The sequence below is a fragment of the Triticum aestivum genome, chromosome 2D (assembly GCF_018294505.1).
Source record: "Triticum aestivum cultivar Chinese Spring chromosome 2D, IWGSC CS RefSeq v2.1, whole genome shotgun sequence".
NCBI classification, from domain to species: Eukaryota; Viridiplantae; Streptophyta; class Magnoliopsida; order Poales; family Poaceae; genus Triticum; species Triticum aestivum.
The window spans coordinates 315,735,815-315,807,903 of NC_057799.1; the positions used below are offsets into that span (position 1 = coordinate 315,735,815).

Sequence of the window (72,089 nt, forward strand, 5' to 3'; positions counted from 1 at the left end):
AGAGTCACTCCAAAGTCACTAATAGCGGAGAACAAACGAAGAGATTATGGTAGGGTACGAAACCACCTCAAAGTTATTCTTTCCGATCAATCCATTGGGCTATTCCTATAAGTGTCACAAACAACCCTAGAGTTCATAGTAAAATAACACCTTAAGACACACATCAACCAAAACCCTAATGTCACCTAGATACTCCAATGTCACCTCAAGTATCCGTGGGTATGATTATACGATATCCATTACACAATCTCAGATTCATCTACTCAACCAACACATAGAACCTCAAAGAGTGCCCCAAAGTTTCTACCAGAGAATCAAGATGAAAACGTGTGCCAACCCCTATGCATAGGTTCATGGGCGGAACCCGCAAGTTGATCACCAAAACATACATCAAGTGAATCACGTGATATCCCATTGTCACCACAGATATGCACGGCAAGACATACATCAAGTGTTCTCAAATCATTAAAGACTCAATCCGATAAGATTACTTCAAAGCGAAAATTCAATCCATTACAAGAGAGTAGAGGGGGAGAAACATCATAAGATCCATCTATGATAGCAAAGCTCATGATACATCAAGATCGTACCACCTCAAGAACACGAGAGAGAGAGAGAGAGAGAGAGAGAGAGAGAGAGATCAAACACATAGCTACTGGTACATACCCACAGCCCCGAGGGTGAACTACTCCCTCCTCGTCATGGAGATCGCCGGGATGATGAAGATGGCCACTGGTGAGGGACCCCCCCTCCGGCAGGGTGCCGGAACAGGGTCCCGATTGGTTTTTGGTGGCTACAGAGGCTTGCGGCGGCGGAACTCCCGATCTATTCTATTCTCTGAAGGTTTTAGGGTATATTGGTATATATAGGAGAAAGAAATACGTCAGGGGAGCCACGAGGGGCTAACGTGGGTGGAGGGCGCGCCCAGGGGGTGGGCGCGCCCCCCTGCCTCGTGCCTTCCTCGTTGCTTCCCTTATGTACACCCCAAGTCTTCTGGATTGCTTCCGTTCCAAAAATAACTCTCCCGAAGGTTTCATTCCGTTTGGACTCCGTTTGATATTCCTTTTCTGCGAAACACTAAAACAAGGGAAAAACAGAAACTGGCACTGGGCTCTGGGTTAATAGGTCAGTCCCAAAAATAATATAAAAGTGTTTAATAAAGCCCATAAACATCCAAAACAGATAATATAATAGCATGGAACAATCAAAAATTATAGATACGTTGGAGACGTATCAGCATCCCCAAGCTTAATTCCTGCTCGTCCTCGAGTAGGTAAATGATAAAAATAGAATTTTTGATGTGGAATGCTATTTGGCATAATTTCAATGTAATTCTTCTTAATTTTGATATGAATATTCAGATTTCGAAAGATTCAAGCTAAAAGTTTAATATTGACATAAAAATAATAATACTTCAAGCATACTAACTAAGCAATTATGTCCTCTCAAAATAACATGGCCAAAGAAAGTTCATCCCTACAAAATCATATAGTTTAGTCATGCTCCATTTTCGTCACACAAGAATGCTCTCATCATGCACAACCCCGATGACAAGCCAAGCAATTGTTTCATACTTTAGTAATCTCAAACTTTTTCAACCTTCACGCAATACATGAGCGTGAGCCATGGATATAGCACTATGGGTGGAATAGAATATGATGATGGGGGTTATGTGGAGAAGACAAAAAAGGAGAAAGACTCACATCAATGAGGCTAATGAATGAGCTATGGAGATGCCCATCGATTGATGTTAATGCAAGGAGTAGGGATTGCCATGCAACGGATGCACTAGAGCTATAAATATATGAAAGCTCAACAAAAGAAACTAAGTGGGTGTGCATCCAACTTGCTTGCTCACGAAGACCTATGGCACTTGAGGAGGCCCATTGTTGGAATATACAAGCCAAGTTCTATAATGAAAGATTCCCACTAGTATATGAAAGTGACAAAACAAGAGACTCTCTATCATGAAGATTATGGTGCTACTTTGAAGCACAAGTGTGGTAAAGGATAGTAACATTGTCCCTTCTCTCTTTTTCTCTCATTTTTTTGGCCTTATTTTTTTATGGCCTTTCTCTTTTTTTTCATTCCTCACATGGGACAATGATCTAGAAAATGATGATCATCACACTTCTATTTATTTACAACTCAATGATTACAACTCGATACTAGAACAAAGTACGACTCTATATGAATGCCTCCGGCGGTGTACCGGGATATGCAATGAACCAAGAGTGACATGTATGAAAGAATTATGAATGGTGGCTTTGCCACAAATAATATGTCAACTACATGATCATGCAAGCAATATGACAATGATGAACGTGCCATAATAAACGGAACGGTGGAAAGTTTCATGGCAATATATCTCGGAATGGCTATGGAAATGCCATAATAGGTAGGTATGGTGGCTGTTTTGAGGAAGATATAAGGAGGTTTATGTGTGACAGAGCGTATCATATCACGGGGTTTGGATGCACCGGCGAAGTTTGCACCAACTCTCAAGGTGAGAAAGGGCAATGCACGGTACCGAAGAGGCTAGCAATGATGGAAGGGTGAGAGTGCGTATAATCCATGGACTCAACATTAGTCATAAAGAACTCACATACTTATTGCAAAAATCTACAAGTCATCAAAAACCAAGCATTACGCGCATGCTCCTAGGGGGATAGATTGGTAGGAAAAGACCATCGCTCGTCCCCGACCGCCACTCATAAGGAAGACACTCAAAGAACACCTCATGTTTCAAATTTGTTACATAACGTTTACCATACGTGCATGCTACGGGACTTGCAAACTTCAACACAATTATTTCTCAAATTCACAACTACTCAACTAGCACAACTTTAATATCACTATCTCCATATCTCAAAACAATCATCAAGTATCAAACTTCTCTTAGTATTCAATGCACTTATATGAAAGTTTTTATTATACCCATCTTGGATGCCCATCATATTAGGACTAGTTTCATAACCAAAGCAAACTACCATGCTGTTCTAAAGACTCTCAAAATAATATAAGTGAAGCATGAGAGTTCATCTATTTCTTCAAAATAAAACCACCGCCATGCTCTAAAAGGATATAAGTGAAGCACTAGAGCAAATGACAAACTACTCCAAAAAGATATAAGTGAAGATCAATGAGTAGTTAAATAATTATGTAGCTTTGTGAAGACTCTCTCCCATTTTAAGAATTTCAGATCTTGGTATTTTATTCAAACAGCAGGCAAAGCTAAAGAAAATAAAATGACGCTCCAAGCAAAACACATATCATGTGGTGAATAAAAATATAGCTCCCAGTAAAGTTACCGATGAACGAAGACGAAAGAGGGGATGCCATCCGGGGCATCCCCAACCTTAGGCTCTTGGTTGTCCTTGAGTATTACCTTGGGGTGCCTTGGGCGTCCCCAAGCTTAGGCTCTTGCCACTCCTTATTCCGTAGTCCATCGAATCTTTACCCAAAACTTGAAAACTTCACAACACAAAACTTAACAGAAAATCTCGTGAGCTCCGTTAGCGAAAGAAAACAAAACACCACTTCAAGGTACTGTAATGAACTCATTCTTTATTTATATTGGTGTTAAACCTACTGTATTCCAACTTCTCTATGGTTTATAAACTATTTTACTAGCCATAGATTCATCAAAATAAGCAAGCAACACAATGAAAACAGAATCTGTCAAAAACAGAACAGTCTGTAGTAATCTGTATCAAACGCAAACTTCTGGAACTCCAAAAATTCTAAAATAAATTGGTGGACCTGAGGAATTTGTCTAGTAATAATCTTCTAAAAGAATCAACTAAATAGAACTCTCCAGTAAAAAGTTGAAGCTAATCTCGTGAGCGCTAAAGTTTCTGTTTTTTTACAGCATGATCATAAAGACTTCACCCAAGTCTTCCCAAAGGTTCTACTTGGCACAAACACTAATTAAAACACAAAACCACATCTAAACAGAAGCTAGATGGATTATTTATTCCTAAACAGAACCAAAAAGCAAGAAACTAAAATAAAATTGGGTTGCCTCCCAACAAGCGCAATCGTTTAACGCCCCTAGCTAGGCATGATGATTTCAATGATGCTCGTATAAGACATAAGAATTGAAACACAAAGAGAGCATCATGAAGAATATGACTAGCACATTTAAGTCTAACCCACTTCCTATGCATAGGGATTTTGTGAGCAACCAACTTATGGGAACAATAATCAACTAGCATAGGAAGGCAAAACAGGCATAACTTCAAAACTTTAAGCACATAGAGAGGAAACTTGATATTATTGCAATTCCTACAAGCATAAATTCCTCCCTCATAATAATTTTCAGTAGCATCATGAATGAATTCAACCATATAACCAGCACATAAAGCATTCTTTTCATGATCTTCTTACATAGAAATTTTACTACTCACCACATAAGCAAATTTATTCTCATCAATAGTAGTGGGAGCAAACTCAACAAAATAATTATCACGTGAAACATAATCCAATTGAATATTAAAATCATGATGACAAGTTTCATGGTTATCTTTATTCTTTATAGCATACCTGTCATCACAATAATCATCATAAATAGGAGGCATGCTTTCATCATAATAAATTTGCTCATCAAAACTTGGGGGACTAAACATATCATCTTCATCAAACATAGCATCCCCAAGCTTGTGGCTTTGCATATCATTAGCATCATGGGTATTCAAAGAATTCATACTAACAACATTGCAATCATGCTCATCATTCACATATTTTATGCCAAGCATTCTATGTAATTCCTCTTCTAGTACTTGAGCACAATTATCATTCCCATCATTTTCACGAAAGACATTAAAAAGATGAAGCATATGAGGTACCCTCAATTCCATTTTTTTGTAGTTTTATTTTATAGATTAAACTAGTGATAAAACAAGAAACAAAAAGATTCAATTGCAAGATCTAAAGATATACCTTCAAGCACTCACCTCCCCGGCAACGGCGCCAGAAAAGAGCTTAGTTGACGAGGTGTGAGTGCCGCTTACCTAGCCTCCCCGGCAACGGCGCCAAAAAAGAGCTTGATGTCTACTACGCAACCTTCTTCTTGTAGATGTTGTTGGGCCTCCAAGTGCAGAGGTTTGTAGGACAGTAGCAAATTTCCCTCAAGTGGATGACCTAAGGTTTATCAATCCGTGGGAGGCGTAGGATGAAGATGGTCTCTCTCAAACAACCCTGCAACCAAATAACAAAGAGTCTCTTGTGTCCCAAACACACCCAATACAATAGTAAATTGTATAGGTGCACTAGTTCATCGAAGAGATGGTGATACAAGTGCAATATGGATGGTAGATATAGGTATTTGTAATCTGAAAATATAAAAACAGCAAGGTGACTAATGATAAAAGTGAGCACAAACGGTATTGCAATGCTAGGAAACAAGGCCTAGGGTTCATACTTTCACTAGTGCAAGTTCTCTCAACAATAATAACATAATTGGATCATATAACTATCCCTCAACATGCAACAAAGAGTCACTCCAAAGTCACTAATAGCGTAGAACAAACGAAGAGATTATGGTAGGGTACGAAACCACCTCAAAGTTATTCTTTCCGATCAATCCATTGGGCTATTCCTATAAGTGTCACAAACAGCCCTCGAGTTCGTAGTAAAATAACACCTTAAGACACACATCAACCAAAACCCTAATGTCACCTAGATACTCCAATGTCACCTCAAGTATCCGTGGGTATGATTATACGATATGCATCACACAATCTCAGATTCATCTATTCAACCAACACATAGAACCTCAAAGAGTGCCCCAAAGTTTCTACCGAAGAATCAAGACGAAAACGTGTGCCAACCCCTATGCATAGGTTCATGGGCGGAACCCGCAAGTTGATCACCAAAACATACATCAAGTGAATCACGTGATATCCCATTGTCACCACAGATACGCACGACAAGACATACATCAAGTGTTCTCAAATCATTAAAGACTCAATCCGATAAGATTACTTCAAAGGGAAAACTCAATCCATTACAAGAGAGTAGAGGGGGAGAAACATCATAAGATCCAACTATGATAGCAAAGCTCGTGATACATCAAGATCGTACCACCTCAAGAACGAGAGAGAGAGAGAGAGAGATCAAACACATAGCTACTGGTACATACCCTCAGCCCCGAGGGTGAACTACTCCCTCCTCGTCATGGAGATCGCCGGGATGATGAAGATGTCCACCGGTGAGGGATCCCCCCTCCGGCAGGGTGCCGGAACAGAGTCCCGATTGGTTTTTGGTGGCAACAGAGGCTTGCGGCGGCGGAACTCCCGATCTATTCTGTTCTCCGAAGGTTTTAGGGTATATTGGTATATATAGGAGGAAGAAATACGTCAGGGGAGCCACGAGGGGCCCACGAGGGTAGAGGGCACGCCCAGGGGGGTGGGCGTGCCCCCCTGCCTCGTGCCTTCCTCGTTGCTTCCCTTACGTACACCCCAAGTCTTCTGGATTGCTTCCATTCCAAAAATAACACTCCTGAAGGTTTCATTCCGTTTGGACTCTGTTTGATATTCCTTTTCTGCGAAACACTGAAACAAGGGAAAAACAAAAACTGGCACTGGGCTCTGGGTTAATAGGTTAGTCCCAAAAATAATATAAAAGTGTTTAATAAAGCCCATAAACATCCAAAACAGATAATATAATAGCATGGAACAATCAAAAATTATAGATACGTTGGAGACGTATCAGACTCTCCCTCGCCGGCTTCGTCGCCCGCCACCTCGCGCTCCCATCTCCCTCTCCCTCGACGGATCTGCTCGCGCCCGAGGACGCCGTCCCCATCGCCGGAGCATGCCGCCATCAAGCCCTCCTCGAGCACGCTGTTGCACGCCTACAGGGCCCGGTGAGCGCGCCCTCGATCCCCGTTTCACCCCGTCTCTGTGTCGTTCGCCGCACCACGCCCGTTGCTGCGCGTCCGCGGCCACCTGCCCGTGCCACGTTCACCGTGTCTGCCGCTCCACGCCACCTTCCCGCGCCCAAGGCCGCCGTGGCCGTGCTCCGCCTGCGCCCGTGCCTGCTGGGGGAGTCCTGGACTAAGGGGTCCTCGGGCGTCCGGCCTGCTATCCATGGGCCGGACTGATGGGCTGTGAAGACACGAAGACCGAAGACCATACTCGTGTCCGGATTGGACTCTACTTGGCGTGGAAGGCAAGCTAGGTGACCACAATGAAGATTCCTTCTTATGTAACCGACTCCATGTAACCCTAGATCTCTCCGGTGTCTATATAAACCGGAGAGCATAGTCCGGATAGGACACATTCATTACCATATACCCATAGGCTAGACTTCTAGGGTTTAGCCATTACGATCTCGTGGTATATCAACTCTTGTAATACTCATATTTATCAAGTTCAATCAAGCAGGAAGTAGGGTATTACCTCCATAGAGAGGGCCTGAACCTGGGTAAACATCGTGTCCCCCGTCTCCTGTTACCATCGATCCTAGACGCACAGTTCGGGACCCCCTACCCGAGATCCGCCGGTTTTGACACCGACATTGGTGCTTTCATTGAGAGGACATATGTCCGGCCTCTAGATTACATTGACGCCTTTCGAGACAACTTCCAAGGAACATATGTCCGGCCTCTAGATGCCGATGACTTAAGTCACAGTGTCCAGCAGCCCGGCGAGTCAGTCAGGGAGTTCTGGACTAGGTTCTTAGTCAAAAAGAACCAAATTGTAGACTATCCGGACGCAGAAGCCCTCGCAGCCTTCAAACACGGCGTCAGGGGTGAATGGCTAGCGCGTCACCTCGGCCAGGAAGGACCCAAATCCATGACAGCCCTTACCGTTGAAAAGAAACACCGTTGGAAGGATTGTTTGAATGAGAAATGATGCACCAGAATGATTGAAAGACTCGAATGAAGTGATGACCTCGAATTAATTGAATGTAAACATGAATCTTCTGAGATGTCTTCATCACTCCAGAAGGATAAACTGGCGAGAGGCGAACAAGCAAGGGGAACACTTGACTCGAGGAAAAGAATATGATCAACAACAAAAAAGTTTGAATTGGATCCACCGGAAAGAAAACGAGATGAACAACGATGAGCTTGACGAGAATTCACCGGTTGAGACAATTGAGGAAAGACTGAAGAGGCTCCGCACGAATGAAATTGCTCCTCGAATAGAGGCTTAGACTCCGGGAATAAAAGGGTGGGAGGGCGGGAAAAACAAGGCAACTGGAACGGGGAACCGATGAATAAGAGAAAACACTAGTTGAAATATTTGAGGAAAGAAAGCAAAGGCTTCGCACGAGTAGGATGGATACTCGATTTCGGACTCCGGCTTCGCGAAGAAAAAAGGGTGGGTGGGTGGGAAAAAGAAAGACAACTTCACACGGGGAAACAACGTCGATTGAGAAAGAACTGAGGACTGATCTTGCCAAAAGATGAACAGGATCGAAACATTTGAAGAGAGAGCACCGGATGAAAAGAGCTGACATCGCAATGAGTGAAAAACTAACCGCGTGATCCTAAAGAAAAATTGAAGGGGGAGAGGAGTAAGTCAAAACACCTACGTCAAGATTTCTCACCAAAGCGACGAAGGGGGCTGAGGAGTAAAAATAAGTCCTACTCTCCGATATAACTAGACTCCGAGAAAGTTTTCTTCTAGACTCGACATCGGCCAAACTATACGATCAATAAGGGGGCTCCTATGGTCGGTCGAGGCTCTGATACCAACTTGTCACGCCCAATATGCGATACTGTCCTAAAGAGACTCGAAGGTCCCACCAAGGATAGAACCGCATATTGGCATGCTTTTGCAAGGTGGATATCATTACATCAACATTACATAATAGATGGGGATACATATAAAAGGCCTACAATGCCACAAGAATACATCAATACATCATACATCGAACAACATCCGACTACGGATGAAACACAAACAGAAACTCAAACGACATCCACCCTGCTAGCCCAGGCTGCCGACCAGGAACCTATCCCTCGAACGAAGAAGAAGCGGAACAAGAACTCCAAAACATTAAACATCGCTCTCGCATCATGATCATCGCATAACCTGTACCTGCAATTGGTGTTGTAGTAATCTATGAGCCACGAGGACTCAGCAATCCCATTACCATGGGTATCAAGACTAGCAAAGCTTAAAGGGTAAGGAACGGGTAAAGTGGTGAGGTTGCAGCAGCGACTAAGCAAGTATGGTGGCTAACTTACGAATACAAGAGTAAGATGAGAATCTACGCAAACGGTCGCCAACTAGTGGTGATTAAGAAGTGATCCTGAACTACTTACGCTCAAACATAACCCAACCGTGTTCTCCTCTCGAACTTCCCTGAAAAGAGAGCATCACGGTTACGCAACGCGGTTGGTGTATTTTAATTAAGTTAACTTCAAGTCTTCTACAACCGGATATTAACAAATTCCCATCTGCCACATAACCGCAGGCACGGCTCTCGAAAGTTTATACCCTGCAGGGGCGTCCCAACTTAGCCCATGACAAGCTCACGATCCGCAGAGACAATCCTCCATCGCGGGACATCCGATCAGACTCGGGGTCCCGATGCATAAGACATTTCGACAATGGTAAAACAAAACCAGCAAGACCGCCCGAATGTGCCGACAAATCCCGATAGGAGCTGCACATATCTCGTTCTCAGGGCACACCGGATGAGCCAGACGTCGGGTTGGCATAGACTCTGGTTGCCCAGGGGGCGCCGGACATCGCTCGGTTTGGACCAGCACTCAGAGGAGCACTGGCCCGGGGGGGCTAAAATAAAGATGACCCTCAGGAGCGCGACTCTCTAGGGAAGAAATATAGGTAGTGGGTAGGCAAATGTAAAACCAATGTTGGGCCTTGCTGGAAGAGTTTTATTCAAAGCGAACTGTCAAGAGGGTCCCATACCCCTCACCATGTTAGGGACGCAAAATCAAGGAACATAACACCGGTATGATGGAAACTAGGGCGGCAAGAGTGGAACAAAACACCAGGCATAAGGCCGAGCCTTCCACCCTTTACCAAGTATATAGATGCATTAATTAAATAAGAGATATTGTGATATCCCAACATAAACATGATATCCATGTCCCAACATGGAACAACCTGCAACTGCACCTGCAACTAGCAACGCTATAAGAGGGGCTGAGCGAAGCGGTAATATAGCCAAACAACGGTTTGCTAGGAAGGGTGTAAACGGTTAGAGGCTATCATGGCAATTAGGGAGGCTTGATAAACAAGTGGTGGGTAGCGCGACATAGCGATAGCATCGAGACAACTAGCATAGCAATGATAGTAATGAGATCCAAGGTGACGGTCATCTTGCCTGAAATCCCGCTAGGAAGAAGCATGAGTCCATGAAGAAGACGAAGCCATGAAGATGAACCAAGCGTAGACGAACGAATCCTCACGATCGCAATGAAACGGGAACTAACGACAAGAAGCACAACCGGAAAGAAGCAAACAACATGGTAAACACACAACACATAAACATGGCATGATGCACATCCAAGTGTGATGCATGACAAGGCTACATGAAGCTACTCATGGCAAGAGATGATGCATACAAGAAGAACACAACAAAGCAAGTTTAAATGAGGCCGGAAACAACATATAACAATTCCGGTAAGTCCTCATATGCAAATTTCAAAATTGGTCCAAATATGATTAGAACACAATGTTTAAGTTGTTAAACATTAATTCAAAATGCATCAAGATGATCTACATGATTTTCTAGTCAAGTTACATATAAAGTTCATTTACTTCGGAGCTACGGCCTAGAAGATATGAGCAAAACAAGTTAAACATGGCATTGATGCAAAATGCATTCAAACATCAAGAAAACACAATCAAAACATGGATGCAACAAGGTAACATGAAACTACATGCAAAACTAAGCAAGTTTCATATAGAGCACACTCAAAATGGAGCAACGGTTCAACACATATACTCTATACAAGTTTAAAGGACAAACTGTCCAAAACAGCAACTCGGCAACTTGCAAGCATCAAAACAACATTCTATAGCACCTCAACATAAAAACAAAAGGCATGGACGTGATGTACAGGTGAATAATTACAAAACATGAACACTGAGCTATCTCTATAAACCCCTAGAACATGCTCAAAACATCATGGCAAGATTAAAAGTTGTAACAGTTTCAGCAAGTGTAAAACAGCAACATTATGATAGCATATTGACAAGCTTGGAACAAAGGTCATATGGTATCCAAAATTAACAAACATGGCATGTGAACAGAGTACTCATATCATAATTCAAATCATGTAATTGGAGCAACTCCAAAAGAGGCACAGATTAATCAATATCGAGCTCATAACATGGCATCATGAAGTTAACAGAAAACTGGAACATCATTTAGGCATGTTCATAGAAATGAAAACATATACTACAGGACATATATGAGGCATCAAAAGGCATGGAAAGATAGAGCATAACATGAACAACAAAACATGTAAACTAAGCATCTCCAGATTATGCATGGATTAATTGGTAGCATCAAGCAAACATAGCAACATGATATAACAGTCAGCATTGACAGAACATTAACAGCGAGTAGCCCACTTCACAGGCTTGATGCACTCACTACAGGGCATATAAAAATACATGCATTTCACCCCTCTAAAGATGGCATGAATATTCTCCTAAAACATGTAGACATCATGCTCAAAAGATGCACCCACAAAATGCAATGAAAATGACAAAACAGCAAGTTATAACAGTCCCAACAGTTAACAACATGCACTTTTGCAACAGGGATTAAGATATCTATATGCACCCTAACATCAATGAAAATCACACAAACATGTAGAGCATGAAGAGAATAACATGTGCATATCAAGATCATCATCATAGGATCAACAGGTACAAAGTTGCACCACTCACAAGATGCATACAAGATGTTAACAATCAGCAGATTCCAGCAGTTCATATCACTTAGCAGTTTTGCAACGAAGATTAAGGCATCAAGATGTGTACGGCGGCGCAAGGAGGAAGACGCTAGGGTTTGGACTACGAATTTCGGGGGTGGGGACTTATTTATAGGTAGAGGGAGCTAGGAGAGTCCAAATAAGGTGCGGTTTTCGCCCACACGATCACGATCCGACGACCGAGAGCATGGAGGGGGTTTGGATGGGCTAATGGGCTGTGGTGAAGAGGGGCTAGACTGCAAAGAGAGAGGGGTTTCGGGGTTACACGGTTAACCGCTAGGGCGCCAGACGACCTCCAAATGGAACGAAAATTGACAGGCGGTCTACCTACTCTACAACAACACCGCACGCCAAGTTTCATCCCATTCTGAGAACATTTTTAAGCCACTCACGAAACGAGGTCTGAGAGGTGCAACGGGCGCGTGTGAGAGTGTCGGAACGCGAAACGGACAACGGGGAAAAGACCGGATGCAAGTTTTGAAAATATGAGGATGCAATGCAGATGATGACATGGTAAAATGCAACACACAAGCAAATGACATGGCAACGACGACGAATAAACGGAAGACACCTGGCACATCGGATTCGGGGCGTTACAATAGGAGAGCCTCTGGGTCCCCGCTTCTTCGTCTAGATGCAAGAGGAGGCCGCCCCGATGTGATTCACGCGCACAGCCGAGCCCGAGGACTCCATCCACGACGTCCCCTTCTTCCTCTACTTCGTCTCCTTCACGGATCGGAGAAACACCAAGTTCAGCGAGCTTCCTGTCGTCTCCGTCAGCGCCTCCCCATGCCGCCTCTCCGCCATTTCCTTCCACTATGTCCGCGTCCACGCGCCCCGGATCAGCTACATCTTCTTCCCGGAGCGCGTCCTCATCCACTTGCTCATATACGTCTTCGTCAGCGCGTCCTTGCCTCGACTCCACGCCTTCACCATGTTCGACGACACCGGCAAAATCCTCGGTTGTAAGGGCATATTTATCCCTAAGGTGTTTTGGTGATTGATGACAATGCTTTTGCGGACTAATCGTGTGCCTTGAGTTTCTTAGACGTTTCATCGCTAGGCACAAGACGGTTTGGTGCCCCTCGAAGACTATTGAAGACGGCGTTTTTCTACGTTTCTTTTTGGTGGATTTGAGTCGTAGGAAAGCCGTACTATTAAGAGGGGGTCCGTGTCGGAAAGGTTCGGGTGGAATCATCACATACACATTTTCTTCCTTGTCTCCACCCTTCCCCTGCGCTTTGGAGCATCCTCCGTTTATCCTCTGTGCATTATGTCTTGGTTGTTGATATTGGGCTTGCGGTAGTACTGCTCCCTGGAGCGGAAGTACCGCAGGCACCTGCGGTAGTACCGTACCTCGGCGCGGTAGTACCGCAGGAGCCCACGGTAGTACCGCTCCTCTGGAGCCGTAGTACCGTGGCCCCCAGGCCAAGTGCCGCTGCATTGCGGTAGTAGGGGCGGATGTAATTTTTTACATCCGCGCCTCCGCGGTAGTACCGCACCTTGTGTGCGGTAGTACCGCGCGCGGCCTGGCTCAGCTGTCACGCGGTAGTACCGCTCCTCCAGCTGTAGTACCATGTCGGATTTTTGCATCGTCTGATTTTCAGCGGAAGTAGGCACGGATGTATTTTTATTCATCCGCGCCCTTCCTAGGCTTGGCCATTCTTGCCTAGCGGTAGTACTGCAAGGGGGAGCGGTAGTACCGCGCATACGGAAGTACCGTTCTCAGCCTCTATGCTTCAGGCTTGTCCTAGTTCCTGCCATTGTAGCGGTAGTACCGCGGTCTCTCGCGGTAGTACCGTATGGCCGTGCGGTAGTACCGCTTGTCAGGGGCGGTAGTACCGCAAGTCGCGGGCTGGTTAGGTGGATAACGGTTGGATTTTGTTCTCAACTATAAAAGGGGTGTCTTCCTCCTCTAGTTGACCACCTCTTCCAACCCTAAGTTCCATTGTTGCTCCAAGCTCCATTTTCGCCCGATCTCACTCCCTAGCCAATCAAACTTGTTGATTTGCTCGGGAGTGGTTGAGAAGGCCCCGATCTACACTTCCACCAAGAGAAATTTGATTCCCCCCACTAATCCCTTGCGGATCTTGTTACTCTTGGGTGTCTGAGCACCCTAGACGGTTGAGGTCACCACGGAGCCATAGTCCATTGTGGTGAAGCTTCGTGGTGTAGTTGGGAGCCTCCAATTAAGTTGTGGAGATTGCCCCAACCTTGTTTGTAAAGGTTCGGTCGCCGCCTCCAAGGGCACCAATAGTGGAATCACGGCATCTCGCATTGTGTGAGGGCGTGAGGAGAATACGGTGGCCCTAGTGGCTTCTTGGGGAGCATTGTGCCTCCACACCGCTCCAACGGAGACGTACTTCCCTCAAAGGGAAGGAACTTCGGTAACACATCCTCGTCTTCACCGGCTCCACTCTTGGTTATCTCGTGCCTTTACTTGTGCAAGCTTATTTGTGCTATATCTCTTGCTTGCTTGTGTGCTTATTGTAGTTGCATCATATAGGTTGTTCACCTAGTTGCATATCTAGACAACCTACTTTGATGCAAAGTTTAAATTGGTAAAGAAAAGCTAAAAATTGTTAGTTGCCTATTCACCCCCCCTCTAGTCAACTATATCGATCCTTTCAATTGGTATCAGAGCCTCGTCTCTTTATTAAGGACTTTACCGTCCGAAGAGTATGGTTGACGTCGTAGACGGTGTGGAGGAGCACTCCGGTGCGAATCCGGTCTCGTCTACGGGAGATGGGGGAACCGCGGTCTCTCGTGAGGAATTCAATGTGGCGTTGGACACATTGAAAACCTCCATGACGACCGAGGTCGAAAGCATGTTTAATAAATTCTTAGAAGGGCTTAAACTTTCCACCGCACCGTTGAAAGTGGGTGATCCCGCTAACAAGGTGACGGATGCTACCTCCGACAAGGGGGAAGCTACTAGCGAGAAAGCTCCTTCTTCTAGTGGTAAAAATGGCACCGGCATCTTTGCCCATGTGGAACCTCCACTTGTCTATGGTGGACCGCTTCCTTCCACTCATTTGAATCATGCCGGCCCGGCCCCTAAGATTGAGAAGAATGTAGAATTTGATTCTTGGGTCTATCGTTTTAAGCGTCATTTAAATCATGTGAACACTAACCTTTGGAGAATCATTGAAGAAGGTTTCTATCCGCATGACCGAAGTAACTTCACTCCTAGAGAAGCCGTGGATAATCAATTCAATGAGAATGCTCTCTTCATCATCCAAGAAGCAATCCCACCCGAAGATCTTCCTCATCTCCGGCCCTACTCCATGGCCAAAGATGCTTGGCACCAAGTGGTTTCCCTCTATCGGGGAAGCGCAAGCATTCAACGCTCCAACTATGAAGTGGTGCAAGATGAAGCCGATGAGTTTGCAATGAAAGAAGATGAAGAACCTCGTGAGCTTTATCGGAGAGTAACCAAACTCGCGGTCTCTCTCCGAGATCATGGAAGTAAGGACACGGATGACAATTGGATCAAGCGCAAATTCCTCAAGGCAATGATGCCCTACCACAAAGCCATGTCCTCCGTCATTCGTCAAAGGCCGGACTTCCACACCTTGTCCTCAAGTGAAGTGTTGGATGAGTTCGTTGCTATGAGCATCTTGGACAAGACCGCCGACAATGCGGTACTTCGCTCTCAAAGAGTAAAGAAGCCCAACCTTGCTCTAAAGGCCAAGGTTAGTATGGAGGAAGAGGATGAAGAGGAAGAAGAGGAGAGCAACCTCGAAGATACGAAGTATGCCTATCATGAACACATGGCCCTTGCTTCAAGGCAATTTTGGAGCAAGAAGAACTCAAGGCCCAACTTCAACAAGAACAATTCAAGTGGCGCAAAGGGCAAGCAACGAGTGAGGACTTGCTTCAATTGTGGCAATGTGAGCCACTTTGTTGCGGAGTGCCCTTATGAGAAGAGGGAAGACAATGGTGGCAAGCTCATCCGAAAGGACAAGGCCAAGTCGTTCCCCAACAAGAGCAACTTCACCAAGAAGACTCCTCCCAAGGCATTGGTGGTACAAGAAGAGTACAATGAGGATGATGACGATGATGAAGATGGTGAGTCGGTTGCCATGGCCTCCGTTGCCATTGCGACGACTCCACGGGTGTCTCTCTTCGACTCACCCAATGAGAGCATCACCGCCAAGTGCCTCATGGCTAAAGCCACCAACAAGGTAACCCCCAACATCAAAACTACCATCATTAATCATCCTTCTTCGGATAGCATTGATGAACATGAGGGGACAAATGTGGAGGAGAATGAGTTTGAGACCTTTATGGGTAAACTCAAGGGTAAATCCAAGAAGCACTTTGTTGCTCTCTTGGAACAACTTGGTGAAGCCAATGACATGATCGAGGCTCACGAAGATACCATCTCTAAGATGGAGGGGCATAGTCGTGACTATGCCGATGAGATTTCGGATCTTTCCAATGCTCTTGACGAAGAGCGTGGTCTTCGTTTGGCTCTTGAGGAGTCACACAACGATGATCATGCTAAGTTAAAGAAAGACCTTGATCATGCTCTTGTTGTTTCTCGTGTGCTAAACTCCGAGAAGGCAAAGCTTGGGGTTGATCTTGCTAGACTCAAAGAGGAGTTTGACATTCTCGACAAGGCTCACAAAGTCTTGAAGGGTGTTCATGCTAGCCTCAAGGAGTCTCATGATCAACTCCAAGTGAAGCTAACCAAGGAGAAAGCCACCTTTCCTCATATGGTGTTAATTGATAATGCAAATGCTACTAACCCTTGTTGTGAGCATGTGCATCTTGTTGAGGAGAATGCTAAGTTGAAGGAGCAACTTGAGAAAGGCCTTGTGTCATGCATACAAGGTGAGAAGAACCTCAACGACCTTTTGAGCAATCAAAAGGAAGTTGTGGCCAAGGAGGGGATTGGGTTCGCACCCAAGCCCAAGAACAAGAAGAAGAATGACAAGACCAAACGACCTCCTCCTCTCAAGCAAACTTTTGTGAAGGAGGGAGAGGGTGCTTCCAAGGAGAAGAAGAACAATGCGAAGGGTGGCGATGTCAAGAAGGGCAATGCCACCCCTCCCAACAAAGCCGGCGACTTTAACCCTTCTTATGTGTTATGCCGTGCTAGTGATGGGCATGTTTATGCCAAATTTGTTGGTTCTCCTCATGAGTATATTGAATGGTCTATTTGGGTTCCTAAGACCCTTGTTACTAACATCAAAGGACCCATTACAAAATGGGTACCTAAAACCAAGCATTGATCTCTTGTAGGTGTTTGCTTCCGGTGGGGGATCATGGTTGCTCGATAGTGGAGCTACAAATCATATGACCGGAAGCAAGGACTTGGTGGTGGACGTGCACAAGATTCCATCTATGCCCACCAATGTCGAGTGGGGTGATGCCTCGTCTTCTAAGGTATTGGGACTCGGCAAGGTTGTCATTTCTCATGATCTCACGATCGAGAAGGTCATGCTTGTTGAGTCCCTTGCATACAATTTACTTTCCGTTCGTCAACTTGCAATCATGGGCTTTGCCACTTTCTTTGATATTGATACCGTGGCCCTCTTGTGGAGCAAGACTCTTAAAGTAGCCTTTGTTGGGCATGTCGAGAACGGTCTATATGTGATTAACTTTTCGGAGCGACCCACTAAGACCGCGACATGCCTAATGGCTAAAGTTGACGTGGGATGGCTTTGGCATCGCCGTTTAGCCCATGTCAATATGAGATCTTTGCAAAGTCTTCTCAAGGGGGACCATGTCCGTGGACTAACGAATGTTAGTTTTGCTAAAGATCGTGCTTGCAGTGCTTGTATCGAAGGAAAGCTACATGAGAAGGCTCACCCTCCCACGACTATCATTTACTCGAAGAGGCCTTTGGAGCTCCTTCATTTGGATCTCTTTGGGCCTCCATCCTTTGATAGTCTTGGGGGTAGAAAGTATTGCTTGGTGATTGTGGATGACTATTCAAGATACACTTGGGTGTATTTCTTCAAGAGGAAGAGCGAGACCCAACAAACCGTCATTGACTTTGCAAATGAAGCCCAACGTCAACACAATGCAAAGATCTTGACAATAAGAAGTGACAACGGCACCGAGTTCAAGAACTACACCTTGGATGAGTTTCTTAGTGATGAGGGGATCAAGCATCAATATTCCGCACCTTACACCCCTCAACAAAACGGTGTTGCGGAGAGGAAGAACCGGACGTTGATGGATGCGGCAAGGACCATGATGGCGGAGTTCAAGTCTCCATACAACTTTTGGGCCGAAGCCATCAACACCGTGTGTCATGCATCCAATCGGCTCTACCTCCGCAAGGGCTTGAACAAGACTCCATATGAAATACTCACCGGTAACAAGCCCAACCTCAAGTACTTTCGGGTGTTCGGGTGTAAGTGTTTCATTCTCAAGAAAGGTGTTCGGTTGTCTAAATTTGAGGCTAGAGCTTATGAGGGCATATTTGTTGGTTATGCTACAAACTCTCATGCTTACCGTGTCCTCAATAAATCCACGGGACTTATTGAGGAGACATGTAACGTGGAGTTTGATGAGAATAACGGCTCCCAAGTGGAGCAAAGTGGCACTTGTGATGTAGGTGATGAAATTCCTCCTCAAGCCATAAGAAGAATGGGTGTTGGTTTTATCCTACCCATTGAGGAACCCCTTGTGGCCGAAGGAGAAGGACAATGCTCCACTCAAGTGGAGCCATCACCAACCCAAGGCCCACACGCTTCCAAAGAACGAAGTGAAGGCCCTCAACCTCATGAACAAGACCAAGGGCAAGATCATCCTCAAGACGGTGTTGACACACCAAGTAACGCCCAAGGTCAAGTTCTCTCCTCCGAGCAAGTTCAAGATCAAGAACAAGCTCAAGACGGTGCTCAAGATGATCAAGTGACCGCTCCTCAACTCACCACCGAGGAGGAATTGGAGCGTCGTGCCGCCAAGATTGCATCCAAGCTCTCCACCAAGGGTCATCTCATGAAGAATGTACTTGGAAGCATTCAAAAGGGGGTAAGCACTCGTAGACAATTGGCAAACTATTGTGAACATCACGCGTTTGTCTCTTGTGTTGAACCCCAAAAGGTATATGAAGCACTCGAAGATCCGGATTGGCTTAATGCCATGCATGAAGAACTCAACAACTTCGAGTACAACAAGGTGTGGAGATTGGTGCCAAGGCCAACGGGGAACCACAATGTCATTGGAACCAAGTGGATATTCAAGAACAAGCAAGATGCTCATGGGACCATCATTCGCAACAAGGCAAGATTGGTGGCACAAGGCTACTCCCAAGTCGAGGGTATCGACTACGGTGAAACCTTTGCTCCCGTTGCTCGCCTTGAATCCATTCGTTTGTTGATTGCTTATGCTTCTCATCACAACTTTAAGTTGCAACAAATGGATGTGAAGAGTGCTTTTCTTAATGGTCCTATTAATGAGTTGGTTATGTCAAGCAACCCCCCGGGTTCGAGGATCCCTACTTTCCCGATCATGTGTATCAACTCGATAAGGCACTCTATGGCCTTAAACAAGCCCCACGTGCGTGGTATGACCACCTTACCGAGTTGTTACAAGATCGTGGGTTTGAAGTTGGGCTAATCGACCCCACTCTTTTTACTAAGAAGGTCAAAGGGGAGTTGTTTGTGTGCCAACTATATGTTGATGACATTATCTTTGGTTCCCCTAACAAAGCTTTCAATGAGGAATTTGCCGCACTCATGACCTCAAAGTTCAAGATGTCTTCCATGGGAGAGTTGAAGTTCTTTCTAGGTTTCGAAGTGAAGCAAAGAAGAGAAGGAACCTTCATCAACCAAGCCAAATACACTCAAGACATGCTCAAGAGATTCAAGCTAAGTGATGTCAAGCCGGCTTCCACTCCAATGCCCACCAAGTGCCAACTTGACATCGATCCCAATGGTAAAGCGGTGGATCAAAAGGTATATCGTTCCATGATTGGATCCTTGCTTTACCTTTGTGCATCTAGACCGGATATCATGTTGAGTGTGGGAATTTGTGCACGGTTTCAAGCCGCACCTAAGGAAAGCCACTTTGTGGCGGTCAAGCGAATCTTTCGATATTTGGCTCATACCCCAAACTTTGGCTTATGGTACCCAAGAGGAGCAAACTTCAAGCTTGTAGGGTATTCGGACTCCGATTGGGCGGGAGACAAAGTGGATAGGAAGTCCACTTCCGGAGGGTGCCAATTCCTTGGTTGCTCTTTGGTAAGTTGGTCTTCTAAAAAGCAAAGTTGTGTGTCTCTCTCGTCCACCGAAGCGGAGTATGTGGCGGCCGGTAGTTGTTGTGCACAACTCTTATGGATGAGGCAAACTTTAAAGGATTACGGTGTCATTTGTGACAAAGTGCCTCTTTGGTGTGACAATGAAAGTGCCATCAAGATTTCTCTCAACCCGGTGCAACACTTCAAGACGAAGCATATTGAGATTCGGTATCACTTCATCCAGGATCACATTAGGCGAGGGGAGATCGAGCTCAACTACGTCAACACTCATGATAACCTTGCAGATATTTTCACGAAGCCGTTGGATGAAGCAAGATTTCGCGAGTTAAGGCATGAGCTAAATATCATTGATTCGAGCAATGTTGCTTGAACCCTTGCACACCCCACCATACTCAACTTGTTGTCTTGTTTAGATGTAGGCATGGACATAGGGGGAGCGTTGTTCTCTCAATGAACTCTCCCTCCCCCCATTATGCATAAATTGATCAACTCTTTCACATTAGCCATTTTTGATGGTACTTGTGCTTCAAAGATGAGTTTTGGTCATGGGCCCAAGGATAATTCTTCGCGGTGCCATACCAAGTGACTCAAACATAGGTGGCTCCGGCCACCGCCCTCTCTTTAGAGAGGTGGTGTCTCTAGGTTGAGTCTTGTTGTCTTTTGCCCCTCTCTCTTCGTGTTGAGCGTGTTCTTGTGGTGTCTCGTTTGTTTGAAGATTCCGTGCGAAGACCTCTCTTTCTTTGTGTTTGAAACGTGCATTTTCTTGAGCTCACGGTACTACCGCGGCCTGCCACGGTACTACCGCGTGTGGAGAGCACGGTACTACCGCACCCAGCGCGGCAGTAATTTTTTACTGCCGCCTGGGAGAGCGGTACTACCGCTTTGGTGCGGCACTTCCGCCCGAGCGGTAGTACCGCGATGAAGCGCGGTACTACCGCGCTGACGAGAGCGCGTGGGGGGTTATGACTCGGGCAGGGGAGTTCCAACTCCCCATACCCATTCACTTGTCTCTCGCCCCCACCGCCTCTCTCTCGCTCGCTCAAGAACGGCGCCGGAGACCCTCGCCGGATCTCCGTCTCCGGCCACTCTCCTCGGATTCCGACCGGTGGGATCGTTCCCCACCACTTCCTCTTGCCATGGACCAAGGTTTCTCCCCAACTCCCTCTCTCTTTTGGTTGTTCTTTTGCCTCTAGGTTTTTGGGGAGATGCATGTGTTCTTGAGATTTTAGGCCAAATCTATGCAAGAGTAGGATGTAGGAGAGTAGTGTTGCGTAGAAATTATACTTGATATGTTGTCCCGTGGTAGATTTGATCAACCGTAGTACCGCCGCGTTTTCGCGGTCTTTCTCAGATTCAAAATGGTTTGGATCTGCCGCCGTGCGGTACTACCGCATCTCCTGTGCGGTACTACCGCAGGTTCGGTACTACCGCCCGTCAGGTGCGGTACTACCGCACGTGTGTGGTACTAAGATCCTACTACCGCTCCAAGCCCCGGTACTACCGTGTCATCGCACGGTACTACCGCGACTAGGAGCGGTACTAAAATTTTAGTACCGCGCGACCTGGCAGTACTACCGTTGTTGTCCAATCTTCTTCTTGGCAATTACCACGTATGCTTTCTACTTGTTTCCCTTGTCTTGCTAAGGTCTCTACATTGATTCTTCTCTCTCTTTGTGTGTGCTTTTGCTTTGTGTCTTAGGTGGTGGCTCCGGTGCCCCTGCTCGCCGTTCCAATCCCAGTCGTGACACTGGCTCCAAGCGACTGCGCAATCAAGATGAAGCTCCAGAGGGCTCCAGTGCCCCCAAGCGCAATGTCAAGACCTCAGCTAGCAAGTACAAGGAACCCGCCAAGGGCATGGACGAGATTCCACTTTCTGAGTTTATCCCTCGCAGGCAGATCAACCCATATGTGAATGCCCATGCTATCTTCAGAGGCAATGACTTGTTTTGGACCAAGCAGCAGACTCTCATTTATCTGGATGTGATCAAGGCCAAGCAAAACACCTACGTGGATGTCAAGTGGATTGACATGAATCACATGAGGAAGGACAAGTATCGTGAGTACTTTGGGGAGGCTCTGGATTTGGTGGAGCAGTTTGGTATTGAACATGTGATCTCCTTCCACCTGGACTATGACCCTGAGCTTATCTGTCAGTTCTTTGCCTCAGTTCACTTTCACCCTGGGGAAGAGCGGAGGATGACTTGGATGACCAATGGCTGTCAGTTGACTGCTACCTGGAAGGATTTCATGGATCTGCTACAGGTTCCGGATGACGGGCTCACCACTCCCGTAGGTGTTCGCCCTCATGCCAACCCTGAGTCCGCAAGCAAGAACAGGCTCCAGCAGTACTATGTTGAGAAGGTGCTTCCCAGTGGCAAGTCGACGTGGGTGCTGAACCCATTTTTGGACATCATGTATCGCATCTTCCGCAACTCTCTGTTTCCTCGCATTGGCGACAAGGACAAGGTACATGCCTATCTGGTGGATATGATGCTCCTGTGCGAGGAGGCACGTGTGTCTCAGACTCAACCACTTGATGTCTCACACATCATGTGGTGTGAGCTTCGGTTCGCGGTGTTCAACCGCAAGGTACCTATCTATGGACCGTACCTGTTTCTGTTGATCTCCAAGACTTGGGAGAAGCTGTTCCCTGGTGATGAGTTCCTTGCTCCAGACTGGATTCGGCATGAGTCCATCAGTCTCCGTGTCAAGCCCAAGTGGGCCAACACTACTACTCGTGCTGAGGCGTCTGCTGCTAGGAGGGCTGTTGATGAGGAGGAGGCTGAGGCAGAGGATGTTGCTGAGGACCGTGCTGCTGGGTATACCCATCGTTCCTCTGAGCCCTCGTGGGCCAAGAAGCTGAAGGACAAGATGAAGACTCTGTTCTGCATGCAGGCAAAGGGGCAGTACAGGACTCACGTTGCTTCCAAGGAGAGTCGCCGCCATGACAAGAGGATCATGAAGGTCTTTGGTGAGGCAGAATCCGACGGGTCAGAGAGGCACATCACCCCGGAGGCCAGAATGGATGGCGAAGCAAGGCTACAAGTGGACTGATTCTGAGGAGGACATCAAGGAGACCGTCCCGGCCGCCGAATCTGACGGGGAGTGTTGGAGCGATTTCTCTGCCTGAGCCACCCCTTGTGTGTAGGTGTCCTCTCTGCCTTTTTGGCGTCTTGATGCCAAAGGGGGAGAGAGTGTAGGGATTTGTGTGCTTGCGAGTCGTGTGTCATGTTTGGTGTGCTTGCTTTATCATTTGAACCTCGTTTGCTTTGGTTTGGTTTGCGCCTTTGAGACTTATCCTTCATATGGTGTAAGACATATGCACTCTATCCTATCTTAGCAAGCTTATGATATATTGTGCTACTTATGTTATGCTCCTATTTGCTATCTTGTCTAGTGTTAGTCTTACTATTGCAAGATATGCCTTGTCTCTAAAATATAGGGGGAGTGTTGATCCTAGTATGTGTGATGTGCAGTCCAAAGCACCCGTCTAGATTGCACACATCTAGGGGGAGCCCGTCTATATCTTAGAGAGGAGGGGTTTGCGTTTGCTCAATTTTATTTCCCTTTGTGCAAATCCCGTATTGTCATCAATCCACCAAAAAGGGGGAGATTGTAAGGGCATATTTATCCCTAAGGTGTTTTGGTGATTGATGACAATGCTTTTGCGGACTAATCGTGTGCCTTGAGTTTCTTAGACGTTTCATCGCTAGGCACAAGACGGTTTGGTGCCCCTCGAAGACTATTGAAGACGGCGTTTTTCTACGTTTCTTTTTGGTGGATTTGAGTCGTAGGAAAGCCGTACTATTAAGAGGGGGTCCGCTTCGGAAAGGTTCGGGTGGAATCATCACGTACACATTTTCTTCCTTGTCTCCACCTTTCCCCTGCGCTTTGGAGCATCCTCCGTTTATCCTCTGTGCATTATGTCTTGGTTGCTGATATTGGGCTTGCGGTAGTACTGCTCCCTGGAGCGGTAGTACCGCAGGCACCTGCGGTAATACCGTACCTCGGCGCGGTAGTACCGCAGGAGCCCACGGTAGTACCGCTTCTCTGGAGCCGTAGTACCGTGGCCCCCAGGCCAAGTGCCGCTGCATTGCGGTAGTAGGGGCGGATGTAATTTTTTACATCCGCGCCTCCGCGGTAGTACCGCACCTTGTGTGCGGTAGTACCGCGTGCGGCCTGGCTCAGCTGTCACACGGTAGTACCGCTCCTCCAGCTGTAGTACCGTGTTGGATTTTTGCATCGTCTGATTTTCAGCGGAAGTAGGCACAGATGTATTTTTATTCATCCGCGCCCTTCGCAGGCTAGGCCATTCCTGCCTTGCGGTAGTACCACAAGGGGGAGCGGTAGTACCGCGCATACGGAAGTACCGTTCTCAGCCTCTGTGCTTCAGGCTTGTCCTAGTTCCTGCCGTTGCAGCGGTAGTACCGCGGTCTCTCGTGGTAGTACCGTATGGCCGTGCGGTAGTACCGCTTGTCAGGGGCGGTAGTACCGCAAGTCGCGGGCTGGTTAGGTGGATAACGGTTGGATTTTGTTCTCAACTATAAAAGGGGTGTCTTCCTCCTCTACTTGACCACCTCTTCCAACCCTAAGTTCCATTGTTGCTCCAAGCTCCATTTTCGCCCGATCTCACTCCCTAGCCAATCAAACTTGTTGATTTGCTTGGGAGTGGTTGAGAAGGCCCCGATCTACACTTCCACCAAGAGAAATTTGATTCCCCCCACTAATCCCTTGCGGATCTTGTTACTCTTGGGTGTTTGAGCACCCTAGACGGTTGAGGTCACCACGGAGCCATAGTCCATTGTGGTGAAGCTCCGTGGTGTCGTTGGGAGCCTCCAATTAAGTTGTGGAGATTGCCCCAACCTTGTTTGTAAAGGTTCGGTCGCCGCCTCCAAGGGCACCAATAGTGGAATCACGACATCTCGCATTGTGTGAGGGCGTGAGGAGAATACGGTGGCCCTAGTGGCTTCTTGGGGAGCATTGTGCCTCCACACCGCTCCAACGGAGACGTACTTCCTCTCAAAGGGAAGGAACTTCGGTAACACATCCTCGTCTTCACCGGCTCCACTCTTGGTTATCTCGTGCCTTTACTTGTGCAAGCTTATTTGTGCTATATCTCTTGCTTGCTTGTGTGCTTATTGTTGTTGCATCATATAGGTTGCTCACCTAGTTGCATATCTAGACAACCTACTTTGATGCAAAGTTTAAATTGGTAAAGAAAAGCTAAAAATTGTTAGTTGCCTATTCACCCCCCTCTAGTCAACTATATCGATCCTTTCATCGGTGAAGCCCCAATACTTCCCATCTCCCTGTCTACTCTCATTTGTCCACATAGCCATCGTCTGCGCGTCGCTGGTTTCGGCCGCCATGGCCATGACCTCGAGCTTGAGTTCGTGCTCGTGCACGTCGCTGTACACCTTCGCTATTCGCTCTGCTTCTTCTTCTTCAATCAAGGGATAGGTTCCGGGTCGGGAGCCTGGGATTAGCAGGGTGGTTGTCGTTCTTCTTTTTCGTTTGTTTTCATCCGTAGTCAGATCCTGCTCTTCTGTATGATGACTGCTATGTATTGATATGTTGTATTCATGTTGTAGCTTGTGGCGAGTGTAAGCCTTTATCTTGTATTCTCATCTATTCAGTACATGGTATGTTGTAATGATATCCACCTTGCTATGCGCTCGAAATGCGATTGTGCCCCAATCATGAATTCATCACGTGATTGGGATAGAACCGCATCTTGGACGCTACAGAGCTACTTGAGTTGCCGCCGTCAGAAGATCCAGATCAGACTAGCAGCCGCCATGGCGGCCGAAGTTCGACATGGAGGAGCCCATGCTGGCTGATGGCGTGCAGTGCCACTCGGCAAGTACGTGTGTGCATGGCGCCATTGTCCTCTCGTGGCCATGAGCTCGCCCGTGTGCACTCACTAGTTTGTAAAATGCTCGCTGATGTTCTGCTTAATCGATTGCAAGGAAGCATTCTTTTGGTTACATGGTACTTTCTTGAGTGAGTTACAAGATTGAAAATCTTATGATGAAAATAATGATGATTCTCTATTGTGAATTGTTAAGAATTATTGATTTTCTGATCTGTAAAAGGATAGATACTTGCGATCATCTGTAAATTGCAAAAATAACTGATGCTTTAGATCATCTTTTACATGCTCATATCCTGATTTTGTTGCAAATAGGAAAGCACAGCTAGGTCCTGCTAGCCTTTACAAGAGAGAACCTCACTTCCTTTTTGTTAGAAAAGCATGACATCAATGTATGATAAGTGAAAGCATGCAGATTTCACATTTTACATTTGAACATTTCATTGTACTCATACAGCCCTGATTAGAATGTGATTGCAAATCGATTCACATTGGTCTGAAATTTAAACACCAAGGAGTATAAAGCAGCCCTATGAGAATAAATAGATAATCCTGTAGATATTACAAAGCAAGGTTCCATATTTCTATGATTTGGCACTCCATCAAAATGATAAGAGTAAATTATTCTCGAAAGCATATGAAAAATCGTCAAACTTCAACCATGTCACACTCACAAGTTAAAACAGAAAACATGTTACAGGTCCAGAACTGCTATTTATCGAAATGTAGCTTTCTAACAGACGAGAACAATGTGGCTTCTTGTTGAACTCCTTGTAGAAGACTTGTAAAGCCGCCTTGGACGAAAGGAGCATGCATGGTCACAGGCTGCCCGTACACATCTGTTGAGAATGTTATCATGGATGCATTAACATATCCGCATTCAATCCTCCCTCTGCTTATTCTTCAAGTATTCTAACAGTGTTTTTGCATCATTGGATTCTAAATATTTCTTCCTTTCCTTACCAATCTCATTATTGCAATCCATTTTTGAGAATGGCACTTTGTGGACTCCTCCGTAGAACGCTACCATGAAATCATACACCTGAGATGGCTTCAGCCCAGCTTCACGTATCTGACCAATTAGCGCTATGTCCGCTTCTACAACACGTCGTTGAGACCTCAAGTTGTGCAACTTATTGGGACTAGCAAGATAATGATTGTGATCGGTTACAACCTTTTGCACTGTCCAAATCCCTTCTCTACTGACACTAAATTCAACACAGGCCTCACAACCTGTTCTTGTAGTGGCCTTTGATGACTCGGTTTCTCATTCTCCTTGATTACTGCAAACTATATATTTCTGGTATATAGTTTGATCTTGGCGGCGCTTTGTCTGGTTCCTTCTGATACTAAACCCAATCTTGCCGGCATATGTGTTGTACATGTCATATGCTTTCTCCTCTGAATCGAATGACATTCCAACTTTGGGAACGATCAAAGCTTGCCCAACTTTATCAACCACCTACAGTAAAAAGAGTTGAGAATTAAAGTTACATTACCACAATGTAAAATATATATTATGTTCTTCTTCACAACACATTAATTTTACATTAGGTGCTTCATGGGCAGAATACTTTGTTTTGAACAAGCTACTGTACTATCAAGCCAAATATCAGCAAATCATTGTGTACAAAATTATTAATATGTCATCCTCAAATTGTTCATTAGAGAGAAACATCTTATGTTGACTTCCTGATCTAGCTTTTGGCATGACAATGTACTGTACACATGCATGCTAAGATTGTTGTAAGGGACAATCTCGAAGAACCAAGCAACGTCATACCTATTGTGTCTCCACCCCATCAGCTCCACGACCACTCTCGATCACATCGTCCTCCCGACCCCTTTCTCCAATCATGGTGGTTGTGTCATACTCCTGGTCTTCTGTTACGTGCGGTGGCGGCAAGTCTATGTCGCAGGTTGCTGCCTCCGGTGCCACTGTCGACGACATGCTGTACGAGGTGGAGTAGTGACCGTTCTCATCCGCATGGTTTACATGATCCAAGGAGGCGACAGTGCCGGACTCCGGCGTGGCAACTCCCGTCCTTCTTGACGGAGGCGACACTTCAGCAGCGGGAGCACGACCCGTGGCGGCCATGGCTGTTGTTCTGGCCCGATGCAGCCATGGGAGAGAGAGGGCGACGAGGCGTTTTGGCGCGGTGCGGCCAGGGATCCCACGCGCACCAGTCCGATCGCGTGGAGAAGAGGGCTCCGGTCGCTTGGCCATGGAAATACTGATTGCCGCGGAAGTGATTGATACGAGCCGCGTAGTCGTTTCATGGAGCCAATGCGAGGTATTCGAGCCGAGAAACATAAGCGCAGGTACGGATGAGAGGATAGCATTCGATGGACAGCAGGGACAAGTAGCGATAGATTAGAGCGGGTACGCACAACGGGAGGTTTGCAGCCCGTCTCCACCCATTTTTTCCCTTCGGTTAGTTAATTCAGGATTAGTCATGAGCTAAAAACTAATTCTAACCTTTAGCTAAGTTAGAGTATCCAAACAGGGTCAATTTTGAGTATTGTGTTGCATGCACTAAAATATAAGGGTCCAAAGCGGACGCGTCCGGACCTGCCCGGTCTCGTCGGCCGAATTGGTCGTAGATGCTCTCAGCCCATAAAGAGAGCCCACCTCAACCTGGCACGGCCCAGCCTCCATAAAATCGCAACAACGCGAGATACGACCGAGACACAACAACCCACGAAACTTTGCTCGCAGTTGGCATCGTGTCAGTCTCGACTCGCCGTCTCCCTCCTCCGCCAATCTTTCTCTCTCAGCGCGCCCATGGCCGAGTACCACCTCAGCGCGCAGCTCCACGGCCACGAGGATGATGTAAGCCTCTCCCTCTCCCCTGCACTATTCGCCCCGCGTCCGTCGCCTCAGCTCTCCGCTTTGCTTCCCCTGCAAGTATGTACGCGATTCGATCCCACCTGGCCGGCCCGGACGAACCCTAGACGGAGGGTTTGCGGCGGGCGCGGGCCGTCTCGATCTGCTAGTTGGACGCGTTCGCTGGAAGGGCGGCGCGGGTTTGCGTAATTCGACCTAGCTAGCTTGGTTGCCCTCCCGCGGGTTCAGCTTGCCCCCTCCTCCGGTCCAACACCCCCCCACAAGTTTTAGATTTCAATTGCCCGTCCGAATTTAGTTCTTCCCTGCGCATGCTCTTGTGACTTTAGTTTCGGTTTGTAACAGTCGATTTACAGGGTTTAGGGGGTGAATATGTAGTGTAAAAATAGCCGGCGGTTAGTCATTGCAGTTTGACTTGCTTTTGATACGATGTTTGTAGTGGATTTGTGGATCTAGGAATCATTGGTTACTTGGTTTTGCTGGGGTTCTTTTCACATGTGTAATCAGATGGTTAGTTCCTATGTTATGTTCCACCAAAATTCAACAAATTGTCGTGCTTATTTCAGGAATCAATGCTCATCCAGAATGCCACGTTCTGTTTTTCTAACGATGGATTTATGGTTCCAATCATGGTTCCAATTATAACTCGCATTTAGCATGTAAATACCAAACATAATACAAAACACCCCTTTATGCAAACCCATGTGTATGTTCAAAGGATAGTAAAAGGGGAGCATGGTAGTCTTGAAAATAAAAAAAGTGCGTATATGATGATCAACCAAATTTGGAGATAAAGGTGATCCCTGTGTATTAGCCGATTATTTTGCTCAAACTGTTAAGAGCTTAGGCACAGTTTATTTTGCATACGTGGAACGCATATCTGCATCACTAAGTAGTTCAAGACTTTGAGCATTGGTATGTATTCAACCAATAAAGTTAGATCCTTGTTATCAAACTCTTTCATAATTTCTACATTTGCTACACGCCTACACATTTGGTTCTTGGGTAACTTGTGTTTGCTCCTTTTTTAATAGGTTCGTGGGATCTGTATCTGTGGTGATGTGGGGGTCGCAACATCGTCAAGAGATAAAACGGTGAGATTCTGGACGCAGCACCCGGAAAAGAAGCGCGAATATGTCCTCTCAAAAACACTTGTAGGACATTCAAGTTTTGTTGGCCCGATGGTTTGGGCTCCACCTTCTGATCGCTTTCCGGAAGGAGCGATTGTTTCTGGTGGCATGGATACCCTAGTATTGCTATGGAATTTGCATACAGGAGAAGTTGTTGGAACAATGAAGGGTCACACCTCACAGGTGACTGGTCTTGCTATCGACGACAACGGTGACATTATATCTTCATCGATGGATTGGTATGTTTTTTCCCAACCAGTGTAATTCCTGTGCAGAACTTGCTTGTATCCTGAGGGTCTTTCTTGTATATGATGGTAATAACACAACAAATGCAGACAATTTGTTCATGGGGTAATTGTTTGACAGATGTAGTGGTGTAACATGAATGTAATATAATAAATTATATTTCTTCTATTTGTACAAATTCACATATCGTACTTCCGTTTCTTTCTACACTCTGAGTCCCTGATAGAAAAGGTTTCCAATGTTACTTGTGTTTAGGCTGTGGTATATTCAGTATTTTTGGGCATGCGCGTTTATGAATTATACTTTATGCTGTATTTTTGTTTTGTCAAATGGCATAATGGGCTAATAATTTATGAAGTTTCCAGCTAATGATTTCTTGCTGTACCCTGACGCTTGTATTATGCACAGTACTTTAAGAAGGTGGAGAGATGGCAATGCTGTAGAAGTTTGGGAGGCTCATAAAGTTGCAGTGCAAACTGTTCTAAAGCTGCCCTCGGGAGAACTATTTACGGGTAGAGCTTCCGCTATGTCTTCATTTTCCATTTTTACTAGATTTTTATTATTAAATTTCTACATTGGTGCGCTGGTACCTTGTACTGCTAGTGCGATTTATTATTTTCACTGTTTTCTAGCGTTTCCATAACTGAACTGGTGTCATTGGCTTCAACATCATATGGCATCCTGGTTTATGAATTATGAAAGTATATATTTGAGAGCAATTGTGACTGCCCATGAATATCTATAACTAAATTTGTCAAATGGTTGATTAATATTTCACATCTTTCCCCTTTTGTATAGGTTCAAGTGATTCCACCATTAAACTTTGGAAAGGAAGGACTTGTCTACATACATTCTCTGGGCATGCAGGTTATTTGTTAACTCCTGATGTGCACTAGTGCTTTTGGCATTTTTGTGCTCATCCACACATACTTGATCGGTTGACAAATGTTGTTCCATTGCAGACACTGTTCGATGTTTAGCACAGATGCCAGGGATGGGTATACTTTCTGCATCACATGATGGGTGAGTGATTAAAATATCACCTGACTAGTTCCACCTGCTTTTAAACGAAAGGATGGATCAGTACAGGCTGCTATTATTCTTTCTATAAAATTGTACATGAAGATCTCATAATTTCTCGTTTGATCTTGGATATTCGTACTAATATACTGCCAACGGTTTGCTGAAAGGAACTGCTCATCTATTTTCATCATTTTCATTGTCGTCTTACATTTTTGTGCATCAAATGTATTCTTTCAGTTTACAGCTACTCTGTTTACACGATAACATATGATATTTTGTCTGGTCGCAGAACTATAAAGTTATGGGCATTAACTGGCCAACCCCTGTTGGAGATGATTGGCCATACCTCTCTTGTATATTCTGTGGATGCGCATTCATCTGGTCTAATTGCTAGTGGCAGTGAGGATCGTTCTGTCAAGATATGGAAAGGTGATTTATTTTGTCTGCTTTGGAGAATTATTGTTAAAATGTAGTGGCACTTTTTTTATAGGATATAATTTCCTTATATTTTAATCTAGGTGTGGGCATTCGGTTCTTCCTCTTTTTTCCCCGGTATTTTGGTTTTCTAAAATTGACAACTGAGTTAGCCTGGAAATTACTATGAACCGGAAATTGGGTTCACCCAAACCTCGGTTTGCTTTTCGGTTTAAACAGAACTGTAATTCAATAGCAGAACAGGGTGTGCATGCTGTCAAATACTCGGATTTTATCAACAGGTCATGATTGAAATCCAAAATCTTGTTGTTGAATCTGCAATGCAGAGCATACATGATTGCACTTTGCTACCGTCATTGTTGCATGGCACTGCTCCTCTTTGAATCCTTTGAATCGTCTCGTTGACGGTGACAGACTGACAGGAGTGCTAGTCCACTGATGGGGCCGCCGAGTGCAGTGCTGTTGGTCGTTGGGATGGATTGCACGCACGTCGGCTGGTGCTGGCGGCTAGGATTGTGCGAAGTGTTCGTAACTTTGTTTCCCTGTGGCCCGTTGACCGTCATGATTGCATTGGTACGCGAGAGCAAGAGATGGGCCTAGGCACCTAGCTGACTTGGTGGAGATCTTGCTGGGCTTTAGTTGAGATTTTGATGGACTTGCTTTTTGCTAAAGTAGATAAGGACGGCAGCATGGCCCTGGGAAATGGGGCCATAGGACGAGCAGATTCTTTCAGTCCGTTTGGTTAAACTGAACCTAAAACCGAACTGACTGATATTAATTCGGTTTTCTATGCATGGCAACTGATGTATGGACCCTGAGCTGATTTAACATTATATTTTTCTTTTCTTGGTTTGGGTTTATTTTTCACCTTTTTAATTTTTTATTCCCATCCGTACTTGTACCATGTGTTCTGAACAACTCTTTAAACCCTGACCGTTCCATTGGGGTTACTATCCACTCGTCAGCTGGTTTGTCCCCCTATATGCCTCAGTCTAATATTTTCTCCAAACAAAAATAGTCCCAGTCTATGATAGTACTTCCTCTTAACTGGGATTCTGTTAGAGGCAAAATATTGCACGGGATTCCATTATTATAGGCAAAAGATTGTAAATACTTTGACCTCAAACATATTGGCAGTGGCATATGGGAAAGGTAGTTTGTATTTAGCACGATAGTGGAAATTGTGACAATAAGTAAAGAGAGATCTGCTAATTATCGTTAAGCACCTGTATTCTTGTCTTGATTCCTCCTTTGGCTAGTCCATGAGCAGTTCCAGTCTTCTTTTCTTCCACACTGAAAATAAGAATCCAGATACCCACACACGGTCTTCTTTCACCTGTACCTATGACGATGTAAACCAGTTTCTTGGGCTGATTTGAGTTGTGTGTTTCATGGATGCAGCTAGGATATATCTGTCTTGTTTTTTGGGATAGTATGTTTGGATTCATAATATGAACCATTTTAGAAGCGAAATTTATATTGGAGGTGCATTATAGTGCAGTTTTTTTGTTTTGGTTGTTAGTACGTAGCAGAATCCAGATTTTTCTTCATGTACCTGGTTATAAGACTGTCAAGTAATATAATGCAGATGGAATCTGTGTTCAGAGCATTGAACACCCAGGATGTATATGGGATGCTAAATTTTTGGATAATGGAGATGTTGTTACTGCATGTTCTGACGGAGTTGTGAGGATATGGACAACCGACAATAATAGGTTCTGCAGTGATGAGGAACTTGCAACATATACCGATATTATTTCTCAGTACACACTAACCAGGTTGGTTGCTGTTTTTTTTTTCACATTCTGAAGTTTTGACATCTTCTGCTTAAAGGATCAGTTTTGTTGTCGGATTACTCTATCATGTAATTGTTATGCCAACATTTTAATTTTTAGGCGAGACTTGTCCAAAAATAATAATAGTCGGAACCATGGGGTTAATCATACGTCGACTACTAATTTGACCAAATGATCTTTATGCCTTTTTTTCCTACAGAAAGACTGTTGGTGGACTGAAGTTGATGGATCTACCAGGAGTTGAGGCACTGCAAGTTCAAGGTCATATATCTCATTTTTCTGATACGTTACAGGGGTATTGTGTTCATATTTCCATGATGCTCCAACTATTTGTAGTGAATTCTGCAGGCTGGGTGTGTTTTCATGAAACATAATGTCAGCATATTATGGAGTTCAAAATTAAAATCGGATTGAAGATATACTGTTGCACACTGAAATAATCTCGAGCTTTTGAAAATATTCATATCTTTCCAGTTTGCAATAAACCTTGCCTTCATCATATTTCAGCTCATAAGGGATTAAGGAGATCACAATATAAAAACGAATTTTCTATAAATTCTTTAGTGTCGTGGACTTGTGGTGTATGTAAAGTAACTGACAATATCCAGTCATCACCGCGCGTGTTATTTTTGCATAGTAATGCCATGTTTGTAACTTTTCTTTTGCCCAAGCAGGAAACAATGATGGGCAAACTCTAATTGTTAGAGAGGGGGATAACGGTGTTGCTTATTCATGGAATTCAAAAGAGCTAAAATGGGACAAAGTAAGTACCTTTGTGCATTAGACCTTTTCATAGTATTATATTAAGTTGCTACATCAAAGAATTTGCAAAGCTGAGAAATGTTTACATATTTGGTGTGTTGCTATCTTTAGCTGCTTGATGCTGCTTGAGTTATTTAACTTAAATGCAAGTTTGTATGCAATTTGAGGTATCCATGAGGCACTCAATGCCTGCAGTGACGGTCCAAATTCACACATACAATCTTCAAATATGATAGGGTTGATGACACATTTATTACACATTAAATGGAACCTAATTTAGCACTCGATATGCTTTTACCACGCTTGACCTTGCAGTGGCATTGTTGCTTTGTTGTATACTCCCTCCGTCCCAAAATAAGCGTCGGTGACTTATCTTGTCATAAACCAAATTGCTAGATTGGTGAAGTGGTGGATGGACCTGGGGATGCTGCACAAGGTCAGGTTTATGATGGTGCTCACTATGACTTCGGTAAGTTAATTTCTCTTTGATTTGTTTCACCGTTAAACTTTTAGGCGACGCTACGCGTCAGCAGAGCAATAATCGAATCACATTAACCGCCTTGGTAGTCGTTGGCTAGCGTGTGAGACAGCCGTTCGATCTCTTCCTGCGTCAGCCGGGCGCCCCAGTCCGTCCACAACATGGCTCGTGTTGCGTTTGGGGCTTTGCAACAGAGCCGTGTTGCACTCCGCCGAACAGTTTTTTTGCGGTTTATGAAAAAAAAAATGTTTCCAGTGCAACATGGTTTCTACCCCGTCCTTTGCAACATGGGCCATGTTGCAAATCTCAGGCTGAGCTTGCACACAGGCATGCGTCATGCTCCTCGCGCTGCCCCCGTCCTTTCAACATGGGCCATGTTGCAATCCGAGGCTGAGCTCCCACGCATCACGCACGTCACTCTGCTCCCGTCCTTTGCAACATGGCCCATATTGGAACTGCAACATGGGCCATGATGCAAATCCCTGGTTGAGCTCCCACAGGGACAGACAGAAAATCAGTCGGTTGAGTGCTAGCCTTTTCCTAACCATTTATGTTTCTTTATAGTATTATTTTTTATATATTTGTGCAGTTTTTAATGTTGACATTGGAGATGGAGAGCCCATTCGGAAACTGCCCTACAATCGATCAGGTATATCACACATTTGTCTTGCATTTAGAAGTTGTTTCTCTGCTATTGTTTCCAGAGTAAAAAAGCAATATTGTGACCCACATAGTTATGTTTAGAAAAATCATCATTTAAATAGTCATCTAACGTTAAGTTTTTTCTCCGCTTGCATGTACTGCACTTTGATTTGATGCTTGAGAGTCTACCACTTTGCTATTTTAAGTACCACCGTCTTACCTATGAATTGTTTTGTGCAGATGATCCATACGCAGTTGCAGACAAATGGCTCCTGAAAGAAAATCTTCCTTTGACATATCGCCAGCAAGTTGTAGAATTCATACTGCAAAATTCTGGGCAGAGCAATTTTGTTCCAGATCCATCTTTTCGCGATCCCTATACTGGGGGTAAGCGTGTTAGATTTTATATCTTTCAGCAGTCGTTTATAAAATATTAATATATTGCCAGTTTCGGTCTGTTGATGCTTGACTTTATTAATTATGTATCAGGTAATGCATATGTACCTGGGGAACCGTCTTCGTCAAATGGTATGTATTCATGCACATAGTGTTCAATTTGTTACAATAGGTTTTTCTTCCTTTTTCCTCGCATAAAATGTAAATATCTCTAGCATCTTTTGAGAGTCCTGCCATAATGTTCCATACATAATTGCAGGCAGTGCCCCAAAACAAACTTTCAAGCACATACCAAAGGTACGAATGGATCTTCATGATTGCTATTAACTGATGATAATCTAATACGAGTACTTGATTGAAACTAAAACATTTGAACTCAACTACCTGTACTTTGTTCTTGTACACACACTAGAAACAAGCTGCCATCAGATTTGAGTTATGATCTATTGCAATTCTCACTCAAAAACAAAACTTCCCTTTGTTTGCAGAACGGAATGTTACTATTTGAGACGGCTCAGTTTGAGGGAATCCTTAAGAAAATTACAGAATTCAGTGCAACACTTGCATCTGACTCGGTAATTTTGAAGCTTATTTCAGTATCTCACACCTTTATTTACATCCTTAAAGATTTATTTTAGAACTATCAAGGTGCTTCAGGTCCATGAACTCCCACATCTCTCACCCTCTCGTTGGCCCTTTTGTTTCTTAAGCTGCGAGCTTGGGCTGATAATTTTGTCCCTGGCATAAGGAATATAACTTTCTTAGGCAAGTAGTAGTGTGGAAAAGACATGCTACTAAACCACCTCAGGTTCTCAGCATAGTTGAACAAAGTTTGTTCCAGCTATTCGAAGTGCAGAGACATGTGTTGGATGTCCATGTCCATGATGGGTGTGTAATTATGATACTATGCTTTGCTGAAGTATGAATTGGATAACTTGACCTGGCTAGCAAAACTGCGAATTTCTTGTGTTTTGGCTTTCTATGGGATGCGATGAAAAATTCTTTAGACGACAATAACCATATTGCTGTCATTTGAGTACTGGTTCATCTAGCACAAAGCTAAAATAATTATGGAGTTATGTGGGCTTAACAACAGCTTAGTTCAGTCTGGTATCTCCACATGGGATTCTTAGAATACAATCATGTCCAAACTTTATGAGGGGTTTTAATTTCTATATTATTTCATACTTTCAGGGGATTCACTCTGTTCATAGGGATCATTAATGTCTTACTTAGGCTTAATAATTGACTTCTGTTTATTCAGGAACAAAAACATCTATCCTTGTCCGAGGCAGACTTTTCAAGATTAGCTGCTATAGTGAAAGTATTGAAAAATACATCATTTTATCACACAAGCAAGCTTGCGGATGCTGACATCGTGTTGTTGCTAAAAATATTGAAGTCTTGGCCTTCACAGATGATGTTTCCAGGTACATCCCTTCTCTAAAAAACTTTGGGACCCCATTAACACTGTTAGCAACATAATGGTTGACTCCAAGCTCTCTGTTTTCACCTGGTGATTACTAGACTATACTCTTGAATTTCGATGTCAGTCGTAATAAGAACTAAAACATAAGGAGATTATTGACTGAGCGCATCCCTTCTGTCATAGACTCTTAGTCTAATTGAATTATCGTCAGCTATTATAATGTAATAATTCCGTTGTTGTAGTTGACAGTTTCAATTAATTGTGGCATGCTCTTTTTTCCTGCCAAAAGTTTGATTGTAGAGCTAAAGTTGTTATTTGGAAAAATGTCAGCTTCTCAGTGTTAAAAGAGAGAAAAATAATTGATACATCCACGGATGAGGACAATTTCGTTATAAAGCCTTGGTATTGGTCAAAGAAATCGGATAAAATTCAACCGACCAAGATATATTTTGGTTTCCCAATGTTCTCACCGAAGGTGACAAACTGTTAAGAATGCCGGAGCTTGTTTTCTCCTATGGAGCTATCTTTTACACGTGGATTCTGTTCCAAATGCTTTTTGCAGTAAAACATTCTTATCTAATATTAGTGGACAGTTGCTTGGGTTTAACAACTACTCCCTCCGTTCGGAATTACTGGTCTCGGAAATGGATGTATCTAGAACTAAAATACGTCTAGATACATCCATTTCCGCGACAAGTAATTCCGAACGGAGGGAGTAGTGTATTATGTTTGGATATTCGAAACTGCATTATGTTTTTGATGGAGATGGTTTTTGGTTCATCTGAAATAATTGCCCATCTGTCTACCTTACAGTTGTTGATTTTCTGAGGATGTTTGTGTTGCACCCTGACGGGGCTACTTTACTTCTTAAGACCATCGAAAGTGGAAACGGTGAGTTTATGCTTGTGCCTGCTAATGCTTTAGCGCATCAGTCTTTCTTGTCTGAGTTTTTTTTTTTTGACTCGGTATCTTTGGTTATTATGTTCATTTTAAGAATAGCTGGTAGTATTTCTCAGCAAAATGGTCAGCCTTGTTTTGTTTATTGGTACTGAACTAAGATTCTTTACTCATGTTATCACTCAGATGTACTCATGGAAACTTTCCGTAAGGCTGTAGCAATACCTGTGCACTCACCGAATGTGCTTACAATCCTCAAAGCAGTTACTAACTTATTTGACAACTCATGCTTACACCAATGGTTGAAAACCCATTGTGCTGAGGTTAGTTTTCAAACTACACACTTACTTTTTGTTTCAGCCTATTTATATATTTTGACTCGAAAGTACTCCCTCTGTCCCAAAATATAAGAACGTTTTTGATACTAGTGTAAAAAATGTTCTTATATTTTGGGACGGAGGGAGTAGCTGTTAGTTTTATGATTCAAATTATTACTACAACATCTATCGGTCAATTTCTGGGCCTCTTTTAGTTCATAAAACGAAATTAGGTTTTGAATACTTCTTTTGGGGTGGCAAGTAAATTTTGGCGTGCCTCTTTTGTTTGCTATAAAATTTCAGATTATTGATTCTTTCTCAAGCTGCAAGCCGTCTTTTAGCAAGAGCGCTCACTTGGCATATGCCACACTTTTACTGAAGTAAGTTGAGTTGTGTTATACTTGTACCTAGCCATGCATTCCAATTTTGTTGGTCATGATAGCAGGCACACCTGGCAATGCTGCTGATGTCCCTGCATTGATTGATCTTGTCACTTTTTTTGACTAATATATATATTTTTCTGCAGCTATTCTGTTCTTTCAATTGAATCGAAGGATGAACAAAGTCAGGCACAGATTCTTTCTGCGGCCCTTGAAGTGAGTTCCCCCATATCTTTGACCTCTGTAAATCACTCTACTCCCTGCAGCCACATGTGTTTACATTTCTTATCTGCATCCACAGATTGCTGAAGACGATGCCCAAGATGCCGATTCGAAATACAGGGCGCTTGTTGCAATCGGCTCTCTTGTATCCTTTTCGACATTTCATTATGCAAAATAACATATTCCCTCCGTCCCAAAATTCTTGTCTTAGATTTGTCTAAATACGGATGTATCAAGTCACGTTTTAGTATTAGATACATCCATATCTAGATAAATTTAAGACAAGATTTTTGGGACAGAGGGAGTATTTATTATGGCAGAGTTTTGAACGAGGTATCACCTTTGCATGTGCTTCCCTTGACCTGTTTTAACCTTTAGATGTTGAACGGCCTGGTCAAGTCCATCGCCCTTGACCTCGACGTGAAGAGCGTCACAAGCAGCGCAAAAGCTTCGATGGACTCGAAGATCGCCGAAGTTGGAGCTGATATTGAGCTGCTAACAAGATGAGAGAAAAGAGTGTCGCAGATACTACATTCGAGAGAAAAGGTGGGAACGGAGGGCTGGGCGGAGCGTTGCAGTTAAGTAGTGGTAGCAGCCCACATCCGCGCAGGTGGTAGCATAACTTTTGCGTGAGTGCAGGAGAGTTTGCTGCACCTTGTAATCAGTATGGTATCGTGCGAATCCTTCGCCCTGATCACAAAGTTTACTATTTATGCGCACGCAGGCGACTGAGCGCACTTTTACATAATAAACACTCTACCACATGAAAAGGATACCATATTTCTCTACGAACTTGAAACATAACATCGAATCATACATCTAATTAAGTACTCCAAAAGCAAAGGCACGACAGAGTCAGATGTTATACTCCGTTCGGAATTACTTTCATAAAAATAAATGTATCTATAACTAAAATACATCTAAAATACATCTAGATACATTTATTTCTTGAACGAGTAATTCTGAACGGAGGGAGTAGAAGCCAAGCGATCGAGGAGGCAATGCGATCTATTCCTACGCTGCCTGTGCGCCATTGAAGAAGAAAACCACTGGTAAAAAGGATGCACGTGAAATTGCTGTACTGTAGTGCCAGCATAATTAACATGATGGACAAAATAGAGCTGGTCTTAAAGAATCGATATCCAGAAGCACAACGTTGATTCTTTCCCGACTCATCTTAAATTTTGACGTTAATCACTGTTATACGTTTTGTCTTCTTAGACAAAGTGTTCATACGATCAAGCGCAAAAGAAAAGTGCTCAGAAAATCAGGGCAAGTCTCCAATATTTGTTCCTCCGGTACCTCATGAATCGGCACCGGTGGCGTGGCCCAATCCGCCTCAAGGTTGGGTGGCTATGTCGGTCGCCGGCCGTGTGATCCTAACGAACACAGATGAGTCAATTATTTTATCCTTTCTGTTTACAAATATATGGAATCCCAAGGAACATAGATGAATCAATTATCTTGTTTTCTCTGCTTACAAATATATATTCCATTGCAAATACCTCCTCGAAGCTGAGATAAGTGCCATTCTAGAAGGACTTTCTTTGAGTATGGAGCGTTTTGACGTACCTATCGTGATCCACTCCGAATCTCCGGTTGCTATCGCTGCCCTAACGGATGATTCACTTATCGCTCTGCCTACAGACACTTGATAATAGAGATCAAGAAGCTTTTGGAGCTTCGTGGGTTTATTCTGCTGAAAATTGTTCGTAATCAAAATAGAGTTACTCTTAGTCTTGTTAATCTAGAGATAGTACCGCTTGTGGGTTGTACCGAGTTCCAGACAGTGTGAAAGATTTTGTATTAGCAGACAGTAACACTTTTTCTGAGTAATAAAATACCCACTATTTCCCGCCAAAAAAGAGAGACAAAGTGGCTTGTTGGCTGTACGTAATTCACCGGTACAAAAACAAAAAAAGGCTCCATTGCCGGGATTTGAACCCGGGTCGCCTGGGTGAAAGCCAGGTATCCTAACCGGGCTGGACGACAATGGATTGGTGATGAAGAAATATAATATATGATATTTGTACGGAATCAGCCCCGCTAACTCCTTCAGGTCATATCCAGAGATTTGCTTTTTTGTTTTGAATGGTTGCCAATCTCTGGCTATTGGTTATTACACACCCTTGTCCGCTGTAGTTCATCATTTCCCCGGCATTAAGACCGAGACCGAGAATGAAACCGTATTGACATGATAGGAGTTGTAGAAGACCGAATTGAGATTGGTTATAAAAAATCAAAGACCCAATTAAGTTTGGTCGGATTGGTCAAACCAAAGAAACTGAATTACTCCGCAACCGCCATATACCCCTGAGGCCCACACACTCATGCGTACAACCCTCTAGTCCTATCAATCTGGTATACCCGGAGTCCCGGACTCCCATCTCCTTTGCCCTTCTCCCAACTCGTAACACCGAGAGTCTCACAAAGTTGCAAGTTTCAATATAAGTGCCTTCCACAATCGCCCTCTTAGGTTGGCCATGGTGGGGTAATATAAGTGGTATCATACACCTGGAATTCGCAAGCATGCTTATGTGGCAGACAATTAAAGAAAAGAGAGAGGGTTACAATAACATAGATAGATACCGTATCATAATAAATGTTACACTATCATGTGTCATGCATGACAATAAATGAGATCATCTATAATACTAATCTATGATACTATGCACTACGAATGTAGTATCATACATTAGTATCATATGTATGATACTAGTATATGATACTCCCCACTATGACCAACCTTACTTATGTTTAGAACCAATGAATTACACTACATTTATTATGAAATTTGTTCGTTTGGTCAAGACAAAGACCGAGCCGTATTGACCGAAGACTGAATAGGGAGAAAATGAAAAGAAGAAACTAAATACAGCCATCAAATAGGGAAGATCGAAATGATTGGACCCAACAAACTTTACAGACCGAATGCATAGGTTTATGTATAGGTAACATCGAGCATTACACTGGTAGAAAAAAGGCCTTTAGTCCCGGTTCGCAAAGGCCTTTAGTCCCGGCTGTGCAACCGGGACTAAATATGCGCGACTAAAGACCCCCCCTTTAGTCGCGCCTCTTACGAACCGCGACTAAAGGCTTTAGTCCCGGTTCTCGTGGCTAACCGGGACTAAAGGCCCGTCCACGTGGGCGCCAGGGGTCCGTCGGGGCGGAGGACCTTTAGTCCCGGTTCTCGTGGCTAACCGGGACTAAAGGCCTCCTCCGCAGGTTTAGGGTTTTAGCCCCCCTAAACCTGGTTTCTTTTTAATTTGTAGTGTTTTATTTCTTTTATATTTTATTTTGTGTTTTATTTTAATTTTGATGAAGTTTCAGTACACATATTCTACGCTACTATATACATGCATATGAAATTTCAAACAAGAAGAATTCAAGAGGAATATATAATATATATTCAATCTCGGGTGACCATATACAACTTCGAACAAGTTTCCATACACAATTAGGATGGATGACCATATACAACTTCGAACAAGTTTCAATCTCGGGTATGCATATAAATTTCTTCGTCCTCGGTATAGTGTTCTCCTTTAGGATTGATGACTTCCCTCATGAAAAATCCTGCTAATTCATCTTGAATTGGTCGGAAGCGAGCTTCTGGACTAAGCCTCCTCCGCAAGTTATCCGTCGCCTTCCGCACGCTATCCGATGCCTTCCGCTCAGAGGTGTGTCTCCGGATGTTCTCACAAACATAGTATCCACATAGATTGGTCCCCGGTGGCTGCTTATCCACATTAACTAACCTTCTAAAATCTAGCTCATGTTTGAATTCACCGACAATTTCTTCTGAGAACCGTCTCCAAACCCTACAGGGCAAAGAAAATTAAATGAACAAGGGAGTTATTAGTTACTTGATATTAGGAAATGAACGAAAGAGACCGATCGATATAGAGCTCAAATGATTGAAAATAATTACTTTTGCAGCATTTTTCTCATGTCGGCCCAACGCTTTGGATCCGAATCCATAGAGTCCATGATTAGAACTCTGGAGGTGTGAAGTTCAATATTTAGCAGAATCCAGTGGAACCTGCGGACACGTTACATGCACAGTCATGCATAACTCATCGATTAGACATACCATGCATGGAGTAAACAAAAGAGAATGGGCACAAGAGAGAAACACTCACCCAAAATGGTAAGGAAATAGAATATGACTTTTGAGTTGATGCTTTCTAAGAAACTTGTACAAGTCTTTCTCCACGTCTTCGGGGTGATTTTGTAACACATGTCCATTAACGATATGTGGGTCAATGAACCCAACATCATGGATGTTTCTTATTTTGCATTCCCAAATCTTCAATCTGCATAATAGCGTACGCAACAATATAGTTAGGACAATATATATATATAGTGCAGGCAATGAAGAACGAGATGAGGTAGAAATAAATCACTTACAGAACGTAGCAACTCAGCATAGATTTGTCGAGGTCGCGCAGATTGAACAGCTGGAACAATTCACTCATATGAACTTGTACAGAGTACCGTTTGGTGTGATGCTCCTCTGTAACATCCGCATAAACATATTCTTTGTCGGCCCATGTTATGAATTGCTTGTACCAACGTAGCAGATTTCGCATTTGTGGTGGTAGACTCTTTTCCCGCGCAGGCTCGACGAGAGGCCCATTCCGCACATATTGTAATGCTATCTCACATACTGGCGCATCCTCAAGGCCTAAGAAGGCACGAAGAGTCAAACCCATCTCGGACGCTTGTTTCATGGCACTCGCTACAGTCAATCCAAGTGCTGCCGCAGCTGCTATGATCTCGGGGTCCTCTTCCGGACCGGCTTTCACTATGAGCGGGGGGATCGATTGTTTCTTCTGCATCCCGAGCTGGTCAACTTGTTTCCCGCTTTTTTTACTTTCTTCTTTCTCCTCCTTCAATATTTTTGCTTGCCTACGAAGTTCATGTCCATAGTCGTCAGGCATATTCAGCTCGGCTTGGGACGGTGTCGTCAAAAAATCCTTAGCCCACTTCTTTTGCTTCTCAGTGAATACTTGCTTGGGCTCAGGCTCTTTTATCGCCTTCATATCCGCCTTCCATTTCTCATAATCAGCAGACGCGGCCAATTTGGTTTCAGCTTCACTAAGTTCCCAAGGCCTTGGGAGGAGAGGCTTCAGTGATGGCTCCGGTACCCTTGTGGTCTTAGGTACATAAGGGTCCGGGTTAATAGTCCAGGAGCGGGTTTCCTTGCTGTCCGCCTGCTTCTGCTTCTTCGCCGGAGGTGGATTGGGGGCGTCGTACCCGCCGGAGGAGGATTGGGGGGCGTCGTACCCGCCGGAGGTTGTGGATCGGGGGACGGCGTCGAATGGCGTGAAGGAGGTGTAGGTGAACCACCACGACCACCACCACCGCCACCACCACCACCACCACCATCGGAGGGGGGTGGACTTGCTAGCCTTGGCGCCTCGCCTGGAAACACTATGTACTTCTTTTTCCATAGAATGATCTGGCGCTTGACATCTCCAAGTCTTCTCTCCCCTTCGGGTGTAGCTTTGTCAATCTCCAGGTCCTCAAACCCTTGGACTATGTCTTCCACCGTGACACGAGCATAGCCATATGCAATGGGGTTGTTGTGGTGGAGTGCTCCAGGTGTACAGGGTAAAGCACTGCCGCTAGCTACCTTCGTGGAAACGTTCCCCACGGGATAATGCAGATCACATTCTTTCATCTCCTTTACATCATCCACGGGGTAGTGAGGCTCCGGTGCACGAATCTCGATCATCGGTGCACTAGCACCAGGCGGGGCATCCGTGGAAGCCACGCTGCTTCTCCGCTGCTGGCTTCCGCGATCCGCTTCATGATCTTCATGCGGCCCTGCAGCCAATTTTTCTTTTACTAGTTCATGCACGGTCTGCTTCAACTCATGGAGTTCCGATGCAAACTTCGCCATAAGATCTGCATCCCGGTCCGTCTTTCTCTTACGGCTTCTGTAATAGTACGGGTCATTATCCTGGGAAAACCCTACTTTCCACGAAACTTTGCCTTTTCCTCGTACACGTCCTCCGTGTTCATCATTCCCGAGGGCTGTTGTCAGTGCGTCTTTCTCTCTGTTGAACTTGATCAAGCCCTCTTGAGCTTGGGTCATTGCGTCAATAAGGGCTTGGGTGGGAGCAAACTTTTTCTTCCTGTGAACACACACCCCTGTCTCCGGGTCTAGCGATCCCCCATGCCCGTACCACCAGCTTTTGGCCCTTGGGTCCCATCCCTCTGTACCTAGAGGGATTCCTCGCACCCTCAGGTCCTCCTCCATCTTCTGCCACCTAGGCTCCGAAAGGCGGTATCCTCCTGGCCCCATAATATGATGGAACTTTTTCTTACTCGCATTATCCTTATTTTTTTCGATATTTCCTTGAAATGCTCCGATTGCTTTTGCCTCACAAATTCTGGCCAATCATCTTTCAGTTTCTCATGTTGTCCATTGAAATCCGGAGTCTTGCCCTTGTTGACATAGTCACGGGTTAAATTTTTCTTGAAGTTCCGGAATGCTTCGCCCATCTTCTGAAGAGCGAACTCTTTAACTAGCCTCCTCCTCTCACGTCCACCCGGAACCTCGTTACCGAATTCATCGACTTTGTTGTATTCCGGAGGTAGAATGAAATGTTCCATAAGCTTTCTCCAGCAATCCTTTTTCGTTCTCTTGTCGACAAAACTGAAACCAAGACGTGCCTTCTTTGGCTCCTTCCATTCCTGGACGGTGATCGGGACGTTGTCTCTAACAACGACTCCGCATTGGTTGATAAACTTTGAGGTGTGCTGTAGGGGCTTGCCGGTTTCACTGACAAACTCAATGGCATATGTTTCTCCTGTTTTCGTCGCCTTGGATTTGCCACGCTTTGTCGTACTCGATCCGGCCGAGGGCTAAAAAAAGAAAGAGAGTCGCGCGCGTTAATACATATGTATTCACATTTCAGTAAGTTTGTATCACGAGAGGCTCAATGTATATATATACCTCGCCGGAGGTGGTTGCTACTTGCAATTCGAGATCGTCGTTTGTTGACGGTTGACCTCCGTCGACAATGTCCGTTCCTTCACCTTCTTGATTATCGCCTTCTTGATCACCGTCAAGGTTCAGAAAAGAAGAGACTACATCCTCTTCTTGCTCATATTCTGATCCCGGCACATAAGGAATCTCGTTGTTGATGATGCCCATTAAATAACGTTCAGCCTCCGGATCCCTAAGCGGCTCGGCTCTATCGTCCGCCATATGTCACTCCTGCATGTAGTAAAAATTCTTTAAGTATAAAGGAATTAAAAAATAAGATTAAGGGGACATAGAGGAGGAGGAATTAAAAAATAAGATTATTGAGCACTAATTTGCATAGAAGTTTTGTTTAGCACTGCCAAGTATTTTGTTTTTCCTTTTCTTTTTCTTTTCTTTTTCCTTTTCTTATTTTGTTTTTCCTTTTCTTCTTCCTTTTCTTTTCCTTTCTTATTTTGTTTTTCTTGGTTTTCAATTGGTTTTCTTTGTTTCTTTCTCGATTTTCTTGATTTCATTCCTTTGCATTGGTTTGTTTTGTTTTGTTTTCTTTGTTTTTCTTTTTGTTTTGTTTTGTTTTGTTTTGTTTTGTTTTGTTTTTCTTTTGTTTTTCTTTGTTTTCTTTTGTTTTTCTTTTGTTTTTTTTGTTTTCTTGTTTTTCTTTTGTTTTTCTTTGTTTTGTTTCTTTGTTTTCTTTTGTTTTTCTTTGTTTTCTTTTGTTTTTTCTTTTGTTTTTGTTTTGTTTTCTTTGTTTTTCTTTTGTTTTGTTTTGTTTTGTTCTTTGTTTTCTTTGTTTTTCTTTGTTTTCTTTGTTTTTCTTTTGTTTCTTATTTTCTTTTGTTTTCTTTGTTTTCTTGTTTTGTTTTCTTTGTTTTCTTCTGTTTTTTTTGTTTTGTTTTGTTTTCTTTGTTTTTCTCTTTTGTTTTCTTTTGTTTTCTTTGTTTTGTTTTTTCTTGTTTCTTCTGTTTTTCTTTTGTTTCTTGTTTTCTTCTGTTTTTCTTTTGTTTTTGTTTTGTTTCTTTGTTTTTCTTTTGTTTTTCTTTGTTTTGTTTTCTTTGTTTTTCTTTTGTTTTTCTTTTGTTTTTCTTTGTTTTCTTCTGTTTTTCTTTTGATTTTGTTTTGTTTTCTTTGTTTTTCTTCTGTTTTCTTTTGTTTTTCTATTGTTTTGTTTTTCTTTGTTTTCTTCTGTTATTCTTTTGTTTTTCTTTGTTTTCTTTGTTTTTCTTTTCTTTTGTTTTTTCCTTCGTTTGTGGCGGCGGCGGCGGGAGGCGGAGGACGGCAGGCGACGGCGGGAGGCGGAGGACGGCAGGCAGGCGGCGGCGGGCAGGGCAGGGGCAGGGGCAGCGGGCGGCGGGCAGGGGCAGGGGCAGCGCGTCGGGCGGCGGGCAGGGGCAGGGCAAGGGCGGCGGCGAGGCGCAGGGGCAGGGCGGGGGCGGCGGCGGAGCTCACTGGGGCAGGGCAGGGGCGGCGGCGAGGCGCAGGGGCAGGGCAGGGGCGGCGGCGGAGCTCACTGGGGCAGGGGCGGCGGCGTCGGGGCAGCGCGTCGGCGTCGGGGCAGCAGTCTGGCGGCGTCGGCGTCGATCGGCGTCGAGAGGAGAATGGGAGGTGGCGGAAACTGCTAAGTGCTATATATATAGACAGAGCTTTAGTCCCGGTTGGGGAGGCGGACCGCGACTAAAGGTACCCTTTAGTCCCGGTTGGGGACCCCAACCGGGACTAAAGGGTACCTTTAGTCGCGGTCCGCCTCCCCAACCGGGACTAAAGGTTTTTCGCGCCGCTTTTGTTCCCGCGCAGAAAGAGCCTTTAGTCGCGGTTCGTGTCACGAACCGCGACTAAAGGTCCTTTTTCATATAAAATAAAACTAATTCATTTTAAAATCTTAAAAATACAATTATATATCAAAAAAATCAGAAAAATAAAACTAATTCATTTTAAAATCTTAAAAATACAAATAATATATCAAAAAAATCAGAAAATAAAACTAATTCATTTTAAAATCTTGAAAATACAAATAATATATCAAAAAATCAGAAAAATAAAACTAATTCATTTTAAAATCTTAAAAATACAATTATATATAAAAAAATAGAAAAATAAAACTAATTCATTTTAAAATCTTAAAAATACAAATAATATATCAAAAAAATCAGAAAAATAAAACTAATTCATTTTAAAATCTTGAAAATACAAATAATATATCAAAAAAATCAGAAAAATAAAACTAATTCATTTTAAAATCTTAAAAATACAATTATATATCAAAAAATCAGAAAAATAAAACTAATTCATTTTAAAATCTTAAAAATACAATTATATATCAAAAAAATCAGAAAAATAAAACTAATTCATTTTAAAATCTTAAAAATACAAATAATATATCAAAAAAATCAGAAAAATAAAACTAATTCATTTTAAAATCTTGAAAATACAAATAATATATCAAAAAATCAGAAAAATAAAACTAATTCATTTTAAAATCTTGAAAATACAAATAATATATCAAAAAAATCAGTTCATCGATCCCTTGAAGGTTTGACAAAAGGTTTGATACATCATTCAGTTCATCGACCAAATACAAATCATCCGAATTCGCCATCGTACGTTTTAATTCACATGATCCATTCAACAAAGTTTGGTACAATAAATTATTACACATCAATTCTTCCCTTGTGTCCCTGCTTGCTTACGATTGTGCCGTATCCATGGAGCATCCTCATCATTTAACTTAATGCTTGGGTCAGTGTTCACTTTGAAGGGCGGAATTTCACCAAACATATTATAATCTTCTGACATGTCTGTCTTGTCCTCCACTCCCACGATGTTTCTTTTTCCCTGAAAGAACAATGTGGCGCTTTGGATCATCGCATGATGTACTGATCGTTTTCTTATCTTTCCGTTTCCTCGGTTTGCTACTCATGTCCTTCAAATAAAAAACCTGAGCGACATCTTTGGCAAGGACGAATGGTTCGTCAAGGTAACCAAGATTGTTGAAATCCACCATTGTCATTCCGTATTGCTCGTCCACCTTTACCCCACCTCCTGTTAGCTTGAACCATTTGCACCGGAACAAAGGGACCTTAAAGGAGGGTCCATAGTCAAGTTCCCATATCTCCTCTATGTAACCATAATATGTGACCTTTCGCCCATTCTCGGTTGCTGCATCAAAGCGGACACCACTGTTTTGGTTGGTGCTCTTTTTATCTTGGGCGATGGTGTAAAATGTATTCCCATTTATCTCGTACCCTTGGAAAATCGTTATAGTCGAAGATGGTTTCTTGGCCAACATGTACAGCTGATCTCCAACATCATCATTGTCATTCATTAAATGTTTTCGCAACCAACTGCCGAAAGTCTCCATGTGGGCCTTTCTAATCCAGGATTCAGGCTTCCCCGGGTTGTCCGAGCGTAAAATATTCTTGTGTTGCTCGAAGTACGGAGCCACCAAGCTGGAATTTTGCAGAACTGTGTGGTGTGCTTCAGTCATAGAATGACCGTCCATACATATCGTGGATTTCCTTCCGATCTTGCCTTTTCCACTTAGTCTCCCCTCGTGCCGCGATTGAGGAATACCAATCGGCTTAAGGTCAGGAACATAGTCAATACAGAACTCAATTACCTCCTCATTTCCATAGCCCTTGACGAAGCTTCCTTCTGGCCTAGCACGGTTATGAACATATTTCTTTAATACTCCCATGAACCTCTCAAAGGGGAACATATTGTGTAGAAATACAGGACCGAGAATGGAAATCTCTTCGACTAGGTGGAGCAGGAGGTGCGTCATAATATCGAAGAAGGATGGTGGGAACACCAACTCGAAACTGACAAGGCATTGGACCACATCGTTCTGTAACCATGGTAGATCTTCTGGATTGATTACCTTCTGAGAGATTGCATTGAGGAATGCACATAGCTTCACAATGGCTACTCGAACATTTTCCGGTAGGAGCCCCCTCAAAGCAATCGGAAGCAATTGCGTCATAATCACGTGGCAGTCGTGAGACTTCAGGTTTTGGAACTTTTTCTCCGCCATGTTTATTATTCCCTTTATATTCGACGAGAAGCCAGACGGGACCTTCATACTGCTCAGGCATTCAAAAAAAATGACCTTCTCTTCTTTGGTAAGAGCGTAGCTGGCACGACCTTGAAACCATTCCGGATGCCGGTCATCTGGGTCTTTCAAAAGTTGCTGGTCCTGCCGTGCTTCCTTTGTATCATTTGTCTTCCCATACACGCCCAAGAAGCTTAGCAGGTTCACGCAAATATTCTTCGTAACATGCATCACGTCGATTGCAGAGCGGACATCTAGGACTTTCCAATATTCTAGCTCCCAAAATATAGATTTCTTCTTCCACATGGGTGCGTGCCCGTCAACTCCCCGCGGAACTGATTGTCCGCCAGGACCCTTTCCAAAGATGACTTTCAAATCCTTGACCATATCAAATATCTCAGCACCAGTACGTTCCGCAGGCTTCGGTCGGTGATCTGCCTTGCCGTTGAAATGCTTGCCTTTCTTTCTTACGTTATGATTTCGGGGAAGAAATCGACGATGACCCAGGTACACGTTCTTCTTACAATTAACCAAATGTACACTTTCAGTCTCATGTAAGCAGTGCGTGCATGCATTGTATCCCTTATTTGTCTGTCCCGAAAGGTTACTGAGAGCAGGCCAATCGTTGATGGTTACAAAAAGCAACGCTCGTAGGTCAAATTCCTCTCCTTTGTGCTCATCCCAGACACGTACACCAGGTCTGGCCCACAACTGTAAAAGTTCATCAACTAATGGCCTTAGGTACACATCGATGTCGTTCCCGGGTTGCTTTGGACCTTGGATGAGCACTGGCATCATAATGAACTTCCGCTTCATGCACAACCAAGGAGGAAGGTTGTAGATGCATAGAGTCACGGGCCAGGTGCTATGGCTGGAGCTCTGCTCGCCAAAAGGATTCATGCCATCAGTACTTAGACCAAATCTTATGTTCCTTGCGTCAGCTGCAAAATCTTTGAACACTCTGTCGATCTTTCTCCATTGCGTTCCATCAGCGGTGTGTCTCAACTCCCCGTCGGACTTACGGTCCTCTTTGTGCCATCGCAACGACTTGGCATGCTTTTTGTTCCTGAACAGACGTTTCAACCGTGGTATTATAGGAGCATACCACATCACCTTGGCGGGAACCCTCTTCCTGGGTTTCTCGCCCTCAACATCGTCACCAGGGTCATCGCCTCTGATCTTATAACGCAATGCAGTGCATACAGGGCATTCATTCAAATTCTCGTATTCACCGCGGTAGAGGATGCAGTCGTTAATGCATGCATGTATCTTCAGAACCTCTAAACCTAGAGGGCAGACAACCTTCTTTGCTTTGTACGTACTGGCGGGCAACTCGTTATTCTTCGGAAACACATTCTTCAACATTTTCAGCAAATTTTCAAATGATGAGTCACCTACACCTTCCCGTGCCTTCCATTTTAGCAAATCCAGTGTGCAGCCCAGCTTTTTCAGACTATTATCGCATCCTGGATACAACGACTTTTTGTGATCCTCTAACATGCGATCCAAATTCTCCCTATCCTTGTCAGTTTCGCAGCGTCTCCGTGCATCAGCAATGGTCCGACCAAGATCATCAGCGGGCTCATCATGTGCCTCTTCTTCACCTTCACCTAACCCTTCCCCACCTTCAGCATCATCCTCCATGAAAGTATCACCGAAATGATCATGATAGTTGTCATCGATATCATCCCCTTCTTCATCTTCTTCCATTCTAACCCCTCTTTCTCCATGCTTGGTCCAACAATTATAGCTTCGCATGAAACTGTGCCGAAGCAGGTGCATGTGAACGTCTCTTGAGGAGGAGTAACCCTTCTGATTCTTACAGACAGCACATGGACAGATAATAAAACCTTGCTGCTTGTTCGCATTTGCCACTACGAGGAAATCTTTCAAACCCGTAGTGAACTCGCCGGAGAGTCGGGGACCGTACATCCATTGCCGATTCATCTGCATTATTATTATATAAAGTATATAATTAACCATCATGCATTTGTTAAACTAACTAGCTAGAAATAATACAAATTAAACAATGAACTACACACATGCATATTTTATCAATGACACATGAAAGGTTCAAGTTGCTAACCGCGATCGCGGAGGAAAAATAAATGTGAAAGCTCAAGTGTGGCTCGGACACTTCATATCATGTTTGTTTCAGGCTCTCGGGCATTTCATCGAACACCTTGTGTGCATAGGAGGAACCAAAAGCAAACCCACCACCCCCTTCTGAATATTGTGAAGTGAGCTGAGTGAAGTGAAGTGAGGTGAGTCCTATATATAGGGATGGGCCTTTAGTCCCGGTTGGCCTGGCCAACCGCGACTAAAGGCCTTCGGGGACCTTTAGTCCCGGTTGGCCAGGCCAACCGGGACTAAAGCCCCTCCCGTCCGCCAGCTGGATGGGCCTTTAGTCCCGGTTGGCCTGGCCAACCGCGACTAAAGGCCTTCGGGGACCTTTAGTCCCGGTTGGCCAGGCCAACCGGGACTAAAGCCCCTCCCGTCCGCCAGCTGTCGACCGAGTGCGCTGGCCCAGATAGTTGGTCGCGGGTCTCCTCCCGAACCGCGACTAAAGACCCCTTTTGTCGCGGTTCGATTATTTTGGGGACTAATGGGGGCGTATGGAAGCCTCTTTTTCTACTAGTGTTAGCTACCAATGTTTGCAAGAAGTACATGCGTATTTAAAAAAGATCTACGTGCCCACTTTGTGGCAGAGAGGAAGAACCAAGCTACCATGTCTTTTTCTTTGAGATCCAAGCTACCATGTCTTGATCACATGTGAACATGCAAGAGAATTGTGGGAATGTACGAGAGAAAGGTGGCAATTACCTAGTAATTCTACGCTTATTGATACATGGAATGAATGGCTACTAGACCTACTCGCTAGCTGTGGCAAGTATGAGCGAGACTGCATCATTATGCTAGTCTGGAGGATTTGATCCTTGAGAACGGACAGTACACATGGGAAAAATGTCCCGTAAGCTCAAGTATCTCCTGATTATCTTCAAAGTATGTTATCACTTGAACTTTGTAGGAGGTATAGTACAGAGGAGCTTATGAATGGGAAGATGCCCGTGGTGGAAGTGAATCCGGAAAGAGAAAGAAAGAAAGCAGCAAAAACTTTGTGGTGGCCGCCGCCTATCTATGGACGGATCTTTAGGAGTGGACGGCACGGCGGCGACCGGCATGATCTTGAGACGACACGCGGGTGGGGTTATCTTTGCTGTATATCGATATATTTTTAATTGCAACGACCCTCTTGAAGCGGAGTTGCATGCTGATACGTCTCCATCGTATCTACTTTTCCTAACGCTTTTCTTCTTATTCTGGACTCTAATTTGCATGATTTGAATGAAACTAACTCGGACTGACGCTGTTTTCAGCAGAACTACCATGGTGTTGTTTTTGTGCAGAAATAAATTTTTTAGGATTGGAACGAGACTTTGCGAGGATTTTTTTATATAATAAAAAAGAATTATTAGAGCCAAGAACCACTGGAGGGGGGCCCTCGGTGAGCACAACCCACCAGCGCGCCCAGGTGGGTTGGTGGCCCCGCAAACCCTAAATCCAACTCCATAAATACCTATTTTTCTAGAAAAAATTAGGGAGAAAGAATTATCGCATTTCACGAGACAGAGCCGCCGCCACCTCCTGTTCTTCATCGGGAGGCCAGATCTGGAGTCCGTTTGGGGCTCCGGAGAGGGGGATCTTCGATCTTTGTCATCACCAACCCTTCTCCATCGCCAATTCCATGATGCTCTCCACCGGGAGTGAGTAATTTCTTCGTAGGCTCGCTGGTCGGTGAGGAGTTGGATGAGATTCATCATGTAATCGAGTTAGTTTTGTTAGGGCTTGATCCCTAATATCCACTATGTTCTGAGATTGATGTTGATATGACTTTGTCATGCTTAATGCTTGTCACTTTGGGCCCAAGTGCCATGATTTCAGATCTGAACCGTTTATGTTATCACCATTATATCTATGTTCTAAATCTGATCTTGCAACTTATATTCACATATTACGTGTTATGATCCGTAAACCCCGGAGTGACAGTAGTCGGGATACTTTCCGGTGATGACCGTAGTTTGAGGAGTTCATTTATTCACTTTGTGTTAATGCTTTGTTCCGGTTCTCTATTAAAAGGAGGCCTTAATATCCCTTAGTTTTCAATTGGACCCCGCTGCCACGGGAGGGTAGGACAAAAGATGTCATGCAAGTTCTTTCCATAAGCACATATGACTATTTACGGAGTACATGCCTACATTATATTTATGAACTGGAGCTAGTGCCGTATCGCCCTAGGTTATGACTATTATATGATGAATATCATCCAACGAATTCACCGATCCAATGCCTACGAATTTCTCTTATATTGTTCCTGCTAAGTTACTACTGCTATTGTTACTATTACACTTGCTACAAAATCGTTGCTATCACTATTACTGTTACTACTGCTGTTGCTACTACTATCAAAACTATCATACTACTTTGCTACTGATCACTTTGCTGCAGATAATTAATCTTCAGGTGTGGTTGAATTGACAACTCAGCTGCTAATACTTGCAAATATTCTTTGGCTCTCCTTGTGTCGAATCAATAAATTTGGGTTGAATACTCTACCCTCGAAAACTGTTGAGATCCCCTATACTTGTAGGTAATCAAGACCTTTTTCTGGCTCCGTTGCTGGGGAGCATAACTATATTTGTTGAGTCACTTGGGATTATTATCAATTTATCACTATGAAGAATCTAAAGGATAGTAAGACCAAGATCGTTCCCTCTAGGACAAGGGGAGGTAAGGAACTGCTATCACACTCTGCACTTGATTCACCTTCTGTTTTGAGTAGACTTGCAACACCACAACATGTTATTAATCCTATTATGTCGCAAGTCATTGATGATGCTACTTCTGGATACTCGTGATGATGCTAGTACCTTGCTTGATGATAATGTGCCACTAGGTGAATTTCTGGATGAACAACATGCTAGAACTAAAGCTTTTGAGAATGCTGAAACTGATGAAATTATTGAAACTGATGAAGAACTTGAAACTGAAAATCTTAAAACACCTATTAGATCTAGCTCTCCTAGATATGAATTGCCTAATATACCGGAAGGTTATGTTATGGATGAGGAGACAACTAGAGACTTTCTTGCTTGCAATGATAGAGATGATCTTAAGAAACTATTATGCAAACTGAAAGAAAAATCCTTGATTGCTAGAATGAAATGTGATCCTAAGTTTGCTACTTCACCTATCTTTGTTGATGATACGGATTATGAATTCTCTGTCGATCCAGAGTTAATTACTTCGGTTGAATCTGATCCTTTCCATGGTTATGAAACTGGAACTGTTGTGGCACACCTTACTAAGTTGAATGACATAGCCACCCTATTTGCTCATGATGAGAAAATTCGCTACTATTATATTCTCAAATTATTTCCGTTCTCATTAAAGGGTGATGCTAAGACTTGGTATAATACTCTTGCTCCTGGTTGTGTGCGTAGTCCCCAGGATATGATCTACTACTTCTCTGAGAAATATTTCCCTGCTCATAAAAATAAGCTGCCTTACAGGAATTATTTAACTTTGTGCAAATTGAAGAAGAGACTCTCCCACAAGCTTGGGGGAGGCTTCTCCAATTGCTTAATGCTTTGCCTGATCATCCTCTTAAGAAAAATGAAATACTTGATATCTTTTATAATGGACTAACCAATGCTTATAGGGATTTCCTAGATAGTTGTGTGATACGTCCATTTTGCATCGTGTTTACCTACTGTTATTTATAATGTTTTATGCATAATAAGGATTTTTGGAGTAATTCTAATGCCTTTCTCTCATAATATGCAAGGTTCACACAAAGAGGGAGAATTTCGTCAGCTGGAAATCTGGACCTGAAAAAGCTACATCAGGCTACCCATTCTGCACAACTCAAAATGACCTGAAACCTCGCGAGGAATTTTTATGGAATAAATAAGAAATAATGGAGCAAATAACTACCAAGGGGGGCCACCTAGTGAGCACAAGACACCAGGGAGCGGCAGGCCCCCCAGGCACGCCCTGGTGGGTTGTGCTCAGCCCAACCCATCTCCGGTGCCCATCTTCTGGTATATAAGTCATTTTGAGCTAGAAAAAATAAGGGTAGGACTTTCAGGACGAAGCGCCGCCGTCTCGAGGCGGAACTTGGGCAAGAGCACTTTTGCCCTCCGGCGGAGTGATTCCGCCCTGGGGAACTTCCCTCCTGGAGGGGGAAATCATCATCATCATCATCACCAACAACACTCTCCCATCTTGGGGAGGGCAATCTCCATCAACATCTTCAACAACACCATCTCCTCTCAAACCCTAGTTCATTCTTGTGTTCAATCTTTGTACCGGAACTATAGATTGGTGCTTGTGGTTGACTAGTAGTGTTGATTACATCTTGTAGTTGATAACTATATGGTTTATTTGGTGGAAGATTATATGTTCAGATCCATTATGCTATTTAATACCCCTCCAATCTTGAGCATGATTATCATTTGTGAGTAGTTACTTTTGTTCTTGAGGTCACGGGAGAAATCCAGTTGCAAGTAATCATGTGAACTTGATATGTGTTTGATATTTTGATAGTATCACTGGTACAGCGACGTGCTAAACAAACAGTTTTTAACCCTTTTCCGTGACGGCATTTGGAACTGATAACCCACAAGTATAGGGGATCAATTGTAGCCTCTTTCGATAAGTAAGAGTGTCGAACCCAACGAGGAGCTAAAGGTAGAACAAATATTCCCTCAAGTTCTATCGACCACTGATACAACTCTACGCACGCTTAACGTTCGCTTTACCTAGAACAAGTATGAAACTAGAAGTACTTTGTAGGTGTTGTTGGATAGGTTTGCAAGATAATAAAGAGCATGTAAATAAAATCTAGGGGCTGTTTAGATAAAGACACAATAAAGTTAATATAGCGAGTGTGGAAAAGTGGTGGTAGGAGTTGCGAAATTGTCCCTAAGCAATTGACTACTTTACTAGACCGATAGCAAGTTTTATGTGGGAGAGGCCACTGCTAACATGTCATCCCTGACTTGGAATTCTATGCAGTTATGATTGGAACTATTAGCAAGCATCCGCAACTAATAACGTTCATTAAGGTAGAACCCAACCATAACATTAAGATATATTGGTCCCCCTTCAATCCCGTATGCATCAATTTCTATGCTAGGTTGAAGCTTCTGTCACTCTTGCCCTCCAATACATAGTCCTATCAACATACAACTAACTCTATGGTGTGATCCACGCACGCGCTCATATGATGGGCACCAAAGGACAGCAACATAACCACAAGCAAATTAAACCAATCATAGCAATTCACCAATTACATGTAGGATAACGAAAATCTACTCATACATCATAGGATGGCAACACATCATTGGATAATAATATGAAGCATAAAGCACCATGTTCAAGTAGAGGGTACATCGGGTTGCGGGAGAGTGGACCGCTGTAGATAGATGGGGGAAGGTGATGAAGATGTAGGTGAAGATGACGGAGGTGTTGGTGTAGATTGCGGTGACAATGATGGCCCCAGCGGTGTTCCGGCGCCACCGGGAGAGAGGGGGAGAGAGCCCCCCTTCTTCTTCTTCTTCTTCTTCCTTGACCTTCTCTCTAGATGGGAGAAGGGTTTCCCCTCTGGTCCTTGGCTTCCATGGCATGGGAGGGGCGAGAGCCCCTCCGAGATTGGATCTGCCTCTCTATCTCTCTCTGTTTCTGCGCTTCCTGATTCTGCCCTTCCACCGTTTCTTATATTCCTGGAGATCCGTAACTCCGATTGGGCTGAAATTTGGACACGATTTTTATCCGGATATTGGCTTTCTTGCGGAGAAAGAAGGGCACCAACCACCTTACGGGGTGGCCACGAGGGTCAGGGGCGCGCCCCCTACCTCGTGGCCCCATCGGGCTTCGTCTCGCATTGATTCTTCTTCCCAAAAATCACATATATTCCAAAAAAAAATCTCCATCAGTTTATCCTGTTTGGACTCCGTTTGATATGGACTTTCGGCGAAACAAAAAACATGCAACAAACAGGAACTGGCACTGGGCACTGGATCAATATGTTAGTCCCAAAAATAGTATAAAAAGTTGCCAAAAGTATGTAAAAGTTGTAGAATATTGGCATGGAACAATCAAAAATTATAGATACGACGGAGATGTATCAGCATCCCCAAGCTTAATTCCTGCTCGTCCTCGAGTAGGTAAATGTAAAAAAGATAATTTTTGATGTGGAATGCTACCTAGCATAATCTTATCACATAATCTATTCATGGCATGAATATTAAGACACGAGTGATTCAAAGCAATAGTCTATCTTTTGACATTAACACAACAATACTTCAAGCATACTAATAAAGCAATCATGTCTTTTCAAAATAAAATGGCCAAAGAAAGTTATCCCTACAAAATCATATGGTCTGGCTATGCTCCATCTTCACCACACAAAATATTCAAATCATGCACAACCCCGATGACAAGCCAAGCAATTGTTTCATACTTTTGACATTCTCAAACCTTTTCAACTTCCAGACAATACATGAGCGTGAGCCATGGACATAGCACTATAGGTGGAATAGAATATGATGATGGGGGTTGTGTGGAGAAGACAAAAAGGGAGAAAGTCTCACATCGACGCGGCTAATCAACGGGCTATGGAGATGCCCATCAATTGATGTCAATGCGAGGAGTAGGGATTGCTATGCAACGGATGCACTAGAGCTATAAGTGTATGAAAGCTCAAACTGGAACTAAGTGGGTGTGCATCCAACTTGCTTGCTCATGAAGACCTAGGGCATTTGAGGAAGCCCATCGTTGGAATATACAAGCCAAGTTCTATAATGAAAATTCCCACCAATATATGAAAGTGAAAACTCAAGAGACTCTCTATATGAAGAACATGGTGCTACTCTGAAGCACAAGTGTGGTAAAAGGATAGTAACATTGTCCCTTCTCTCTCTTCTCTCATTTTTTTTATTCTTTTCTCTTTTTTAGGCTTCTTTGGCCTCTCTCTTTTTTTGGGGCTTCTTTGGCCACTTTTATTTTGATAACCTCACATGGGACAATGTTCTAATAATGATGATCATCACACTTTTATTTACTTACAACTCAATATTACAACTCGATATCTAGAACAAAGATATGACTCTATATGAATGCCTCCGGCGGTGTACCGGGATGTGCAATGATCTAGCATAGCAATGACATCAAAAAACGGACAAGCCATGAAAACATCATTGTCGTGGGATTGTCACGGCAGATGTCCTAGTGTGAGGACTTAGTCGTGGAGCCATCGCAACGAAGTTAGCTTAAAGGGGTTAAACATGACAAAGGACACGAGGAGTTTATACTGGTTCGGCCCCTTGCGGTGAAGGTAAAGGCCTAATCCAGTTTGAGCTGGTATTGCTAGGGTTTCGATGACCAGGGAGCGAATACGCTTAACCTGGCTCTCGATCTGTTGTTTCTTGTCCCTAAACCGCCGCCGGGTCGTCCCTTTATATACACAGGTTGACGCCCCGCAGTTCACAGAATTCCGGCCGGCTCATAAACGTGTCCGGCTCGGTATCTACTCTTTCCTATCTTACAACACAAGTCATACACCTATGGCGGTTTACATCTATGGGCCCTAAACAGCCTATGGACTTTGGGCCTTCTTATTAAGTCTCCTTCGTAAGTCGCCATCTTCTGTGTCTTCATGGGCTTCAATACTGGTAAATCATCATGAGCATAACCCGGCCCCTCCTGGGCGGTTTATACTCAATAGTTATATCCCCAACATTAGGCCCCAGGTTGATTTGAACTTGTTCATGTCAATCTTCAACACTTTAGAAAAAATCCCACCTTTATTACCTTTGCGAAACTTATAACTCGCCATGACGTCACCCTCTGGAATCATGATAACCCGCCGTGACGTCATCTGCCATTAATTTTACAGAGCCAAAATCTTTAATGTATCTCCTTATTTTTAATGAATCTCCAAAAATCGAGGCGTCTGCACTGTTACAGAGCCGTTTTTTGACCTCCTCGATTCCCGCGCTTGCCACTTATCCATTCGCCTTATAAATAGGGCCGGGGGTCCCTTTCACTTTCCCCCCCGTGCCTCTTCGTCTCGTCTTCTTCCTTGCGACACCCTAGCACTTGAGCTCAGCCGCCGCCGTCGACCCTCGCCTCTGCTTCATCAACGGCCGCTGCATCAACCTGTTCGGACCAGATTCTACTCGCGCACCTCCGCCACTCAACAGCCTCGGTAAGTTCTTCCTCCTCCCCTCCATAGATCTCATTAGGGTTCGAACGAACTCATAGAAGTTCAGTGCTGTTCTTCACCTGTTCTTCACTGTAGCAGGAATGGCGGATTCAAACTTGATATTTTCCTGTGCGGCAATAGCCGTAGTCCTTTTTTCCCATCAGATCATCTCTTTTTAGATAGAAAATCCAATCTGGAACTTCATAAACTGTTCAAGTACCAATATTTAGGTCTGAACATATTTTCTTTTTCTGACACGCGGTAGATCCGAAATTGTGATATCAATCTATGAAAACTGTTTTTCATCACTTAGTCATTTTCCAACTTCAGATCTATACTTCCAATATTTGTGTAGACGGTTTAACTCAGAAAATAATAACCCACCAGGTACCATTAGTCCCCTCTTAAACCGCCAATTACTCATCTCTGAAACTTGATAACGCCAATCTCCGGTTTAACACTTTTGCATGCTTCAACACTTTATGCCTTTTAACCTTTAACGGATTAACCATGAATCTTAAACCGTCACAAACCTTCTTCCAGGTTATCGAATAAATGGCCAAGTCCTTTTACAGAAGAAAAACTGAACAGATGTGTTGCTACTGGCGCTTTAGCCAAAAAGGAAGTCATCCACTGGAGAGTTCCTGGTCCTGAAAATCCTCCTGAACCCAAGGAAGGGGAAGTGATCGTTTTTGTTGACCATCTGAGTCGAGGATTCAGCCCTCCCGGATCAAAAAATTTCTGTGATGTGCTCCATTTCCTCCAACTTCACCCTCAAGATATTGGACCTAACTCCATATCCAATATTTGCAATTTTCAAGTGTTCTGTGAAGCTTACCTGCAAGAGGAGCCCACGATCGAGCTGTTCAGAGATTTCTACTATTTAAACCGCCGTACAGAATTTGTGGACGTGTCCAATATTGAACTTGGCGGGGTGTCAACCCAGAAGAGAAAAGATGTCAGCTTCCCTCACGCTAACCATCATAGCCATCCCAAAGACTGGAATCAAACTTGGTTCTATTGCCGAGATACATCTCCAGCTGATGAGAATCCTCTGCCGGGTTACCGTGCTCACCGGCTTACCAGTACACATCCACTCCCCCAAAGACTCAGCAAAGGAACGGGCCAAGTATGCACCACAACTTTCAAAGCTCAGAGCCTCTGTGGCAAACGGTTTAACAGGCGTTGACTTTGTCCGTTGCTGGGTGTCTTGGAGCATTTTGCCTTTAAGTCGTTGCTCTGGTTTAATGTGTGAATACACAGGGGACGTGAAAGACCCTCAATGCCACATTAATATTCAGCTGACTGATGCTGAACTTACTGAAGCCGTCAAGAAAATGCTGGATATACCGGTGGCCGAGTGCAGCAAAACATGGCTTAGTCCTTTCTGCGCTTCAAATAAACCGCCAGCTGTAAGAGTTGCCCAACTCCTGCTCAATCCATATTTTTAATACTCCCTTATGATCTTTTCAACTTTTAACAGGGTGATGATCCATTCTGGAAGAGGAAACCGCAGGATAAACCGGCCAAAACAGCTCACCCCAAGACCAAGGTCACCAAGAAGCCCGCCAAGAAGAAAACCGTCGAGTCTACCGAGTTAAACATTTATGATGACAATGATAACCCGGAGTCAGAGGTAGAACTTGATTCACTTGGTTCCTTTTTCATACACCTCATTGACAATGATTGTTATCAGGACGACGCAGAAGCCAGCTGTGCAAGTGATGCAGAGGTAATTATTCTCTCATCCGGCTCAGAACCTCTGCCCACACAGAAAACCCGACAAGCAAACCGGAAAGTAATATTTTCTCATCCTCTAGCTCACTTGGATCCAAACTTTCTTTTGAAGAAACAGCAACACGAAGCTCGCCGCACAACCCGGCATAGCGGCCATGTGGTAACTTCTTCCGGTTTACCGAACACGTCGGTTCGTAAATGCCGCCCAGAGGTCTCTTATACTTCTGACACATGTCATCCTAAGGCGGGTTATTTCCGACAACCTCTTAATCCGTCTGATTCAAATTATCAGGGAACTTCCCATTCCTCCTCTGCCGAGTCAACAGGAACGCAAATTCCAACCCTCAAAACAGTTCCTGGGTGAGCACATTTAATTGACCCTTCATATCTTATACTTGATCTTTATACTGACCTGATCTACACTTATTATTTTCAGGGCCCAAGACAGGGCCAGTAAATGGGCCAAACGGAATAAACCGGCTGATGACCCCATTCCATCTAAACTGGAAAGGACCCCATAACCTTCTAATCCAAATACTGAAGCTATTCTTGATGATCCGCCACCGCAAGACCATGAAATTGATGTTGAACACATGGAAGTTGATCCGATGATTCATGCTGATAAACCGCCAAGCCCAACCAAAGTTGCTGATGACAACACTGACGATGTTATGGTCACTGGTGTTAATTATACAACCCCAGGCAACCCCACTGCTCTATCAAAACATAGTGCCAAAGAAGAATTTTCTGCTGTTGACAAAGGCGAGTGGAAGGCCGATTTGGAAAGCTATGCCCACCTCAGCGCCCAAGATATTCATTCTGGGTTTTTAAACCGTCTGTACACAAGCCCTGACTATGAAGCCGGTTTACTGAATATGATGAAGGAGCGATATGAGGTAAATGATGTTAACTCTGCATAAATACTCTTCCCTTAGCCGCCAAGTTTATTGGACATAAAAGAATAGAATGTTCTGTAAACTTCCAAGAACCATATAGATCAACTCCAGTAGCCCCCAAGGGCCGGTTTGTACTGCCAATATGAACTGGGTCTTGTAGAATAATAACTCGTCAATTTTCCCTGTGTAGCCCCCAAGGGCCGGTTTATACTTTCAAGATGAACCGGGACTTTAGAATAACAACTCTTCAATTTTGCCTGTGTAGCCCCCAAGGACTGACTTAACAGATATGGTCAGTTGGGACTATTGATGTTGTAAGGCTCAAAATTTTTGTTTAGGACCTTTTGTAAACCGGTTAACCACCGAGCTGACAGTCGAAGAAAAATCCATAGCTTTTAACTGGAGCAAACATGCATTAGCCCCCAAGTGCCAAGAATAATACTTGTATTGAGCTTGGGACTTGTAAATTTTTTGATAAGAAGCAATAGACATTAGCCCCCAAGTGCCAAGAATAATACTTGTTATGTGCTTGGGACTTGGAATAAGCACTGTCATCTCATAAATTGCTTGTCTCTTGCAGGCTGATCTTAGCAAGAAGGAATCCCAAATCGCTGACCTCCAAGAAAATATTAAATCGCAACAAGCAGAGACTTCCAAGGCCAACGATGAACTGACCAGTGCCTTAGCAGCAATGGAAAAACTGAAAGAGAGCTTCAAAAACGAGCGGGCAGTTTGGGATACCGAAAAGACAACTCTGCTGAAGAGGGCTGAGGACGCTGAAGCAGCCCTTAATCCGATGGCAGAGGAGCTGACTGGCTTGAAACAGCAAATAAATGCCATGACTGCTGCCGTTTTTGGTAAATAGCTTCTTCATAAGCTTTAAACATGTATTATCCAATGAACTGCCGGTTTACAGACGTTTCTGATGATGCAGGATCTCGCATTGCTCATCTTGGCTTAGATATGCGGAAAAAACTGAAGGCTGCTTATACACTTATAGAGCAATTATATACCGGCGCACAACGGGTCATCTGCAGAACTTCCCATAACAAGCCACCCCAACTTTGATCAAGGAAACATTGGAAAGGCTGTCTATGATGCCTGCCCGGTTTGAAGAGCTAAAGAGATCAGCTGCAAGGGCAGGTGCTCTTACCGCACTAACTCGGGCCAAAGCATGGATACCTAATCTTGATCCGACTGATTTGGCGAACGGCTACCCAAGCATAAAGGAGGATGGATCAGATTTTAATACTGATGACCTCGGAACCCTTACGAGGGAGATGCGCCCACTGGCTAGTAAATTGGCTGAGGAGACCGATCATTCATACCATCAGTCGGTTTACGATGCCAACAATAAGAGAGTTAAAACGGCAACTTATGATGCGCCAAGCCTTACTCCTCCAATCCGTAAGTATACTTATGCCCCAGATGTTGACCCCTCCCCACTTATAAGTGATGAAGCTGTATTCAAAGCCTTAACTGGGATCGATTGGACAACCATTGACCTCCAGCCACTGGGTAGAGAAGAAGAAGATGAACCGGCATTGGATGATCCATAACCTTCAAGTCCACCAGGCGAAGATTCATAAACCGAAGGCTGGCTGAACATCTGCTCTGTGCAAGACTTGTTAAAACAATTATTCTTTTGGGCATCACACGCCTTGTAATAGGCTAGCTTAAACTCTTGATCTGCTATGCCATCGCGCATATTTTCTTTGCATGACACTGTTGATCCGCCATGTTTAAGATATGCCGCGTATGCTTATGATATTAGCAATTTGAATCTGTTCCTGCATACAACAGATTAAAAATTGTCCTGGCGGTTTACCGCTGGACGGGTTATAATACCCAATATAAAGCCATGGGCGATTAACATAGTTTATAACCAAGGCTGGACTTTTTAAAGATAACCATATAGAAAATATATCATGCATGTGATATTTGATCACATTGTTGGTTTACCAAGCCAGTGTAATAAGGGTGATAACCCAAAATTTGAGCACTGGTAATTATCATATATTGCCGGAGTATAAACAAAGGCAGGCCGGGTTAATAAACACCGGATGTTATCTTATCTTATACCGGTGACTTATAGTCGAAAGCCAGGCCGGGTTAATAAACACCGGATAGTATCTCATCTCATACTGGCGACTTATAGTCAGCCAGGCCGGGTTAATAAACACCGGTGAATTATAATCATAAAGTATTATAAGCCTCATCAAATAAACCTCAAAAAATCCGTCGAATAAAAACAAACGAAAAACGAGGCTTTTCATGGGTTGCCAGGCCAAAAATTGAGTGCTTTCACGGGTCACACAACCACTGAGTTAAACCTATATACAAACCTTATAAGATGGACCTCACATAACCAGTCGTCGTTTTAACGTTGACAAGTTCAGGGTCTGCATAAGATTGACTTGTCAAAAGTTCGGCGGGTCATACCAGGATTACCTGGGCAGAGTGGCTTACTTAAAAAGGCAGGTTAACCCGGGGTTTTAGGTGAATACACCTGGCTTCCAAGCCTGGCTTTTAAGCCTATTACAAGGGTTATAAAAACTCTTTGTTCTTTAGAACAAAAGAGCCCCCAAGCAATATTTTGAGCTGTGCTCAAGGGGTACCTATGTTTGAGTTGTTCTGTTGCAACAGACTCTCTTTGGTCCCTTTAACCTGGGTAGCAAGCCCCCAAGATTTTTTTATGTGTGGCCTATAAGCCGGATCAAAGGGTAATCATAACTTTGCTGTATAAAGAAGAAGCCCCCAAGTGACCAAAAACTCGTTATTTAAAGAGAACGACAGAGGCCTTGCTTTAACAGGGATGCCGATTTTATTATATTGATCATAATATATACATTGTCAAAATATGTACATCAGAAGAGCCAGTGGCTCATGTATAGTAGGGCCGAAGATGAGCAATATTCCACGGCCGGTGGGTCTCCTCCTCCGACTTGCGTGAGTCTTTGTGCTCTCGAACATCGATAAGGTAGTAGGACCCATTGTTGAGATTCTTACTGACCACAAAAGGCCCTTCCCAAGGTGGGGATAACTTGTGCATATCAGTCTGATCCTGAATAAGCCGGAGCACCAGATCGCCTTCTTGGAAAGTTCTGGTTTTAACCCGGCGGCTGTGGTAATGACGCAGATCTTGCTGATAAATCGCTGAGCGAGCCGCTACAATGTCACGCTCCTCATCCAAAACATAGGGATAGCTTTCTCTCCTAACCGGCTTATGAACTGGCTTAACGCCGCAATACGACCTGCCAGACGTTGCACATCATTGACACATGCCGGTTTAGCCAGAGAAGTGATGGCTTTGATCTTCTCCGGATTAGCTTCAATGCCCCTGTTAGACACCAGAAAGCCCAAGAGCTTGCCTGCCGGCACACCAAAAACACACTTGGCCGGGTTAGCATCATCTTATAAACTCAGAGATTATCAAAGGTTTCCTTCAAATCGTCTATCAATGTCTCCTTCTTTCTGGATTTCACCACAATATCATCCACATAAGCGTGAACATTGTGCCTAATCTAATTATGGAGGCAATTCTGCACACATCACTGATAAGTCGCCTGGGCACTGTTGAGCCCAAAAGGCATAGACACATAGCAGAAGGCTCCAAAGGGAGTTATGAAAGCTGTCTTCTCGTGGTCCTTAACTACCATCTTGATATGATGATAACCAGAATAAGCATCCAAAAAACTCAAACGCTCGCAACCCGCCGTAGCATCAATAATCTGATCAATACGAGGGAGAGCAAAAGGATCAGCCGGACAAGCCTTGTTTAAGTCCATGTAGTCCACACACATACGCCAAGTGCCATTCTTCTTAAGTACCAGCACCGGGTTAGCCAGCCACTCAGGATGAAAAACCTCAACAATAAACCCAGCCACCAAGAGCCGGGCTACCTCCTCACTGATGGCCTTACGCCTTTCCTCATTGAAACGATGAAGAAACTGCTTGACCGGTTTAAACTTGGGATCAATATTAAGAGTGTGCTCAGCGAGTTCCCTCGGTACACCCGGCATGTCAGAAGGTTTCCATGCAAAGATGTCCCGGTTCTCACGGATGAACTCGATGAGCACGCTTTCCTATTTTGGATCCAGATTAGCACTGATGTTGAACTGCTTGGATGAATCGCCAGGAACGAAATCAACCATCTTGGTATCATCTATCGACTTAAACTTCAGGACCAGATCATGCTCTGTAGTTGGTTTTTTCAAAGATGTCATATCCGCCGGATCAACATTGTCCTTATAAAAATTTAACTCCTCCGTTGCACAAACCGACTCAGCATAAGCTGCATCACCTTCTTCGCATTCCAAAGCTATCTTTCGGCTCCCATGCACTGTGATGGTCCCCTTATAACCCGGCATCTTGAGCCACAGATAAACATAACAAGGCCTGGCCATGAACTTAGCATAAGCCGGCCGTCCAAACAGAGCATGACAAGGGCTCTTGATTTTCACCACTTCAAAGGTCAGTGTCTTCGAGCTAGAGTCATGATCATCTCCAAAAGCGACCTCCAGAGCTATCTTTCCAACCGGATACGCCGATTTACCAAGCACCACACCATGGAAAACAGTGTTCGATGGTTTAAGATTTTTATCTGTCAACCCCATGCGATGGAAAGTTTCATAATAAAGGATATTGATGCTACTCCCTCTGTCCATGAGTACCTTGGTGAACTTATACCCTCCGACCTGAGATGCGACCACCAATGCTAAGTGACCCGAATTATCAACCCGGGGCGGATGATCTTCCTGACTCCACACAATGGGCTGCTCAGACCAACGCAAGTAATGGGGGACTGCCGGTTCAACAGCGTTCACTGCCCTCTTATGAAGCTTCTGATCCCGTTTGCATAAACTTGTGGTGAAGACGTGGTACTGCCCACTATTCAACTGCTTTGGGTTACTCTGATACCCAGATTGCTGCTGCTGATTCCCCTGACCTGACTGTTGATGGTAGCCACCCTGATTGCCCTGATTGCCTTGATTACCTTGGAACCCAGAGCTAGAACCGCCACCGCCATAACCCGGTCCATGAGGGCCGGATCCTGAGCCGCCACCTGGCCCATGTCTGTCTTGAAAAAGATTGGAATTCTTGTACTCCTTCATAATGTAACAATCCTTCCAGAGGTGGCCCGACGGTCTTTCCCGCGTCCCATGCCTTGGGCAGGGCTGATTTAGCATCTGCTCAAGGTTAAAGCCTGATCCTCCGGTTCGTGGGGGCAGTTTACCCTTGCGGCGCTGGCCATTATTCTGTGTGTTGGTGTTAGCCACAAAGTCCAAATTATTATCAGCTTTGCGCTTACCGTTACCTCCCTGATTCGCCGGGTTATGCTGCTGCCCTCTGGTGCTGCCGCTCTTCTTTCCCTTTCTCGGCTTTTCATCATGAGACTCGGGATCCTTGGTACCATTAGAATCAGCGTATTTAACCAGAGCCGCCATGAGTGTTCCCATGTCATTGCAGTGGCGTTTGAGCCGTCCCAATTTCTGCTTTAGGGGCGTGAAACGACAATTGCTCTCCAACATTAAGACTGCTGAATCAGCATTGATGCGATCCGACGAGTGCAGGATTGTTGAGACCCGGCGCACCCAATGAGTTGTCGACTCACCTTCTTCTTGGACACATGCGGCTAAATCCACAATTGACATGGGCTGCTTGCATGTATCTTTAAAATTCTGGATAAACCGGGCCTTTAACTCGGCCCATGACCCAATGGAGTTGGCGGGCAGCCCCTTCAACCAAGTGCGGGCCGTCCCCTCCAACATCAGGGGGAAATACTTAGCACACGCAGCATCACTAACATCCAGCAATTCCATGGCCATCTCATAACTCTCGATCCATGCCTCAGGAGGTAAGTCGGCTGTATAGTTAGGCACCTTGCGAGGACCTTTGAAATCCTTGGGCAGACGCTCATTACGTAGAGCCGGCACTAGACATGGCACGCCCAAATTCCTAAAGGTTACACCTGGATCCACCGAAGTTGTTGGACGAACCGGAGTAGGTTGACGGGCCCCATACTGCGCCGCTAGTTCGGCCTCTCGACGTGCTCTACCTTGATCCACTACGTTCTGAGCATCAGCACCACCGCCCGTCGGGTTATGTCCACGGGGCGGGTTATGGTTCCGTCCACTGCTTGACACAGCCGGCTCATCGATATGCCTGCTGTAACTCCGGCTCGGGCGAGGGGTGGAATGAATCCTGTCGCGACTGTGAGAATAAGCCTGCTGCTGAACCAGTGCTGTCTGAAGGAGCTCTCTAGCCCTCCGTGTTTCAACCGCCGTCGGAGACTCGCCTTCAACTGGGAGAGCTCAATCGCGACGCCGCAGCGATCATGTTATTCAAAGGGTTAGAGTAATGACCCGGTGGCGTTGGCACGTGCTGCGGCGAGTTATTGTTCTGACGAGGCGGGTCCATCGTGCGCGGCTGAACCAGTGTACCCGTCCCAGGTGCTTCGACCCGGTTTACCACTGCCGGGTTACTGGTTCCTGCTCCTGGCATATTAAAAAGGTTTCTTGCCTCGTAAACTGGGGGCAGACGAGTTTGATGCCTCCTCCTCATGACTTTGTTTGAAGCGTTTTGATCTAGCATGAGCCGGTAAGACTGCGACTGAATCCGTTGTGCCTGAGCATCCAAAGCGGCCCGCTCCTTGGCCATCCTAGTGTTTTCTGCGTTCAGCTCCTCCTTGGCTTGTGTTATCTCATCACGCAATTTTGCAACTGCCGCATTATGCTGATCCTGATCCGCCGGATTAACAACTGTTGTTAACAATGCTGTCAGTTTATCCAACAAGTCAGTTAAGACCTGAGCCGGCTGGCGCACAGGGCCTCCTGCCCCGGCAGCCATCACCGCTGCTAACCCGGAAATCAACTCTGCTGCAGTCGACGGGTGTTGCACGGGCTGCGTACTGGCCATAAAGATTGCAACCCGGTTCGGCAGCTCGCAGGGGTCCGGAATACTGTCGCCATCGGAACAGCCCCCAAGCCGGCCGTCTTGCAGTTGATACAATGACTCTGTCTCACCGGTGGACGACTCATCATCAGAGTAACGACCGTCTCACCACCAGATGCCGATTTATCCCCAGATTCCGCTCCATGGATGAATCCCAAGAAGGCACGACTCATGGCGGGCCGAACCCGGGCGGGTCTCGCACGCTGAGCCGTATCGATGATGTCGGTGCAGATGTCCGGCTCAGGGCCCGGTTCGCCAATCTTGCCGATGAAGACGTGAATTCTGCCGAAGGGGACCCGGTACCAGTACTCAATTGAGCCGGCCTCGGGGCCCCAGCCTGCATCGTCGATGTAGAGCTTGCCGCGATGACTCTTGGTCATCTGGCCCATGGCGTATCCCTTGATCCCTTCGAAGTTGCCCTCTAAGAACTTGAAACCATCGTGCGATAGCCCCACGGTGGGCGCCAACTGTCGTGGGATTGTCACCACAGATGTCCTAGTGTGAGGACTTAGTCATGGAGCCATCGCAACGAAGTTAGCTTAAAGGGGTTAAATAGGACAAAGGACACGAGGAGTTTATACTAGTTCGGCCCCTTGCGGTGAAGGTAAAGGCCTAATCCAGTTTGAGGTGGTATTGCTAGGGTTTCGATGACCAGGGAGCGAATACGCTTAACCTGGCTCTCGATCTGTTGTTTCTTGTCCCTAAACCGCCGCCGGGTCATCCCTTTATATACAAAGGTTGACGCCCCGCGGTTCACAGAATTCCGGCCGGCTCATAAACGTGTCCGGCTCGGTATCTACTCTTTCCTATCTTACAACACAAGTCATACACCTATGGCAGTTTACATCTATGGGCCCTAACCCGCCTATGGGCTTTGGGCCTTCTTATTAAGTCTCCTTCACAAGTCGCCATCTTCTATGTCTTCATGGGCTTCAATACTGGTAAATCATCATGAGCATAACCCGGCCCCTCCTGGGCGGTTCATACTCAATAGTTATATCCCCAACAATCATGCTAGCTATCTTACAATCATGCAATGCAATATGACAATAAATGATCAAGTCATGTATATGATGATGATGGAAGTTGCATGGCAATATATCTCGGAATGGCTATGGAAATGCCATGATAGGTAGATATGGCGGCTGTTTTGAGGAAGATATAAGGAGGCTTATGTGTGATAGAGCGTATCGTATCATGGGGTTTGGATGCACCGGCGAAGTTTGCACCAACTCTTGAGGTGAGAAAGGGAAATGCATGGTACCGAAGAGGCTAGCAATGATGGAAGGGTGAGAGTGCGTATAATCCATGGACTCAACATTAGTCATAAAGAACTCACATACTTATTGCAAAAATCTATTAGTCATCGAAACAAAGTACTACGCGCATGCTCCTAGGGGGATAGATTGGTAGGAAAAGACCATTGCTCGTCCCCGACCGCCACTCATAAGGAAGACAATCAATAAATACCTCATGCTCCAACTTCGTTACATGACGGTTCACCATATGTGCATGCTACGGGAATCACAAACTTCAACGCAAGTATTTCTACAATCTACAACTACCCACTAGCATGAATCTAATATCACCATCTTTATATCGCAAAACTATTGCAAGGAATCAAACATATCATATTCAGTGATCTACAAGTTTTATGTAGGATTTTATGACTAACAATGTGAATGACCAGTTCCTGTCAACTCTCTAAATAGATATAAGTGAAGCAAGGGAGTTTAATTCTTTCTACAAAAGATATTCCCACCCTCTAACAAATATAAGTGAAGCAAAATATCATTCTACAAATGGTTGTTTTCTATTTGTAGGGAAACAGGCAATCCATACTTCAAATGATATAAGTGAAGCACATGAAACATTCTATAAAGCCATACTCAAAAAATATAAGTGAAGTGCAATGAGCATTCTATAAATTAAACAAGGACTATCTCATACCAGCATGGTGCATAAAATAAAAGTGAAAACTAAATGCAAAAGACGCTCCAAGATTTGCACATATCACATGAACGAAACGAAACCGAAAACATACCGATATTTGTCAAAGAAAGATGGGATGCCTTCCGGGGCATCCCCAAGCTTAGATGCTTGAGTCTCCTTGAATATATACTTGGGGTGCCTTGGGCATCCCCAAGCTTGAGCTCTTGCCTCTCCTCCTTCT

General features: G+C 44.4%; 1 protein-coding gene and 1 non-coding gene across 2 annotated transcripts; one reads left to right on the forward strand and one right to left on the reverse strand.

Annotated features, from left to right (window-relative positions):
* Nucleotides 1-28,653: 28,653 nt before the first annotated feature.
* On the forward strand, nucleotides 28,654-39,768 carry LOC123052907 (phospholipase A-2-activating protein). The gene is made up of 22 exons (XM_044476269.1): nucleotides 28,654-28,855; nucleotides 29,902-30,236; nucleotides 30,652-30,755; nucleotides 31,042-31,110; nucleotides 31,206-31,266; nucleotides 31,556-31,695; nucleotides 33,290-33,479; nucleotides 33,697-33,758; nucleotides 34,172-34,260; nucleotides 34,656-34,728; nucleotides 35,327-35,386; nucleotides 35,620-35,766; nucleotides 35,869-35,907; nucleotides 36,035-36,072; nucleotides 36,264-36,350; nucleotides 37,040-37,205; nucleotides 38,018-38,095; nucleotides 38,288-38,424; nucleotides 38,722-38,798; nucleotides 38,945-39,014; nucleotides 39,100-39,165; nucleotides 39,399-39,768. The coding sequence occupies exons 1-22, from the start codon at nucleotides 28,808-28,810 to the stop codon at nucleotides 39,525-39,527; spliced, it is 2,265 nt and encodes a 754-aa protein (XP_044332204.1). The 5' UTR covers nucleotides 28,654-28,807; the 3' UTR covers nucleotides 39,528-39,768.
* Nucleotides 39,769-40,943: 1,175 nt separating this feature from the next.
* TRNAE-UUC (transfer RNA glutamic acid (anticodon UUC)) lies at nucleotides 40,944-41,017 on the reverse strand. Its single transcript has one exon. It is a non-coding gene; the product is annotated as a tRNA-Glu (tRNA).
* Nucleotides 41,018-72,089: the final 31,072 nt, after the last annotated feature.

Bases quoted from the DNA above. Each gene is read 5' to 3' on its own strand.
- LOC123052907 (XM_044476269.1), top strand. From the start codon at position 28,808: ATGGCCGAGTACCACCTCAGCGCGCAGCTCCACGGCCACGAGGATGAT. The intron at 30,756-31,041 runs GTAGAGCTTCCG...CCTTTTGTATAG, and splicing joins CTCGGGAGAACTATTTACGG to GTTCAAGTGATTCCACCATT. The intron at 36,073-36,263 runs GTACGAATGGAT...CTTTGTTTGCAG, and splicing joins CTTTCAAGCACATACCAAAG to AACGGAATGTTACTATTTGA.